We start from the raw sequence: 60,948 nt of genomic DNA, 5'->3' as shown, positions 1-60,948 counted from the left end.
TTTACCGAGGTATCGAGAAGCGCGCAAGCTTCCCCCTAGTCCTCGTTGGAGCTCCTCGCAAGGAATCCCTCGCAAGGGCCAAGCTCCTGGTCGGGTAACTCCGTGGATAGCCTCGGGCCTTCCCCACACGTAAGTGGGTCTCCGATGTGCCTCTCGACAAGCCTCTCCCGGATGCTTCCCGCCATCTTCACTATCAAGCTTTCGGCCAAAACGCCGCGGGCCTTGTTCCCTCTGGTACACGGTGGCGGCCACACCACAAACGTGGTTGGTGTGATCTCGCAAGACTTCAAGCCCCTCCGATGTACAACACTTGTGCTCGCAAGCACGGGGTGGCAAGAGGTATGCAAACCTCACTAAACACTAGGCATAAACCTAGAGTAAGTGCATAAGCGGTGGTCTAATCAACCTAAGCACTTCGCAAAGTACTTATGCTAATCATCTAATAAAACACTAAGCACTATGCATGTGGAGATCACTAAAATGGTGTATCAACACTCTTGGTATATTTCCTCAGCTCCACACATCTCAAATGGCCGGTTGGGGGTTGTATTTATAAGCCCCACTAAGAAAGTAGCCGTTGGGGTCGAACTCCCACAATTCTGCTACTGACTGGATGCTGAATCGTCCTGACCGGACGCGTCCGGTCGTCCCGACCGTTGAGCCGGCAATATATTGATCGGACACTGGCCAGCGTCCGATCGCCTGCCACCGGACGCGTCCGGTCGCAGATTTGCCGCTCTGGAACCTTACTGTAATCGATCGAACACTGTGTAACATCTCGGTTTTTCAAGTGACCAAAAATACGAACTTTTTTCTTTTCTTTTCCTGCAATTGAGTGAAGCATGTAGATCTAGGTCTAACTTGAGTCTAACTCGCTAACAAATCGTTGCATACATGTAGGTTGTTTGTAGGAGTGTGCTGGAGTTCTTAAGTTGGTTTAGGGTTTTATGTCGGAGTGCACAAATCCATAGAAAGAGTTCATCCCAATCTCTCTCTTGAGCTTCATCTCTTTTCCATCCGAATATCTTCTCAAACTTCCCTTTGAGTTCTTCTCAAAATTCTCCCTCAAATCCTCCTCCAAAATTTCCCACTCGAAATCTCCTTTGAAAGTCATCTCAAATCCCATTTGGAACTCTTCCAAGCTTCAGCTAAAATTCCCCTTCCCAAATTCCCTAAGTCACAAATGATTAAAAGGGAAAATCCTTTTCCTTTCTTCTTCAAACCAGCCCAGCCGGCTCTTCCCCCCTTCTCTCATCTCGGCCCACGCTGATAGTAGCAGCCAAGCCCAGCTCGCAGCTATGGCCCAGCCGGCCCAAGCCGCCCCGGGGAGACCTAGTGAGAGCAGGGAGCTCCCAGCGCCATCGCCGCTCGCACGCTGTGCGACGCGCACGCCAGCGCCCCCTCACCGGCGCCACACCGGCTCTGCTCCTCGATTCGCGCTGCATGTCCCTCCCTAGGCACGAACGCCAAGGATGACTGGAGCCTCTAGAAGCCCTAGCGCGTAGCGCTATAAAAGGCCCCCACAATGCCACCCCTTCTCCTCCATTTCTTAGCCGCCGCTGCCATCCCTCTCCCTCTTCCTCCGCGCGAGCAGCCACTTTCTGACGTGCCACCAGTTGCCTCGCCACCGCAAGCCCCTACTCCACCTTGCCGTGCCTCGCATCTCACCGGAGAGCACGCCAAGCCGAAGCCGCTGCCGAAGCCGTGGCGCCGCCCACGATGCTGTGCTCCCCGACCGCCTGACAAGCACCATCTCGGACCTGAGGCTGAGCCCGAGGCGCCGTCCTCCGTCTCCTCGCCCAAGACTGCATTGCGTCGACATATGTGGCCATGACACCAGCCTCACCACATCACTCGACGCTCATGGCCGCGCCGAGCCTGTCCGCCACCGCGTGTCTGCCTCTCGTCCACGAGCACCATCTCGCCCCTGCGTTCACATTGTCCTCGACTTCGTCCGTGGCCATGTCTCCGTGAGCATGTCCGCGACAACCACCACAGGCCGAGCCCGAGGACCCCGCGACGTCCACGCAACTACACCACCTCGTCAACGTCCACCTCGAGCCTCTGCTCTGTGCCACATCCTCAGCCGTGGCCACACCAAGCCCTGACCCTGTCTCGGCCACGATGAGCCTCTCCACGCTGATTCGTCGTGCTACACTGAGGCCGCACCGGTGCCCTCCACTTCGACCCGCATCGACATCACCATGGCCTAGAGCAGGAGCTACAACTAGAATAGCAAGCCTTCACCTTGATGCGCTGCCGCAGCATGTTCATCCATGCCCCAAGCACGGTGGCAGCACCTTGATGCGCCCCCGTTCCAAGACCGCAATGACTTACCCGAATAGACGGTGAGCACCCAAGGCCTAGGACCCCATATTTTCCCCTCCCTACCGTTACTCATGCTGAGCCCGACCTTCGTGTCGTTGTTCCCACTATCGCAGGGAGGAAGCGACCCTGCAACGCCACCATGCCGGAGGACGACAGCACCACCTGGCCATGTCCATCCTTGTGTCCGGCCTTCGTGCCATGAATCCTTGCCTTGCAGGGAGGCTACGCCTCATTTCTCTTGGTGTGGCTACCCTGTCCTGCAACACAGGTGCTCCGTCATCTCTCGGTCGCCTGCTGCCATGTTCCGGGCCAAGCCGCAGCAGCCCTCCACCTCCCCGCTTTCATCAAGGTTGACCCCTCGAACCTAGTTGATGCCGTACGCGACGTCGGCAAGACCCTTGCCTTTCTTTTCCATGTTCTCTTCATACTTGTTGACTTTGATCATCAATATCATTTATCTACATTGTTACTTGATCTATCAATATCCATTATCTATACATGATCATGATCTTTATTTATTCTATGCCTGTGCCGTGCCTTTGCTGCCGGTCTATCTATCTTCTTGTGATTGCTATGGAGAAGTGCTACTCCACGTCGCGTCGTGTGTGGTCGATTGTTGAGTTGTGGTTCGTTGTTGTGCCTTGTGGTCCTTCGTGGGTTGTTCGTGTGTCTTATGTGGACCATGCCTTCGAGCCGGTTGGGAAACATTGTGTTCATCCATCTCGGTCGTGGGTTTATCCCGCCGTGGCCGTGGTGCCGAGCATAACTTGTTCCCTTCTGTTTTGTTGTCTTCGTATTGCCATGATCGAGAGCTCCTACCTACGTCCCTAGGATGCAGTCACCATGGACTTGATGTCGTTATCGACGCGGTTCTCATCCGCACCATTCGAGCCCTATGAGACCTAATCTAGTGGGATATGAGATAGGGGACGACAATCGTGGTACCAGCGGGAGCAACTCGTGTAGGTATAGCTTGTGGCCACGAGTTCACCTCGCCACGACCATCGGGCTCTACCTCTCTTTCTCTCGTTCTTGTCCTAACCACCTCGTATGTTTGTACCACTTCTACCACGGCATTCCTTTAGGTCTAGCGATGACAACCACATCACTATGAGCCGCAGGAATATCCTTGTGCCGTTTAGTTGCACAGTTGTGGTGCCCTATGAGTTGGTTTGGATTGTGGATCATGCCTCCTTTCATCCAACTTTTGTCCGTTCCATGACGAGTTGGTCGAAGGAGTGTGGGTTCCATTCTTTCTTCTTCCTCTCTTGTTCTAAATCCCCGTCGATCTAGTAAGATGTGGAAGGAGCCTTTGGCTTGTTTGGTGTTTGTTGCTCTTTAGATTCCACTTCCCCGATTCCTGTCGTTGCCATGGCGAGTGGATCAGAGGAAGGTGAATCTTGTGTTCCCCTCTTTTGGTTCTATCATGCTTAAGCTCTTGTATGCTTGTACCTTCTTCGACCGTAGCATTTCTATGGTTCTTGCGGTGACAACCGCACCGCTAAGAACCCTAGGGATGTCTTAGTGCATTTAGTGCACCTAGGTCGTGGTACCCTACAAGTAACTTGGACACTCATGTTCTTTGTGTATAGCTCCCTTCCAATGCCTCATCTCTTGCCATGGCGTGTGTATTGGAAGTAGACCACCTCTCCTCTCTCTTCTCTTCTCTCCCCGTTCCACCCTCTCTTGGTTCTCATCAAGTATAATGGCGTCTAGATTGAGAGAGAACGGAACTTCTCCTGCTTATAGTCCTTTCGGTTCTCGACAGTCTCCATGGCGCATGAATCAAAGACCGCGAGCTATGGTGTTTGCTTGGAATGAGCTAGGGCCTATGCCATTTCTATTTAAGCCGTACCGGTCGACACAATCGACCCGGGAAGTACTGGCTAGGTTAAGACCTAAGTTTGTGCTTAGCGAATCACCACTTGCATTTCTTTGGCCCAGGGATCGGACATCTGCTGAGAGGGCTAAGTCGTTTCCCCTTTTTGTGTTCTTCTGGTGTAGTTCTTCTACGCCTTGTTGCCTCTCTTTCCGCAGTCTTTCTAGGTTTAGTGGTCTAATTGCTCTTTCGCTTGTCGCTGTTTCGAGGTAGTTGCGTCAAGGATAGCGATGATCAGATCAGGACCGTTAGAGGAAGGACATGCAGGTGGAGGAAGTACCATGGAGGAGTATGACTACAAGTGCACCGAGGATCTTGGAAAAGACATTTAACAAGTGTTCCACGTCCCACCCAACCTCATAGAACCTATTAGACATGCTACAATGTAGATGCTAGTGCTTTACTTTTATGCAAATGAACTGTGATAGGTTGCACGGTAGATTGCTTGTGAGCCATTACCTTGTCGCAACCTATTCCCCTGCACACCGCTGTTAGGCTAGACGCTCGCATTCTACTTATTGCTTTACTTTCACTACGCATTATACCTATGATGTGATGTTTGGTTTAGGGATAACATGAGTGGATAAGGCACGTGGTGCCGATAACTTGGTAAAGCTGGATGATGAACTTGGGGAGATCTTGGCGTGCGTCTTGGGTGTGTGGTGAGGGTTGAGTCGATCAGATAGGATCCTACGATGAGTCTTTGGGGCAAGTCATGCCGGTGGGGTGCGACCTAGGCATCCCTCGTGAGAGGTACCTGTGGCGGGTGCATGTGAGAGCAGACGGGGTGTTGGTTATCCCCGGTGGAGGTGCCGTCGAGGCACGGGGTGTTGGTTATCCCCTTGAGAAGATATCCTGTCCAGTCCCCCTAAGGACTAGTATGTCTTGAGAACCGGAATCATAGGACCCTTCGTGCACACCACTCGCTCCTGATGGGAGGGAGACAATTACCCAACTGACTAGGGCGGTGCCACTACTACTAGGTTGGAAGGTGATAGTGTAGGGAGGTACGGGCATGGGGGCCCACACCCTCCTAAGATAGCGTAGTGACCTTGGGGGCCCGGTACTACATCTCATAGTCTCAGCGTTTCGGTGGACTCCGAGGTGGCCTAGGGCTGAGTGGTAGGGTGGTACTGTACCGGTTGGGAGGTAGTCGACATCAGCCTAGGCGGGGCACCCCCGATGATGGTGATCTTGTGGATTTCCAAGTGTACACGCTCTGCAGAGTTGATCAATCTATACGTATAGCCGCGTCCACGGATATGGACATTCCTATGACCTACGCTTCACTTGATTAGTGAGAGGAGTCCTTTCTACCTTCCCCCTAGGTTTTGGTGTTGGATCTAGCATTGGCCGTTGAGGCAAGGTACGAGCGGGAGTCGACCTTGCTGCCTAGAGAGTGAGAGTGTGGTGAGATGTGTGTGATGAGATGGGTGAACATGTGGATGAGATGGGTTAAAACTTGATGAACTATTATTATAAAACCTTGTTGAACATGCATAGGAAACCTACAGCCATATATAGGCCTTTTCATCTACCCTTGTATTCCACTTACCACAAAGCATACGCAAAAGCATAGGGTGGGAGACAGTGGCTAGTACAAATCGTACTGATAGATTTTGGATAGGTTTGGACGAAATCTATGAAGACCATGAGGACTTGGATTAGGAGTAGATGGTCTCGTGCCTACGCTCAAGTGTGGTTGAGAAGATGGAGTCTACGCCTGCTGACATTCTACGCCAACTCTGATGACTGCCGTGAATAAGGAGCCTTCACCCGCTGATGTGCCACAACGACTCTGATGAAGATGTGTGTGTGTTTTCACTAGATTAATCGATGTAATAGGTGTGTTCACTAGTGTTGTAAAGCTTGTGTAAACTTGTAAATCTATGATGTATGACTATGATATCAGCTGATAATTGATAATGAGATGGATTGTTCTCGTGATCTACTACATTATAAATCATATCTATGGATCTTCCCTTTGAGGAAAATCGAGATCGTTTCAGTTGGTATCAGAGCCATACTTGACCCTAGGATGAGACCTTTAGAACCAAACACTAGTTTAGAAGCCAAAAGATCCTGTCTGGAGTAGAACTATGGGTACAAACACTTGTTTCCCTCCTCGCCTTGAATTCTGCCGCTAACTGGCCTCCCCGAACATGGAAAGTTGACCTCTATAAAATATACCCTTGCCGCCCCCGCTAGACGGTACACGTGTGAGACCTGAAGGTTTAGGAGTCACCTTCTGCCAACACTATGCATATAGGAATTGTAATGCTGCTTGTTTGCCTAGATCTTGTGTTTGTTGTGCTTCTTATGCTTCTTATTATTTGAGTGTAAGTTGTAGAAGCTATTTTGTATATGCGAGACTCCAGGTATTGGATAACCTAGCTGGCTAAAGCCCAAGGCCATCCCATGACTAGATAAGTGATCCCTGACTGACAAAGTTAAAATATGAATCTGATGCATCATGTCTTTATCAAACTGTTTTAAAAAAACCTATTTTTGGCTTCCAACTAAATGCATCTTCAAAATTGCCCTCCCTTCGTTCTTTCACAAAGTCTCCTCTTTAGCAAAAGAGTTTCTATTTCAAAGGAAAATGGTTTCAAAACTTCTTAAAAGTTTTCCTGTTTCAAAAGAAAGACAATTTTAATTCTTTCCTCAACCCAATTTGATTTCAAAAGCTCTTTGCGAAACAGTTTGAAAACCAGTCCCCTTTTCAAAAGTGTTACAATTTCACTTTCGAAAAACAAAAGTTTTGCTTTACGATCAACAAAATGTTTTCAAACCAAAGTATTTGGCTCGGTTTTGTTTTAAAAGCTTTTGATTTCAACTTAGGAGCCAAATCCCTTTCAAAAATAAACTTTGCTTTCAAAAATGGTCTGCAAATGATTTATAAAGCAAAATCCTTGCGAAAAGATTTTGTCTGCAACCTTCCCAAAAATTTTAGCAAAAACAAAAATGAGTTTCACAAATCTAGTTTCAAAAGTTTTGTTTTGAAAAGAGGTTTCTAAAAACAAAGTTGGAATGCGAAAGCTTTACCTTTCAAATGAGAAATGATTTGAAATCATTTTCAAAACTAGTTTTATTTTCAAAAAAAAGGGGGAAGCAACTCTTTGTCTTCAAAACAAAAATGAGTTTCAAAATCTTTTGATTTTAAATCTTTCAAAAGAAAATTGTTTTGATTTAGAAAACAAAAGCTTTCAACAGATTTTGTTTCCAAAACTTGCATGGATTTCAACATGTTTTTCAAAAGTTTTGCAACTCACCCTCCCGCATCATTCAAATAGAATTTCAAAAAAAAGAGTTTTCCCAACTGGTTTCCAAACTTGCTTTACAAAAATTTTGGGTGCGTAAAAATGTTTTCGACTGATCTTTAAATTTGATTCCCCAAAACCCTCGATTACAAAAGTAAAATTATTTCAAAAGGAATTTCGACTTGGTTTGCAAAAGTTTCAAGAACTTTCTTGTGAAAAAATTTTCCTCCCAAAAACTAATTTGTGAAAGCAAGACTACTTCTCCCTTCTCGGTTCAAAAGGTTTTATGAAAACTACTTTTCAAAAGCCCTTCATTCAAAAGCTCCATTGCAAAATCGTAATGCAGTATTACATGTTGAACATGTAGTGAAAGCCATCTACCTTAGATAAACCTATCTACCACCCTTCAGGAGTAACAACCCTAAATCTCGGGGATGAGATTTCTGTAAGGGGGGTGGACTGTAACATCCCGGTTTTCAAGTGACCAAAAATATGAACTTTTTTTTTCTTTTCTTTTCCTGCAATTGAGTGAAGCATGTAGATCTAGGTCTAACTCGAGTCTAACTCGCTAACAAATCATTGCATACATGTAGGTTGTTTGTAGGAGTGTGCTGGAGTTCTTAAGTTGGTTTAGGGTTTTGTGTCGGAGTGCACAAATCCATAGCAAGAGTTCCTCCCAATCTCTCTCTTGAGCTGCATCTCTTTTCCATCCGAATATCTTCTCAAACTTCCCTTTGAGTTCTTCTCAAAATTCTCCCTCAAATCCTCCTCCAAAATTTCCCACTCAAAATCTCCTTTGAAAGTCATCTCAAATCCCATTTGGAACTCTTCCAAGCTTCAGCTAAAATTCCCCTTCCCAAATTCCCTAAGTCACAAATGATTAAAAGGGAAAATCCTTTTCCTTTCTTCCTCAAACCAGCCCAGCCAGCTCTTCCCCCCTTCTCTCATCTTAGCCCACGCTGACAGCAGCAGCTAAGCCTAGCTCGTAGCTATGGCCCAGCCGGCCCAAGCCACCCCGGGGAGAGCTAGCGAGAGCAGGGAGCTCCCAGCGCCGCCGCCGCTCACACGCTGCATGACGCCCACGCCAGCGCCCCCTCACCCGCGCCTCACCTGCTTCGCTCCTCGATTCGCACCGCATGTCCCTCCCCGGGCATGGACACCGAGGATGACTGGAGCCTCCTAGAAGCCCTAGTGCGCAGCGCTATAAAAGGCCACCACAGTGCCGCCCCTTCTCCTCCATTTCTCAGCCGCCGCCGCCATCCCTCTCCCTCTTCCTCCGCGCGAGCAGCCACTTTTCGACGCGCCACTAGTTGCCTCGCCACCGCAAGCCACTACTCCACCTTGCCATGCCCCGCATCTCACCGGAGAGCACGCCAAGCTGGAGCCGCTGCCGAAGCCGCGGCGCCGCCCACGACGTCGTGCTCCCCGGCCGCCCGACAAGTGCCGTCCCGGACCTGAGGCTAAGCCCGAGGCGCCGTCCTTCGTCTCCTCACCCAAGACTACATCGCGTCGACATATGTGGCCACGACACCGGCCTCGCCACGTCGCTCGACGCTCATGGCTGCGCCGAGCCTGTCCGCCACCACACGTCTGCCTCTCATCTGCGAGCACCATCTCGCCCCTGCGTTCGCGTTGTCCTCGACGTCGTCCGTGGCCGCGTCTGCGACAACCATCGCAGGCCGAGCCTGAGGACCCCGCGACGTCCATGCAGCTGCACCACCTCATCGACGTCCACCTCGAGCCTCTGCTCCGCGCCTCGTCCTCGGCCACAGCCACGCCAAGCCTCGACCCTGTCTCGGCCACGACGAGCCTCTCCATGCCGATGTTGTCGTGCTCCACTGAGGCTGCACTGGTGCCCTCCACTTCAACCAGCACCGACGTCACCATGGCCGAGAGTAGGAGCTGCATCGCCTGCTGAAGCTACAACTAGAATAGCAAGCCTTCGCCTTGATGCGCTGCCGTAGCATGTTCGTCCATGCCCCAAGCACGGTGGTAGCACCTTGACGCGCCCCCGTTCTAAGACCGCAACGACTTACCCAAACAGACAGTGAGCACCCAAGGCCCAGGCCCCCTTCTTTTCCCCTCCCTACCATTACTCGTGCTGAACCCGGCCTTTGTGCCACTGTTCCCACTATCGTAGGGAGGAAGCGACCCCGCAATGCCACCATGCCAGAGGACGACAGCACCACCTGGCCATGTCCATCCTTGTGTCCGGCCTTTGTGCCATGAATCCTTGCCTTGCAGGGAGGCTACGCCTCATTTCTCTTGGTGTGGCTACCCTATCCTGCAACACAGGTGCCCTGTCATCTCTCGGCTGCCTGCTACCATGTTCTGGGACAAGTCGTAGTAGCCCTCCACCTCCCCGCTTTCATCAAGGTTGACCCCTCAAACCTAGTCGATGCCATACGCGACGTCGGCAAGACCCTTGCCTTTCTTTTCCATGTTCTCTTCATACTTGTTGACTTTGATCATCAATATCATTTATCTACATTGTTACTTGATCTATCAATATCCATTATCTATACATGATCATGATCTTTATTTACTCTATGCCTGTGCCGTGCCTTCGCCGCCGGTCTATCTATCTTCTTGTGATTGCTATGGAGAAGTGCTACTCCATGTCGCGTCATGTGTGGTCGGTTGTCGAGTCATGGTTCGTTGTTGTGCCTTGTGGTCCTTCGTGGGTTGTTCGTGTGTCTTATGTGGACCGTGCCTTCGAGCCGGTTGGGAAACATTGTGTTCGTCCATCTCGGTCGTGGGTTTATCCCGCCATGGCTGTGGTGCCGAGCATAACTCGTTCCCTTGTGTTTTGTTGTCTTCGTAGTGCCATGAACGAGAGCTCCTACCTACGTCCCTAGGATGCAGTCACCATGGACTTGATGTCATTATCGACACGGTTCTCATCCGCACCATTCGAGCCCTGTGAGACCTAATCTAGTGGGATATGAGATAGGGGACGACAATCGTGGTACCAGCGGGAGCAATTCGTGTAGGTACAACTTGTGGCCGCGAGTTCACCTCGCCATGACCATCGGGCTCTACCTCTCTTTCTCTCGTTCTTGTCCTAACCACCTCGTATGTTTGTACCACTTCTACCACGGCGTTCCTTTAGGTCTAGCGATGACAACCACATCACTACGAGCCGTAGGAACAGCCTTGTGCCGTTTAGTTGCACGGTTGTGGTGCCCTATGAGTTGGTTTGGATTGTGGATCGTGCCTCCTTTCGTCCAACTTTCATCCGTTCCATGATGAGTTGGTCGGAGGAGTGTGGGTTCCATTCTTTCTTCTTCCTCTCTTGTTCTAAATCCCCGTCGATCTAGTAAGATGTGGAATGAGCCTTTGGCTTGTTTGGTGTTTGTTGCTCTTTAGATTCCACTTCCCCGATTCCCGTCGTTGCCATGGCGAGTGGATCAGAGGAAGGTGAATCTTGTGTTCCCCTCTTTTGGTTCTATTGTGCTTAAGCTCTTGTATGCTTGTACCTTCTTCGACCGTAGCATTTCTGTGGTTCTTGCGGTGACAACCGCACCGCTAAGAACCCTAGGGATGTCTTAGTGCATTTAGTGCACCTAGGTCGTGGTACCCTACAAGTAACTTGGACACTCGTGTTCTTTGTGTGTTGCTCCCTTCCAATGCCTCATCTCTTGCCATGGCATGTGTATTGGAAGTAGACCGCCTCTCCTCTCTCTTCTCTTCTCTCCCTGTTCCACCCTCTCTTGGTTCTCGTCAAGTATAATGGCGTACAGATTGAGAGAGAACGGAACTTCTCCTGCTTGTAGTCCTTTTGGTTCTCGACAGTCTCCATGGCGCATGAATCAAAGACCGCGAGCTATGGTGTTTGCTTGGAATGAGCTAGGGCCTATGCCATTTCTATTTAAGCCGTACCGGTCGACATGATCGACCCGGGAAGTACTGGCTAGGCTAAGACCTAAGTTTGTGCTTAGCAAATCACCACTTGCATTTCTTTGGCCTAGGGATCAGACATCCGCCAAGAGGGCTAAGTCGTTTCCCCTTTTTGTGTTCTTCTAGTGTAGTTCTTCTGCGCCTTGTTGCCTCTCTTTCTGTAGTCTTTCTAGGTTTAGTGGTCTGATTGCTCTTTGGCTTTGTTGCTGTTTCGAGGTAGTTGCATCAAGGATAGCGATGATTGGATCAGGACTGTTAGAGGAAGGACATGCGGGTGGAGGAAGTACCATGGAGGAGTATGACTACAAGTGCATCGAGGATCTCGGAAAAGACATTTAACAGGTGTTCCACGTCCCACCCAACCTCATAGAACCTATTAGACATGCTACAATGTAGATGCTAGTGCTTTACTTTTATGCAAATGAACTGTGATAGGTTGCATGGTAGATTGCTTGTGAGCCATTACCTTGTCACAACCTATTCCCCTGCACACTGCTATTAGGCTAGACGCTCGCATTCTACTTACTGCTTTACTTTCACTACGCATTATACCTGTGATGTGATGTTTGGTGAAGGGATAACGTGAGTGGATAAGGCATGTGGTGCCGATAACTTGGTAAAGCTGGATAATGAACTTGGGGAGATCTTGGCGTGCGTCTTGGGTGTGTGGTGAGGGTTGAGTCGATCAGACAGGATCCTACGATGAGTCTTTGGGGCAAGTCATGCCGGTGGGGTGTGACCTGGGCATCCCTCATGAGAGGTACCTGTGGCGGGTGCATGTGAGAGCAGACGGGGTGTTGGTTATCCCCGATGGAGGTGCCATCGAGGCACGGGGTGTTGGTTATCCCCTTGAGAAGATATCCTGTCTGGTCCCCCTAAGGACTAGTATGTCTTGAGAACCGGAATCATAGGACCCTTCGTGCACACCACTCGCTCCTAATGGGCGGGAGATGATTACCCGACTAACTAGGGCGGTGCCACTACTACTAGGTTGGAAGGTGATAGTGTAGGGAGGTACGAGCATGGGGGCCCACACCCTCCTAAGACAGCGTAGTGACCTTGGGGGCCTGGTACTATGTCTCACAGTCTCAGCGTTTCGGTGGACTCCGGGGTGGCCTAGGGCTGAGTGATAGGCTGGTACTGTATCGGTTGGGAGGCAGTCGGCATCAGCCTAGGCGGGGCACCGCCGATGATGGTGATCTTGTGGATTTCCAGGTGTACATGCTCTGCAGAGTTGATCAATCTATACGTATAGCCGCATCCGCGGATATGGACATTCCTATGACCTACACTTCACTTGACTAGTGAGAGAAGTCCTTTCTACCTTCCCCCTAGGTTTTGGTGTTGGATCCGGCGTTGCCCGTTGAGGCAAGGTACGAGCGGGAGTCGACCTTGCCACCTAGAGAGTGAGAGTGTGGTGAGATGTGTGTGATGTGATGGGTGAACATGTGGATGAGATGGGTTAAAACTTGATGAACTATTATTATAAAACCTTGTTGAACATGCATAGGAAACCTACAGCCATATATAGGCCTTTTCATCTACCCTTGTATTCCACTTACCACAAAGCATATGCAAAAGCATAGGGTGGGAGACAATGGTCAGTACAAATCATACTGATAGATTTTGGATAGGTTTGGACGAAATCTATGAAGACCACGAGGACTTGGATTAGGAGTAGATGGTCTCGTGCCTACGCTCAAGTGTGGTTGAGAAGATGGAGTCTACGCCCGCTGACATTCTACGCCAACTCTGATGACTGCCGTGAAGGAGGAGCCTTCACCCGCTGATGCGCTACAACGACTCTGATGAAGATGTGTGTGCGTTTTCGCTAGATTAATCGATGTAATAGGTGTGTTAACCAGTGTTGTAAAGCTTGTGTAAACTTGTAAATCTATGTTGTATGACTATGATATCAGCTGATAATTGATAATGAGATGGATTGTTCTCATGATCTACTACATTATAAATCGTATCTATGGATCTTCCCTTCGAGGAAAATCAAGATCGTTTCACGCTGCTGTCCTGTGTCCGGTCGGTTGCCGTCAGCGTTCGGTCCAGTGTCCGGTCGCCTATCTGCCGAGCCACTCATCCATCGTCCGGTTGCTTGTCCAGCATCCGGTCCTGCATCTGGTCACCACAGTGAGCTCATTTCTTCGCGATTTTGCATACGGCTTGGTTCTAATCTTCATGCTTGGACTTTGCTTGATCTCTTGGGTCTTCTCTTGTGCTCCTAAGGTCTTGCTTGAGGTGTTGATCATTGGGTCATCACGTCGCCTTTGTCCAAGTTACATCTTGCACCCTATTGAACTACAAAACAAACGCTTGCAAATTCATTAGTCCAATTTGGTTGTGTTGGTCATCAAACACCAAAATCCAAAGTAAATGGGCCAAGGGTCCATTTTTCCTTACACATGACTTACGACGAGCGAGGGTACTGGCCCCTCTGGGTCGATGAACTCTGGGGTGCAACCCCCAAGGGTAGTTCTGAGAGTGTGTCCACCGTGAGCCACGGGACCTAGATTTCCAAGGTGGAGGTCTGGATTGTGGTTGATGGCAGACGTAGGTGCTGTCCCTTTAGCGCCGATGAACCCATAGTTTTTATGGTGGATGTGACCGTCATGGGCCATTCCACCAGCGAGTCCACCAGTGACACGAGGATCCATCGCTTCCTTCCATAATCAAATGAGTATGCGCGACTGTCCCCTACCTGGCGCGACAACTATCGGTGTTACGTAAATCAGACTAGTAAATTTATATGATTGTCGCGCTGCTCTAGGAAGATGATGGTAGCATCCAATAGACATGAGGATTTATACTAGTTCTGGCCAGAGCCCTATGTCCAGTCTTAGAGAAGATCAAGTGCGTGTTCCTCACTTGAATGCTCTGAAGTTCTTACAATGGGGGTGCAAGTATGGTGAAAGAGGTGGTAGAACCTATGCTAGATGAGGGGCAGCCCAAAGAGAAGCTCTAGGAGCTCTACTGCTATGGATGGAATGGTAGAGGATGAAGAATCATGTCCTCCGATGGGTGCCTTGGCCACCCTTATATAGAGTTCGGGGCCAGGGCTCGCTACAAAGAGAAGGTTCCTCCGACCGAAGGGTCGAGAGCTTGAGGGAGGTCCTAGCTAACTTGGCTTACAAGCTATGCCGTCTTTTGGTGCTACGGTGCTGGCTAGGTGGCACTATAGCCACGGTGATGGTTTGCCCGCTATCCTATGCAACGTGGCATCCGTCATGGTCTTTGTCGTCGTCTTTAGGTTCCTCGGGGCGTCGTACTCATAGTAGGTGGTCGCCCTGGGTCGTTGTTCATCTAGTTGCTTCATTGGGCTGAGGGCCATGACCTCGATCATTAGGATTAGGGGACTCTGCCAGCTAGGAAGGTCTCTAAGTCGAGATCCTTGCCATGGATCCCATCCCGTAGCGGGTGGGATCGTACGCGCGTCCTGTCGATCTGTACTCAGATAATGGGTTTCGTACCCGTTGCCACTGCTATGCAGTGTTGTCTCGTTGGTGCTACATGGCACAGGGATGACATCTAACCGGACCATGGTGGCTGTCGTCCCCTCAGTCCTTGTGAGGTCAGTGTAGTGTGCTTGCTCTTGTCAGAGCAAGCATACTGAGCCACGCTCGATCTCTCCCCGTCCTGCCCAGGGGTCATGGTGGGGGAGAGATCAAGCATCTTCCATGTGGTTAAGGTAGAAGAAAGGGTCGTGGCCGACCCTGGCCTTGGTGTTGGCTTGGCGTGCTCATCCTAGCTGAGCCTCGGTCGTTCGGGCCGTTGTGAGCTCGATGAGTAGCAGGTCATGTATCCTGCCAACTAATTGGTGCCTTGAGACACATGTGGGTCATAACCCCGACAATATGTTAGTTGTTACATATTCTATCCTAGAAAACAATTTAGTGATGTCATTGAACAATTTAAGCCTCTCTACAACATCCTCAACAAATTTTCACTCATCCTCAGATGGCAAGGAAGTATATATCCTGTCTATACGGCTCGCCCTAATGAAAGCAGCCTTGTATGGTAATGCACGACTAAGCATGGTGAAAGTTGAATTCCACTTAGTCCTACAGTCAAAAATTATCTTGGTTGTGGCTTCTACTTAAATAAACTTAGCTATCACCTTAAACTTTTCAAATTTTTTGGTGTAGCCGTCCAATAAGCTACGCTATCACGAATGTTTTCTATTGCATCTTTCAACTTCTCTAACCCATCCTTTACTATCAGAGTGAGAATATGAGTAGAACAACGCATATGCAATAGCTTACCATCATTCAAGAGCTTATGTCTTCTAACATTCCTCATAAGCAAAGGGATCACAACATCATTTGTTAGTGCAGTTGTCAAGAGTAATTGAAGATATCTTCTCATCAAGATTTCACTCAGCCAAACTGTCATACAATTCTTCACCAATGACTTCAGTAGTGTAAGGAGCAGGAACATAAATGAACCTGTCATTCAATAGTTACAAACAAAATAAGAAACATGATATGCAACCTGATCTAAACAAAATGATATGCAACTAGATCTGAAAAACAGATTATGCTCAACATGATATGCAACAATATCTAAGAAAAAAGTTAGTACCTCATGATAATATTTCTAAGATTCCAAGATTCATTAATAAAATGTGTCATGATGGCTATGTAACCTCTCTTTTGGTTGTCAGATGTCCACATATCAGTAGTGATGGCCACCCTAGACTGAATTCCAGCCATATATTCAATGAATTTTTTTTTCTTCTCCAACTCATATTGCGCCATAATATCATATCTAAAATAAAATAGAAAATATTAGGAAATTAATGTGGGCTCACAGAAATTGCAGATAGGATGTGGGCTCATAGATCTTATACCTTATTGTGTTTCTTGTCCCCATTTTGAATAGTGGTTGAAGTGCACCGACAAATCTTCGAAAGCCAACATGATCAACCATGCTTAAAGGGTATTCATGAAGAACTATCATGGCACTAAGTTCTTTCCTAGCTATGTCTTGGTCAAAGGTGTAGTTCTCCACTGAGATTGTCCCTGCATTTGTCCTATTAAACTCATTGAATTTTGTACCATTGACTGCCCATTTAGCTTGACCTTCTTTAGCACACAAGACTTCAAATGAAGACGAAGGTGGTTAGTCCCATTTCTTGACACCCTAGAAAGTTTCTTCGAGCAGTAGATACATTTTGCATATTCATTAGACCCAATCTTCACTTTTGTGAACTCCTTCCAAACACCGATCTGAGCTTTCTCTTAGAACCAGCCATGACGTTGTCTTTTTCTTCTTCTTCTTCTTCTTCTTCTTCTTCTTCTTCTTCTTCTTCTTCATCATCATCGTCATCTATCTCAATTGGCTGTGAATCATTGGTCGATTCAAGTTGAGGTGATCCAGAGATTGGAATTGAATCTAATTCCACTTGTGATGCTTGTGATCCACATTGCGGGTTGCTGCTCAAATCACTACCAGTAGCCGTAGACATCCTGTTCAATTTGTAGAAGCACATTGAGCAATTAGATACATAAAAAATTATACTAATGTCATCTCTGCATACCCAGTTATGCAAAATAACACATACCTCAACAGATCACAAACTAGCTCAAATCTGAATATTTCTCAGAACCAGTACCTCCCATCTGAATATTTATTTATAATGACCAAATCTGACCAATTAACATATACATGATCAGATCACAACTAGACCAAACAAAATAAGCTAGTAGCACTACAATAACTTTTGATTTCTAACAACAGATCACGACTATGCATATGACATATATTTCAGAACACACAATCATGCACTAAACCATTTTTATTTCTATAAGAACTAAGCACAACCAAAGAAACCAACATAAATCAACAAGGAACATGAAAGTCGTCGTCTTTGCTTACCTAAGGGAGCATTTCAGGTGCTGGTTTCACACTTTTTGAGCAGCTGCAGTGGTACTCATCTAAGGCTCTGCTTGTTTCAGCTTGAGTTGGTTTTTAAAAAACCGAGAAAACTGGTCTTTGAGAAAATGAACTAAAAGTTGAACACATTTTCTAAAAAGATTTTCTAGCTTTTTAGTGTGCTAAGAAATTCAAAATTTACTAAAAAAACTAATAGCAAAAAACAACAACCCGAAGTGAAAAGCCAGAAAGCTAGCTTAAAAATCTAAAGCTACACCTCAAACACGCTGTAATGCCGATAATTGACAATGCTCTGTGCAGGGTGTACATCCGTTCGGACGCTGCGTTCCTGGGCCTGCGCAATGGTCTGGCCCAAACAGGCAAGCGGTCTGCTCTCCTCTACGCTCTCTCCCATCTCTCTACTCTCTATTGCACCCAAAACATATAGCATCCTGCGACAGAAAATTCCCCTCGCCTCGCCTGACGCGGCTTCACCGTGCCGTCCGTTTGCCCCACTCCGCCTCACCACCGCGGCCATCCCCCACCGTGCCCCCATCCCATGCCACGCCGCGCTTCGCCTCGCCCGTCGCGACCACGACGTGCACCTCGCCGCCACCACCCTGCCGCCACTAGGAGAAGGTCGTCGCCGACCGGGGCATCTTTTTCTTGTGGTCGGTCGAAGACACCACGACAGGAAGCCGCGTCACCATCGACCTGAGCTTGCTGTCGCTACCGCAGTTGCCCACCAGGAAGGTTGTGACCGTCGAGACGCGCGACCTTAGCAAGGAGATGTTTGCGCTGAAAGCGCATGTTGCAAACATATGTTAAGTGTTTCAGATAATGTTACAAGTGTTTCATACGGATGTTGTAAAGTAGATTCGGATATTGCCTATGTTGCAATGACTATATACATATGTTGCAATCATCTATTCAAAATGTTTTATTTGTTTTAAACGTATATTGCAAGTGTTTTATCTGGATGTTGCATATGTTTCACACATATGTTGCAAGTGTATGTTCCAAATGTTTTAGCTATTTCAGACGTACGTTGCATCGACTGTTTTTATGTTGCAAGTATTTCATGTTTCAAACGTATACTCTTAGATTGTCTCCAACGGAGCAGCCAAAGCGGAACCTAAACCCATTTTGGGTAACGCACAGTGTTTTGGGTAGAAAAAACAGTCTCCAACGGAGTATGCAAACCGAACACCCATTTTGGGTACGAGCTCAGCCGGAACTCAAAGATGCGTCGTCTCTTCCCCACGATGCAAATCCTCTTGCGCCGGTAGTGGTGGGCCCAGGCGTCGGGGTGGAGCCGACGACAACGGCGACGTGCTCTCCTCCTCCTCGTCGTCGAGGTGGAGCGGCCGGTGCAGGGAGGCAGGACCGCCCCGGGTCTTCTTCCCCAGCGAGCCCCTCCTGTGCCTTCATGTGGCGGAGTTGGCCCTCAAGGCAGCGGGCCGGCGCTCCCCCACGCGCGCTTGCCTGCTTGGCGGCGGGCCGGAGGTTGGCCGCGCGGCAGCAGTGCCGGCGCTCCCTCACGTGCTCGCCCGCGCGGCGGCCGGCCGGAGGTCACCCGCGCAGCGGTGGGCCGAAGCTCCCCCGTGCGGTCGCCCGAGCTTGCCCGCGTGCTCGGGCCGGATCTGGCCCACGCCCTCTTCCCCGGCGAGCTCGATTGCGGCGGCTCCCTCTTCTCCGGCAAGCTCGTCAGCGGGGAGGGGGCGGGCGGCGCATGCAGAGAGGCGGGGAGGGAGACGAGCGGACCTCGACGGAGAGGGAGACGGGCGGACCTCGGGAGGCTCCTCCTTTGCCTTCGCGGTTGGAAAACGAAGTTTTTGGGTCGATGACCCATTTGCTGTGCACGTCCCAAATGCTGGAATGGATCGCCGTTTTCCCTTCTCGTCGTTGGAGTCAGTCTTAGATGGGACGACTTGAGTCACGCGGCGCATATCCAGAGCCGGGCCGCGTGGATTCCCACGTGCGCGCACAAAACGGAGCAAGCGTAGACGATCCCTGCGTGGACGTGGGAAAAGGAGGGGCGCGGGTGGTCCCCGCGTGCAACGGGCAGCATGAGCAGGGCTAGTCGTCTGGGCGGCGCAGGTAATCCCGCATGCGCACACAAAACGGGTCAGGCGTGGGCGGTCTTCACGTGCGCATGGAAAACGCGTACGAATTCGAGCGGGCAGGACGCACGACATGAAGTAGATGGGGGTGTTTGTTCGAATGTCCGGACGCTACCTCTCCATATACACACAACACCTTCATGAGGTATAATTCTCTGCTTCAAATTTCCTTTTATATAACACAAAAAAAAAAACTCCGACCTCTTGGTATTGATTTTCTAATTATAAGGGGACATATATAAGGAGGCAGGTAGGCCCACCGGCCACCGCTGTTCGCTGTACACAACAGGTTCGAGGGCTCGAGCGGTCGAGCCTGGTTGACCTGAACCTGTGCTCGTCAACCGAGTCCCGACCGCATCGGTCTGACGGTCTCTCTACGCGTAAGGACGAAGGTTCGCGAATCCCCTCCTCCCTTCGGCCTCGCCTTCTTATTATTCTCCGCCGAAGCCTAGTTTACATCGCGAAGGGCGGCAAGGCAGATCCAGGGCGACCATGGCTTACGTCGAGAGAGGTAATCTGATTTCCGAAGGAATACCCATCGGTTAGGAATTGCTTGATTATGGTTTCTGCTTGTGGGTTCTCCTGGCGGTCCGATCTGTCTATTTATCTGATTAATCGCATGATGCTATCGCGATTGTCATCGGGGATGAGCATCTAGTCCTATTGATTCGGGTGGCTCTATAATCTTGTATTTCTAGATGCATACCTAGCGAGCATATCATTCTTACTGCCATTATCTCTGCAAAACAAATGCAGTTTCAGCTGGAATTCCAGCTAGTATGTGTTTGGATGAAGGGGAATTCGAATTCCCCTGTCCGACCAGGTCCCTTAGGGTTTGGAACTTCTAGGCAACAAAATATTGCACCCTTGGCTTGTTCGTTTGATCCCAAACCCAAGGGGGTTGGAAGGGATTGAGAGGGATTCAATCCTCTGCAAGTCAAAATCCTCTTCTACCCCCTTCAATCCCTTTCATCCCGTGATCAAACGAACAGGGCCTTAAGTGGTAGGAATTACCGGCTGCAGCAGTGCATGCAACTCTAGAATTGACTGGATTACATAGCTTGGTTATGTAACCATATGTTTGTGTGAGGTGTTATGAATAATTGCTCTGAAGGAGACGCTGGTAAGCAAAAAAACATGATGAATGATTGGAGCACTAGACATCTGAACAGAACTGTGATTCGATGCTTGTGCAGGGTCGTTATCCATTCTTGATTTCACAGCCCCAGTTTTACAGCTGAACTCACTAGAGGCAGGACCCTTATGTATGCACCAGTATCACTGATGGTTTTAGAACAAAGAGGAAAATTTGCTAATAGGGTCATCAGAATTTTCGTACATACTTGATATTTTGAGCAGAAGTGCTGCTGTAGTTCGATGTTTTTGGCTATCAGTTATACTGAGTGTTTTCCAAGAAAATCAGCGAGTTCCAAGTACTGGAGCTGGGTGCAAAAGATGTAACTATCGCTCAGCTAATGAAATGTTGAGCTAAATAACATGTTGTCAAGATTCAAGAGTGCTGTCTTTGTTTCTTTTCACAGATTGCTATACTTGCTATAATGTTAGATAATGAATATAAGCTGAAGTGCGCTGCAAATTTGGTAAGCTTTTGCTTTGAGTTAGTCACTTGGGCCTTATCAAGGAGACTTGTAGAAAATGGAATACAACAGAAGATACCAGTTGTACATTTATTAATGCAAGTGTAAAAGGAATTCTCTTGTATATCTAAAGCAGAATGTTGCATGCATGCTGGTCGTGGTGGTAAAGTTGCCTTTGGTGGGGACGGTGAACACACTGGGCTCGATTTTCTTCCTTTGAAAAATGTAAATATGAACTATAAAAGTACTAATTGGAAGTATTGTTTGGGGGCCTTTCCTGTTTCTGAAATCTCGGTGGAGTCCAATTCCCCTGCATAATAAGGATAGAAGCATATGCTATGCACGGGACTATAAGCATAACACCTAAGGATAGTGCATTGGGGGGTTCTATGAAAGTTTCCTCTTCTTTTTCTATTTCCATGCTTATCAGTGGGTTTTGTTTTGCATTGATCTGATCACTCACCATCATAATGATCCATGGCTCCTAATATATTAACACGTTGGTGGTGAGCACCTGTATCACTTAACATCAATATGGAAAGGTGATCTTTGAATGCACTTCTGTAGCTCAAGAAAAGTTTATATCAACTCATTTGAACACCTGTATCACTTAACATCAATATGGAAAGGTGATATTTGAATGCACTTCTGTTGCTGAAGAAAAGTTTATATCAACTCATTTGAAACGTCATTTTTTTTACAGTTTTCTGCTGAGACCTAAAGTAAATAAATTTATAAAGTAGTATTAAGTTTCCTGGAGATTATTCCTGGTTTAATAGAAGTTTAAAGTTTGTGGTGTTTTTTTTTCTAAAGCTGTTAAGTTTTTGATTTGCCTCCGTCAAATTCAACATTGTGGTTTTGGGTAGTGAGGCTACAGACCGAAGTGACATATCACATGTTTACAAAAGTAATTCATTGTGTCAAAACATCAAAGGATCACAATATCTGTTTGCAGTAGTTTATGGTCATCTTTTCTTGTAAAACAAAGGTGCAACTCTGATCTTTCTGGGCTGAGTTTCTGTGTCTTTGTTGGGGTGTATGAATGTTTGTGTGGTTCCTTGTTTGTTGGGCTCTTTTACCCCCTTTTCCTTTTCTTAACATAAAGATTCGAGAAAAGAAGAACAATATTTTGGTCCTGATTTTAAGCATCAAATTACAATCAGGTAGCTTATAATTGTTTCTGAACAACATGCAGTTATTTTGATATACCACATTGGGTAGTTGCATCAAATTTGAATGCTTGTCTAATGGATAAGTATGTACTAGTGGCCAGGTTATTCTTGAAAACCTTTTGGCAAAGTTGATAGAGGTATTTCAACTCAGGTGGACGCAACAGGAGGTTATTGCATTCAGTTTTAAGAATTTGAAGGGTCTTTGAATTTTTTCTGAAAAAACATGCATATATTTGGATAAACCACGTCGGATATGCGTCGGATGTAAATGCTTTTACCAAGTCATTCTTGAAATTGTTAGGATTCCATTTTAGTCCGTCACCCTCCCTTCCCCCTCGTCCCCACAAACATACACACTGGATTGCCTTTTCGTTATTCTTACATATAGGCGGGGCTTGTATTTATAATCTATCAAATCAGAGGAAAGCTCATTTTCATCTGTATTGTCTTGCAGGCGTTGTGAAAGACAAGCGGACTATATGGCGACTGAGCATAATCTCAGACTTCTTTCGGGCTATTGTGAACTTCATCAGGATCTTCTTTGACACGCTGTTCTCAGTACGTAATCAATCTCACGGCTTACTATTCATTTTGTCGCATGTAATTTCAAGATTTGAGAAAACAGAATCTAATCCTTGTACTTGAACCTTTTAGGTGGACAAAACTGACAGCTACAAGAAAGGATATGGTGCTGGTAAGAAGTGGGATGGTGGACCTGGTGGTGGTGGACGGGGCCCATATGGCGGTGGAGGTGGAGGATTTGGCGGCGGAGGTGGAGGTGGTTCACGCAGTCCTCGCACTCTATCTGACATCCGATCCAATGACCACAGTATGTGCTGATTTCTGGACTACATTGTCCCAATTCACAATTGTGAACTTCAGTTTTCTAAACATCAGTTCTGATTTCAGGTTCTCTCCCTGCTTGTGGATCCTGCTGCGGCTAATAAGTGCACAATCGTTCTGCCTGATGACTGCTTATAACAGATGAATAAACATGCTTCAATGTCCTGAAGGACATCATAGCAATTGATATTTATTTCACTGTCAGACTATCATCACCCTGTTCGCTTGTTGGTTTCAGCCAGCCCAAACCAGCCAGCCAACAGTGTTTTTCTCTCACAATAAACCAGCACCAGCCAGCCCAAACCAGCCCAGAAACCAACCAGCGAACAGGCCGCATGTATTAAAATCAGTGAGTCGTTTATTAACAGCCTATTTACTCTGCAGCTTGACTCTGGCATGATTCACATGGTACATTCATGGTTTATCTTTCGTGTACTGCTGTCTGCTTGCATAATAACTATATCAGTTACAAAGTTTAATAAATTGTCTGGTGTGCTGTTCCGTTATATCTTGTATGGTAGTAATTGGTGAGTACAGACAGCGGGGCACCTGCGGCCTGCGGGTAGTTGTATTTGATCATCAGATACAACATGAAAATGGACGAGCTTACTAGTTCTTCCAAGCATACTTGAGCTAATGGTGGCTCAACATACTTCCGAACTTGAGAACACGCGCATTGAGATTAAGGTACCTGGGCATTTGGAATTGGGAGTTCCTCAGTCAGCAGCAAAATTTTCTCCATCCCCAGCCGTAGTATTGGCAAGGGCTCAATTGACCTTCTAGCTAGCTGTTTGGACTAGGTTTTCGAAAATGTTGGATGTGATTGATTGGTCACTTACTCTTTTCATCTTGTAATATAGTGATATAATATAGTGCATTCTAGCTATAGATGGCCAACGGGCCATAGTGCATTCTAGCTATAGATGGCCAACGGGCCTATGCCAGGCACCGCTCGAAGGGGGACGGGCCACCAGGCCGTGCCAAGGTCATGCTTCGTGCCTAGCCACCAGCCCAGGCACGGCCCCTGAGGCTGATTTTCGGGCTGGGCTGGGACGATAAGCACGGTGTCTCCAGCAGGCCGGGCCATCCTGAGGCCAGCGTCTCCAGCAGGCCGTCGCGTCGCAAGGGAGGGAGTCGAGGCGTGGGGGAGCGCCGTTGCCACATCACCGGGAGTGAGAGGGAGTTGTCGAGGCCTCGACGCCTCATCGTCGTAGGCCTCATCGTCGTGGCGAAGCGCTGTCGCTTCCATGCGCTGCCGCCCACACGAAGGAGCGTCGCCGCCATCCACGGGACAGGGAGCGAGGAGCAGAGCCGCGGAGCCCTCGGCCTCGGAGGAGCAGAGTAGAGCAAGGAGCCGCCCGTGCGAAGGAGGTTGGGGTTGGCGTGCTCAGCCACTCGCTCACGCGGCGGCGTTCGCGCTCGCGTGTGGCGAGAGGGCATCCGCCTGCCGGCGAGCAGAGAAGGCCGGGGACAGGGAGCGGAGCAGGTGAGCAGCGAAGCTTGGGGAGTCAGGGGCGGAGTTCGAGCACACGAGAGAAGGGCCATGTCCGCGAGCGCGGCCTGCTGCGCGGGGAGGGAAACCGGATTGGCTAGGGTTTTGGGGAATGGAAGAGTGGGCCTTTAGCAGGCCAAGGCAGGCACTAGGCTATCACCGGGCCTGTACTAAATTGCGGGCTGTGCCATGCTAGCCCACTGCGTGGGGTGCGGCCCAGGCACGGCCTGCTCCACTGGGACGGGACGGGCTCGGGTCGGGCCAAAAAGGCGGGCTTCGTGCCGGGCTACCGTGCCTCGGGCTGTATGGACATAATTGATTCTAGCATTCAAAAATTATCCTAAAATATAATGTATTCTAGAGGACAAAAACCAATTTTACATTAAATACTCTCCATTTATCAATCAATATCACCATTAATCATGTTAATGATATCGTCTGACTAGAAAATAAAATAAGGGTATATGCGTTTTTTATGTTCTGTCTTAATGTCTTAAAACTTCTAGAATGTACTATATTACAAGACAGAGGGAGTATACTCACCTAAGCAAACTGGACGTAAGTTTGTGATGGTTAATTGTCGGTACGGCACTCTATGATTTGCTCCATATGCAAAAGATTTTCCTTAGTGTGACAATTTCACTCGTGCAAAAAACTCTCCTTAGCCTGGTTCCTGCAAATTTTGAGCGTTTCTCTAGGGTCAGACTCGCTAGATGCGAGCAATTACGTTGATATTAACATTGTTAATGTATGACTAACATATAATATTAGTTAATATTGATATATTTTAAACAATATTAAGGAATAACAAGATAAACAAAGAGCAATAAGCGATAGTTGCATATAATAAATATGTGATTATATTCATGTACCTAATTTATTTCATGCAATATGTTCTCGTGCCAGCGACCAAACACAATCTTGACTTGCTATATTACCTAAGTGCAAGCAATCGAACATGATAGTGTTGCATGTGCTCCGCCTGTCCTTTGGGCCGATACGTATTATGTCGGGGTTATAACCCCGGGGTGTCTCAAGGCATCGATTAGTTAGTTAGAAGGCCATACGACCCGCAACATATCAGCTAGCGAAGCCCGAACGACCGAGGCCCAGCTAAACCAAACAAACCAGGCCGGACGACAAGGCCGGGGTCAGCCACGACCCCTTCCTCCCGCCTTAGCCGCACGGCGCTAGAAAGGCGCACGACCTCTCTCCCGTCATGACTCCTAGAAGGAATGGAGAGAGGTCAAACCCAGCCAAGCGTGCCTGCTCTGACAGGAACAAGCACGCCGCACTGACCCCGCAAAAACTGAGGGGACAACGGTCACCTCGATCCGGTCAGACGTCATCCTTGTGCCACACTGCACAGACAAGACAACACCGCACGACGGTGACGACCAGTATGGAGCCCACCGTCTAAATACGGACCGACAAGATGTGGGTATGATCCCACCCACTATGGAATAGGATCCACGATGAACGCCTTGACTTAGAGGCCATCCAGATTGGCGAGAACCATGATCCCGACGATTGGGATCATGGCTCCCATCTCCTCAAGCCAACAAGGCAAACGAGGACCTGGGGCGGCTACCTACTCTCGTACGATGCCCCAGAAAACCAGAAGAAGATGACGAAGACCACAACAAAAACCACGTCGCACAGGACGGCTGGCGAACCATCACCGTGCCAACAGTGCTGCCACGGCCAGCACGGTAGCATCATGCCGTACCATGCCGTGATGTGGCCACAAGACTATGACAACAACCACGTCCAGACGTGTACCTCAAGGTGGCGTAGCTTGCAAGCCAAGTTAGCTAGGACCTCCCTCAGACTCACGACCCCTCGGTCGGGAGAACCTCGTTCTTTGTATGAACCCTGGCCCCGAACTCTATATAAGGGCAGCCAGGGTACCCATCTCGGGACATGATTCACATCCTCTACCATTTCATTCATTCTCCATAGTAGTAGGGCTCCTGGAGCTTCTCCTCAGGCCGTGCATCTCCTAGCTCTAGCTCTCCATCCTCTTCCTCCATTCTTGCACTCCCCATTGTAAGAACTTCAGATCATTCAAGCGAGGAGCACACACTCTATCATCTCTGAGACTGGACGTAGGGCTCTAGCCTGAACCAGTATAAATCCTCGTGTCTTTTGGATGCTATCATCATCTTCCTAGAGTAGGGCGGCAATCGTATAAATTTACTAGTCCGGTTTATAAAACACCGACAGTTGGCGCGCTAGGTAGGGGACAGTCGCGCACTCTCGATTATTGAGAAGGAAGTGATGGCTCCTCGCACCGCCGGTGGACTCGCTCGTAGAATGGCCCAGGGCAGCCACGTCCGCCATGAAAACTATGAGTTCATCGGCTCTGAAGGGTCAGCGCCTGCACTCGCTTTTAGCCGCGGTCCTAACTTCCGCTCTGGAGAACTGGATCCCACGGTCTACGATGGACTCACTCTCGGAACTGCCCACCGTAGTAGCATCCCATAGTCCTCTTACATGAGGGGGCCAGTACCCTCACTCGTCACCATCCGTGGCTAGGTCTTCCATCCGAGAAACTAGATGTCCACGGCTCGTGATAAACTCACCTAGGGAATGGCCTCAACTGGCCACATCCTTTTGGGAAACCATGTGGTTAACCACACCAAAGGGCTAGCACCCACGTCTGCCTACAGCCGTGGCCCAAACCTCCACCATGGAGATCTGGGTCCCGTGGCCCGCGACGGACACACTCTTGGAACTGCCCACGAGGGCTGCATCCTAGAGTTCACCTACATAGGGGGACTAGCACCCTCTCTCACCACCGGCCAAAGCCAAGACTTCCACCTAAGAAGCCAGAGACCCGTGGCTCATGGTGAGCTCGCTCAAGGAATGGTCTGTGGCGGCCACATCCTCCAAGGGAATCATGAGATCGCTTGAACCAGCGGATCAATGCCCGTCGCTGGCTTCTACCTAGTCCAGACTTGTCGCGTGAGAATGCAACAAACCAGGGCACACACGGGTGACAAAACTACCCATCGCCGCGCGGCGTCGTCGCTAGTGATCGGGCAGCTAGCCGATGCCACGCCACGTAGGATCAAGCCCATAACCAAGATCCAACCTTCCAGGACGAACAAGCCACACGACAAGCCTCCACGAACTGTCAGCCATCACTTGGAGGCACGTGCATCCAAGGAGGTGGACTTTCTAAGCGCACCGCGTGTCGTGGTGAGCGGATCAAACCGCGTTGCACTCAGAACCCACTACCGTAGCGGCAGGTCATGCCAACTCATCAAGAGCAGCAACCGCACCCAGAGGCAGGGATACGACGACCATAACATCGTCATACCAGGAGGACTCAAGCACCAGAACACACGAGTCCTCTCGGCCAAAAACTACAGCAGGCCAGGCATGAAGAGATCATCCCTAGGGGCTCACGAGCCAATCAAAGGCATCGAGTGGGCAGAGGTCAACCCAAGGCAGCCCGAGAGGATGATCCGCGCCAGCTACGATCGCTCCAAGTAGTCAAGAAGTGCCCTCACCAACTCGCAGCCTAGGAGTGACAACTCCACCACAAGCGAGCGCTCGGGAGCTCGCCCCAACACGAGCAGTAGCAGCAGCAGGGCGAACGTCCATTCCCAAACAAGCATTGGTGATATCAATCCTATCCCTCTCTTCGTTATTTGATCACATTCACATGCGTGCATAGATGCAACGATGAACCCATCTGGCCAAGACCTAAGATAGAATGAACTTAGGAGCATAGAACCCATATGTCTCGTCTCGAAGGCATTTCACCTTCTGGACGTCCTGACCCGCTTCTTATGGGTGGTCCAAATATCATGACCCATGGGGACAGCTTGCGTGAGGCCCCCCGCCAGCGCACACTCTCGTCGCCTACACCATGCAACATTGTAGAGACATAGCTCAACACACAACCTCTAATCAGTGCCCGCACATTGTGAATAAGCAATCCGAAAGCAAAAAACGCAGGCTTGCATACTCCGGGTCAAGATTAACAAAGGAAACATAAAAACAACGAGGGCAACACACCATCACAAGTGAGCTGAAGTAAAAACCATCAATAAATCGTACGCATGGATAGTTCAAGTGTTACAACTTCGCCCGTCGGCAGAGCAAACGGGCCAGCGAACCAAGAGCACCTGGCATCACTTAAGAAACCTAGTTACAACTGCAATACTACCCCTCATCTTTACGATCGCCGCGACAACCTTCGTAGTGGCAGCCAAGTCATCCATCAAAACCAGCACCCCGCTGGGCTCTGGGAGTGGTGCCTAGGTGGCGGTTCTCGCCCGAGGGACCTTCCCGAGGACGAGCCCCCTCCACCTCATGGAGGGATGCCATGAGCTGCTCCTCCAGCACTGTGATCCAAAAGGTCCTGTCAAAACCTAAGAACAAGAACCCGATTGTGGGGGGTATAACTCCAGGTACCCATGGCAAGGGACATGGGCCGCACGGTCAGGGACGGTCCAACCCACAAGATTCAAGACTTGCAACGCACATCATTGCTCGACGTACACTGCAAGACATCTAGAAGATTTGATTGGATACTACATATATTGTAATCTAATACTTGCCATGTAACCGACTAGGATACTTTCTTTGTAACCCTACCCCTCCAGAGCATATAAGAAGGGGCAGGGGTCCCCTAGTTGGATACCCCATATGGATCCTAGGCTTAGCCTAAGGCATCTAATCGCACGCAATATCATACGATAGCTAATACAAATCAACAGACCACAGGAGTAGGGTATTACGTCGTGCTAGCGGCCCGAACCTGTCTAACTCTTGTGTCTTCGTTGCCTTCTTGTTCTTGATTACGCACACCTCTGACGATCAATCTACCTTCATGGGATCCCCCTCGGAGGACTGCCAACGATATTCCGTCGACAGTTGGTGCGCCAGGTAGGAGTGTGCGTGCTGTTTCCATGACGAACAAGATGGTACACTTTTTAGGCTCTTCGTCTGCTCCAAAGCTCGGCCAGATCTTTATAGTCGGATCGATCTCCTAGGTCATCAATGCTAACAGAGACGGAAAGATCATCAAGCCGGTGCAGATCGATTCTACGCCGACCAGACCAATGCCTGCAACAACAGATCTGATCTCGGAACTGCTTCCGAGGTCGTCTTCACCAACAACTCATCGCCTGCTGCCCTGCTACTTGAGGAAGCAGGTCAACAACGATGATCTGATCACATCTATCGATCAAGTCGGCTAGAAGCTCACCGACCGCCTCTCCCTCATGGAATCGGCTCTAACCACTCTGGTTCAACATCGGCCACCTTTCGGTTCTGATCAATCAGAAGTCGATCAGAAAACTCCAGGGGATACAACCACCATCCATCAGGATGCCCTAAGGGACAAATTCGCCGACCAGATAACGTCATACGCCGCTGACTAGTCGTTCTAACTAAAGATAAGTACCCTTCCTATATATGTATTTAATACAATTTTCTCCTCAATGCTTCTCCAATTATTATTTCTTTGGTCATTCTCCATGTTTAGTATCTTTAAGATACTCCATTTAATTTCCATGTATACCATCTTAAAGATGACATACAAACTACACTTAAAGCAAATCCCCGAATAGTCATGTTGATGCTTGGATGTTTCTAGAGACGGCCCTGTCTCCGACTTCTCCCTACACGTGCACGAGCGCCTACCCTCTGCGTTTGGGGTGGTCGGCAATGCCTCCTTAGCGACGCCCTGCTCTTCCTACACGCACAGGGGCTCCACACTCCGTGTTATGGTTAATAGGCTAGCTAGGGCTGGAGACTTAGCTACACACTAACTGGCCGAACGGTTTATATTTAATATAAACACATCTTTAGAATAACACTAAGTGTTCACACCAACTGATTGTCGAGCTGCATATACTATTTCATCACTACTAATTCTTCTTCGGAGTTCATATATTTATTTTTACATCATATACTACTCATTCTACAAATTTATTACAGGATCATCGTCTGGGTGGTCGCACCACCTAGCCTTCAGACTTCTTCGCCGATCAACTAGTCGGACCGCTAGGTTCATGGACTTCATCGCTGACCAGTTGGTCGGACTGTTCGGCGTTCACTTCTACTCGGCGCTCACTTCACCGCCGACCAATTGGTTGGGCTGCTCGGTGCTCGATTCTTCGCCAACCAAATGGTCGGATAGTCTGTCGCTTCATCGTCCGCTATGCTGGGGTCTCACCAGCTAAGCTAGGGACTCCATGGCGTTTGGATTATTCGTTGCCTCATTGTCAGCCATGCTGGGAGCTCACCAGCTAAGCTAGGGACTCCTCGGTATTTGGATTCTTTGTGCAAGCATCGCTAGCTAAGCTGGGGACTCCCTTGGTGGTCGAATCATGATCATCGTCTAGGTGGTCAGTCTAATTGGTTTATGGACTTCATCGCCGACCAGTTGATCGGATTGTTCACCGGTCACTTCTACTAAATGCTCACTTCACCACTGTCCAGTTGGTCAGACTGTTCATCACTCGTGCTTCATCGTTAGCTACGCTAGGGGCTTACCAGCTAAGCTGGGGGCTCCTCGGCGTTCTCGTGCAAGAGTTGCTAGCTAAGGCTGGGGACTCCCTTTGCGGTCGGGTCTTGCTACGTCTCATCAGTGTGCTATCAAGCTACTCCATGCTGTTCGGATCAGGGTGCTGATCTTGGATAGCATGTCTGGGGTCTTGATATGCGCATGTCAGATGATATCGGCAAGCTTTTAGACTTCTTTTCTTTGACCCTGCTATGAGATTCATTCTTCATCTTCCAGCAGGCTCAGGGACTAAGTGGCTACACTTCACCTGGCGGTGAATGTAGTGCTTATTTCTTGATTTACCCTCCTTATTGATGGAGTCTAAGTGGCTACACTTCTCCTAAATGGAAGAATTTTCAAATTTTATCTTGAGCCCCTTACATCCTTCTGGCAAGCCTTACTTGGCTAAGTCCGAGGTCTCCTAACTAGTTAAACTGGTCGGCTTTGATTTTCACAGCCTAGGTCACCAGTTAAAACTGGTCGGCTTCGACTTCCACTACTCGGATCACCAGTTAAACTGGTCGGCTTCACATCAAACTGGTTGGACTTGTTCAAGACGACGCTGCTCAAAGGATACAAGGCACTCGGGGACTAGCTGTGGGTGGTATAACCCTAGATACCCATGGCAAGGGACATGGGCTGCACGGTCAGGGACGGTCTAGCCCACAAGATTCAAGACTTGCGACGCACAACACTGCTCGACGTACACTGCAAGACATCTAGAAGATTTCATCGGATACTACAGATATTGTAATATAATACTTGCCATGTAACCGACTAGGATACTTTCCTTGTAACCCTTCCCCTCTAGAGTATATAAGGAGGGGCAGGGGTCCCCTAGTTGGATACCCCATACGGATCCTAGGCTTAGCCTAAGGCATCTAATCGCACGCAATATCGTACAATAACTAATACAAACCAACAGACCATAGGAGTAGGGTATTATGTCGTGCTAGCGGCCAAAACCTATCTAACTCTTGTGTCTTTGTTGTCTTCTTGTTCTTGATTATGTGCACCTCTGCCGATCAATCTACCTTCGTGGGATACCCCTCGAAGGACTACCAATAATATTCCATCGACATCGATGAATAGGACTTTGTGGTAACAAGAAACTCACCATACGCTCGCGCCCGTGCCTCGATGACCTCTTCCTCCACCACCTGGAGGGCCACGCGGAGATCGTCCATGTGGGCCTTCAGTTGGGCCACCTCGTGGACAGAACTCGAGTGCAACAGGCAAGCCATGTCCCTTTCGAGCACAAAGCTTCACATCCCTTGCCGCCCGATAATAAGGGACAAGGGACGGGGGCTCACTGTCTATGGAGCCAAAATAGGCGAGGATGAGCGGTGCTAGAAGGGCCTCTAGTCTCCGATGTCATTGCCGGAGAGATGATCCTAAACACACTTGCGATTAACACAAGCACAGTCAGATCCAAAGAACGACGTGAAATCACTTACCCTTGTTCTCGCAGATAAGACAGAAGGAGCGATGGTAGCCCGTTGACCTCAGGAGACTCCTCACGAAGGCGCTTCCCGTGATCCATCACCAAGGAAAGTAGCTACAAGCACACAAGCAGAAAGGATAAGGCAATGCATGAAACAGGAGAACAACACCTCCCACAACGCACTAGGCCCACGACCGTTACTAACCACTTTGATAATCCCACAGGGCAGAGGGAGGCAACGGGACGGAAGGCGGAATTATGGCCTCCCACGCAATAACCTAGGCTAGGTAGGCCCTACTAAAAGCTTTAGTTTGGTTTTAGTGAATTGATAAAACCCTAAGTGCTAACCTAGTTTATCAAAGTGATTATGAGATAGGTAGCATTACTCCAAGTGATGAAGCAATGGTGAAAATCATGATGATGGTGATGGCATGGTGATGATCAAATGCTTGGACTTGGAAAAGAAGAACGAGAAAAACAAAAAGCTCAAGGCAAAGGTAAAACTTGATAGGACCTTTTTCGTTTTGGTGGTTGAGACACTTAGTGAGTGTGATCATATTTAGGATCGATAGACGTACTATTAAGAGGGGTGAAACTCATATCAAAATGCGGTTATCAAAGTGCCACTAGATGCTCTAACTCATTGCATATGCATTTAGGATCTAGTGTAGTGCTAACACCCTTGAAAACATTTCTAAAAATATGCTAACACATGTGCACAAGGTAGTACACTTGATGGTTGGCACATTTGAGCAAGGGTAAAGAAGTTAGAGTTGAAAAGGAGTTGATTGTGCTGGTCATGGGGTGACCAGATGCGTCCGACATGTGTATCGGACGTGTCTGGTACTATCTCAGCGACAGTGTTCCTGACGTGACTGGACATGTCCGATATCGATACCGGACGCGTCCGGTATTCTGGCTAGGCGTGGTAGAGTTACCGGCCCCGTTCGCTGGATCGGCTGATCGGCTGGATCGGCTGAAAGTGTCTCACGGGTTACTGTAGCACTTTCAGCCGGTTTGCATTGACATAGCAACCTTGTGAGCTTAGCCAAAGCCCTCTCACTCATCTCCATCATTGATTCATCATCTTTGTGAGATTGGGAGAGAATCCAAGTGCATTGCTTGAGTGTTTGCATCTAGAGGCACTTGGTGTTCGTGTTTTGCTGTGGGATTCGCTTATTACTCTTGGTGGTTGCTGCCACCTAGATGGCTTGGAGCAGCGAGGATCATCGAGCGGAGGTTGGTGATTGTCTCCGGCTCCGATCATGGTGATTGTGAGGGATTCTTGACCTTTCCTCGGCGGAGAGCCAAAAGGTACTCTAGTAAATTGCTCATGGCTCGTGTGATCCTCATCTTGTGTTGGTTGTGCGACACCCTATTGAGGGTTTGGCGTGTGATGCCAATTAACGCGTGAACCTCCAAGTGAGTGAATCGCCACAACGAGGACTAGCTTGTCAGCAAGCAAGTGAATCTCGGTAAAAAATCATTATGTCATCATTTGATTCCGAGGTGATTGGTCTTCATTGGTATTCATTCTTGTGATTGATTGGTTCATTCCTTGACTCGACGGTATAACCATCTTGCTCTCTCTCTTTACATTACCGCAAACTAGTTGTCAAGCTCTTTAGTGTAGCTAGTCATGAGAGCTTGTTAGTTTGGTTAGTGTGGCTCTTTAGTTAGCCTTTGAGAGCACACTAATTTAGTATAGTGACATTGTCATTATGTGGATAGAGACCATAGAAACTTGAATTATGGTAGGAGGCTTGCATTTTTAGTAGGCTAGCGCAACACTCGCTTCACCTCATATTTGTCTAACTGGTTTGCTAAGTGTTGTTGTAGAAATTTTAATAGGCTATTCACCCCCTCTAGCCATTAGGACCTTTCACCTACTCGCTTTCATATTTCGTATCGGTTCAGTTTACACGCCTTCATTCAGAAGGTGCCTCGTTGCTCATGAGTTAACAACCATTATAAACCATCAATATAACATGTATAAAGGCATAAATATAATCACCAATGAAGGTTTAAGGGTTTAAACTATCAAATTTCATGAGTTTTGGTGAATCTATATTTTCTACAGGATTTATCTAGAAAACAATCAAGGTGGACCTACATGTCAGATTTAATTGCGCTTATCCACAACAAAACGGACACCAAAAGACTCTAGAAGACTCGGGAGGAATCCACACCGAAGCGAAGGGCGAGACACCGCCACCTGTAAGCCGCTTGGCCCCTAGGGCCCACATGTCAACCCTCGTTGTTATGTTTATTCTCCACCTCCTCCTAGGTTGTATCTACGTTGTCCTTTAAGTCAGTTTGATCTAAGGGCTCACGTTGGACGCTAAGGCCTATATATATCAGCCCCTGCCCTCCTGAAAAAGGCATAAGTCATTTGAGAAGATAGAAACCTTAATCATCCTCAAAGCTCCACCATAGTCTAGGGCATAGCTAGTTAGGCAAGGTCTAGAGGGAGGCAAGCAGGCTTCGCTTGGATTCCCGATCTTGTTAAGAGTGTGGTTTGGTATAATCTTTGTACCCCTCTGTCTTTTGTATCTTCATTACTTTTATATGCTAGTTACAATTGTTAGGACAATATCAATATTCATCTTATTAATGTTCTTTGTTATAATGTTCATGGTCTACTTTGATTATACACTTAGTATAGTTGGATTATCATTATGTTCATGCATAAGTTCATATAGTGCTCACTCTAAGGATCCATGGGTGGGTGGTCGACATTGTGTAAGCGTGGTGTTTATACATCATTTATCTGTGGATACACCCTATATATTGGGTCATGTGGTAGATCGTGGATGTGACACTCCCGTTGAGTCCTCTATAGTCCACTCCCCGAATATAGGTGTACGTAGGGTTCGGTTACGAAGGAAGAGAAAGCTCTATTCTTAATCTTCCATAGTAATATCCCTTGTGTAGATATTATTATGATCTTAGCAATGATTACTAGGTATAATTGCACTAATCAATGTATGTTTTGACTTGTAATTAAGAATGACTTAGGAATTATTCCTCTAATATTCTACCTAACCATGCTAATGCCATAGAATGGAGTACTCTGAGTGATTTGTTATTATCATTGATCAATACTTATTATATATATATATATATATATATATATCTTATCCTATGACTTACCTCTGTTATGAGTAGAATATTAGTTATGGTTTATTTCAACTTCAATAGTATAAGTTATCAATACATATCCATGCTAGACCTTCCCTATGGTAAAAATATAAATAATGATACCTGAAATACTCTCGGGTGAAATGCTACAATGGTATATTATATGTGCACTTGCAGATCCTTTCATTCATATATTTATTTATTCTTCCTAGTCACATAATTAATAAAGAACTACTTAGTATTATTCTAGTAGTAATGCTATGTAGAACCAACAAGTATCTCAACAAGCATTTTTGGTGTTGTTGCCGAGGAAGGTAGCTAGACAAAGGAAGTATTGATAAACTTATACTTATTGATGTGATCGAGGAAAACCATTTACCCCTGCTCAAGCAGGATTACCCTTGTGCTGTCTACTTTTATATCTTATGCAGGGTAATGTATGACTAGTTTTGACTTTCTGACAAATTACGTTGATGATCTAAAAGCATTAATTAGGAGGACTAGAGTTAAACTCAAGAAAGTCCCAGCTTTAGAATCAAAAGACAACCAAATAAGGCGAAGCTTAACACCAGAATTTGAAGCCATGGCTAACAAGACTCTCCGTGAATTCTCTGCTCTAACTATAGCCAACATCCATACCGGACCAACAGTCAATGTTGGAGACAATAGATTCGAGCTCAAGCCAACCCTCATCAACATGGTGCAAGCAAGCTAGTTTTGTGGAAGAGCACATGAAGATGTGAGTGCACATCTCCAACACTTCCTGGAGATCTGTAGCACTTTCACCATCAAAGGAGTAACCCAAGATGCCATATTACTTCGCCTCTTCCCATTCTCACTCTTGGAGAAGGCAAATCAATGGTCCTATGTCAACAAAGATAGAAATACTACATGGGATAACTGCTTGAAATGAACCGAGATTTCCAAGTTAGAAATCTCAATCCCTGCACGCGTGTCAAGACAGAAATCTCAATCAATGCACTTGTGTGATAGTCCTAGGAATGAAAGCTATCACGTGCAATCTCTATTTCAGCTGATTTCATTTCCATACAGTGTTACAAATCATTTATTACAAATTTGAAGTACACTTGGATAATAACCTACTACAAACTACGAGATCGAATCTACGAGGATTGATCCACAAACAAGGAAAACAATGTCGATCTATTAGAACGTAACAACGAAGATTGGCAAAGTCCACATCTAGAGGCATCCTTAAGAGCGGCCATGACCTTATACCATTCCCAACAATCCTACAAGTCCATCATTTCTGCACGCCGCCAGATGCGTGCAGGCCATGGTCAGCACTTATGAGCTTTAAGTGGCCTATTTCTAAGGGATTTGGCGATCCTATTATTTTGGGCTGTGGGTTGCATCCTAATATGCAACAAATAATAATAATAATAATAATAGTAGTAGTAATATCCTCCAAGTCCTGAGTCCACCATGGAGTTAGGTTCCCACTCTCATTCTCACATCCTGAGTCCACCCAAGGAGTCAGGTTCCCACTCTCGTACATCACCTCAAGTCATCTCACCCATCATCCCTCTTCTTCCATAGTCACACCATTGCCTTGCTCTCTAGGTGACAAGGACAACTCCCGCTCGTCCTTGCCTCAACGGTCTCAGGCCAGACCTTAGATCAACCAAGGAGAGAGAAGAAAACAATATCTCACACTAATTGGGATAATAGAACACATGATATTGTCCATATCCGAGGACATGGCTATATGTATAGATTATAAATTCTGTAGAGTGTGTACAACCTAGAAATCCCACACGAAGTGACCTTACCAGGTAGCGATCCGACCAGAGAACACAACACCCAAACTAGGACCCACCGTAATGGCACCATCCTGCCTCTCTCAGGCCTAGGAAAAACACTAGGTCAACACTGGGTACCTGAAGCTGTGAATCTGAACCAACCAGGCCAGTGGTGGCCTAGTTTCAGGATGGTGTGAGCCCCGCACTCACCCTCCCTAATACTATCCTCTAACTCGTACAGTAATGGTGCCATCCTAAGCAAAGTCTCAAGCCTAGGACCCCTCCCATGGAGCGTGTGGTGTGCATGTAAAAGTCCTATGAAGCATGGTCACACTAACATATCAGTCCTTATGTGGCTAGAGCAACCATCTCCTCCAATGGGTCACAAAGACCCATGCCCTCGATGGCACAATCACCACACCACCTTCATATCCACAAGTTGTACCCGCCACAGGTACCTTCAAGGAGCCTCAAGTACTGCAGCATGTCACGTCAGTCGCTCTAGCCAAAGTTCACCCTCATACCTCAACTCTAACATCTCACTCTCAAGGAAAGGAGAATCACTCATCCCAAGTATCACTATACAAGGCATCGGCTCAAAAGCCTCCAATCACACCCACCATCCAACATCCATCAAGTCTCAATAATCAAAGTAGTGAGGTATAAGCAAGCAAGCAAGGTATAGCATAAGCATGCGCGAATATAAATAGGAGCGGGTATGCTAGGGTATATGGGTTTCAATCAAGGCAGGGGCTCAATCAATGCGATCAAGTAGCAAGCAAGCAACAAAATAAAAAGCGCCAGCACAACTACTGTAATGTCTAATAGGTTACTAAGAGAATGGTGCAGCCATGACACCTGCATTGTCAGGATGGTAAGCTTTAGTTTGTCAATGTAGTCGTACTCAACACGGTCCATCTCATCCTTCAAGAGCTTCCTTGGATTCGAAGCTATGCAAAACGTACAACGCAGAAATAAACACGAGCGACTACTAGCAATAAGATCCAAAAAATAGCAATAAAACTAGCTCAACTAAACCAAAGAACAGCACTAGGAGGTAGGCTAGGATTTTAGGAAAATTATGAAACTGAACTAGGATGAGTTTTCTATGAATTTTTTTTGGAGATGGGAAGGATTTCTGAAAAATAGAAAAGGGAAAAGATTCAAGGGCGCGGGCTTGGCACCGCCGGTGGGCTGGACAGCTACCTGGGTCTGGTCTAGGCAGTAGAGGAAGGGAGAGGCTTCAGCAGGCCGTAGCCGATCTAGGCCTGGCGCTGCTAGTGCTGTGCCAGAGAAGAGGAGCCAGCCCAGGCTGGTGCCGACCTGCTAGCGATTAGAAGGCCAGGTGTCCTACTGGGCTAGGCTAAGATAGGGGTTGGCTTGGCTTTAACAGAGCGGGAAGGAGGCCTATGGCTTCAGCACATCAGGTGCTCGATGGGAAGTTTCTAGGCGACGCCGCTAGCGTGTTCACGCTGCACGCAGAGACAACGATGGTGTGATGAAGGTGCAAAGCAAGTCTACGACCGTGAGGCCATGACGAGGCGGTACGGTGCCACGGTGACGCTGGGGGTGGGGTCACCGGCGAGTGTGGCCACGCTATAGTGGCAGCAAGGCACATGCTAGGCCACTGCCGTGCTTGTGTGTGTGTGTGCATGCATGCTAAGGCGGCGAGCGGCCATGAAAGGCTTTACCTTGACATCCATGAACTAGGTGAGAATAAGGCTGTGATAGTGCTCTTGTGGTGGCCTGCTCGCGTGGGTGCGCTAGACCACAGCGGGTGCGGTGTGGCTGTGTCAGTGCCCTCTACCTCACATACTCATGGACGCAGCAAGGATGGCACGACGACCGGGCAAGCAGATATGCCAACGAGGGGTGAAAAGGTGGAGCTTGGACAAGGGAGGGATCACTGGGGCTTGGCCAAAATATGGCTGTGTGGCACTGTGTGTAGGTGCATCCTAAAAGCTCTAGTTTGGTTGTGGTGAATTGATGAAACCCTAAGTGCTAACCTAGTTTATCAAGTGATCATTAGATAGGTAGCACATTCCAAGTGATGAAGCAAATGAAGATCATGACATGAAGATGATGATGCCATGATGATGATCAAGTGCTTGGATTTGGAAAGAAGAAAGAGAAAAACAAAAAGCTCAAGGCAAAGGTATAAACCATAGGAGCTATTTTGTTTTAGTGATCAAGACACTTAGAGAGTGTGATCACATTTAGGATTGATAGCCATACTATTAAGAGGGGTGAAACTCGTATTAGAATGTGTGGGGGTATTAACCCCTATACCCTTACGACTAAGCTTGGGTCGGCCCAGATCGATGGGTTCGGTCCACCCGAAAGACGACGTGCGGCCCAGCCAACCTGATCGGAGTCCTGCACAAGGAGTCAAGGCGGATTTGGCGATCAAGCAGGATCCTGGTTGGTTAGAATAGGAATCCTTATCCAGCCACATATGACAATTGTAACTGACTAGGATTAGTTTCCAGATCTGTAACCTGCCCCCCGGACTATATAAGGTGGGCAGGGGATCCCTCTAAAAACATCTCATTGACATACAACAATACAAATCAGACGCAGGACGTAGGTATTACGCCTTCTTGGCGGCCGAACCTAGATAAAACCTCGTGTCTGTCTTGCGTCACCGTCTTGTTTGTGGCTTGCACATCTGTCTACCGACAATCTACTACCTTGGGCATACCCCTAGGTAGACTGCTGACCATATTTCGTCGACAGTGGCGCGCCAGGTAGGGGGTGTGCGTACTGCTCTCCAAGCAAACAAGATGGTCATCGTCTCCGCCTCCATGGCTACACTAAACGGCCTCACGTTCACCGTCGGCCAGATCACCTAGACCATCGGCTCCGACGACTTCATCGCCATGACCACGGAGGAGGCGTGGATTTAGTCTGCGCCGACCACTGCTTCACCTACATCGGCTACGGCTCCGACCACGACGGGTACGGCTCCGATCACGATGGATCTGGCTTCAACCATGGTACATCTGGTTCTGACCACGCCTGCATCATCTTCGGCCACGCCGACAACTCGTCGTCCGCTTCCCCGCTACAAAGGGAAGCAGATCGACAACACCGACCTGCTCAACTCCATCGATCGGGTTGGCACCAAACTCGCTGAAACCCTAGCTCTGGTAAGTATGATTCAAAGTCAACCTAACGAGCAGGTAACCGCTCCCCACAACAGATCTACCCGACTAGCTCGGACCAGTCATCCTGCACGACTTGATACAGATCTCGTGATCATATCTACTCCTGAAGGGCGCTTCGCTCGTCGCCAGCCAGCCTCCGCGACGAGTCTCCGGCTCTCCGAGTATGAAGCCTCGACGGAAAACCACCAGGTCCAGCCCTACGGCCTGCGAAATGCTGCCTCCAGCTACGCGTATAACCTACAACGCCGTTTGGATCTATGTTTTATGCACCGACCTTGGCCGAAGCCGCACAACTTCGTTAACATGATCCGGACTGAAGATCATCAAGAAGGATCCGTCCACACAGTCCAAGAGGGCGACTCCAGCTCCTCGTCTGGCATCGCATCTAATGCATCTATCCACACCGAGCTTCAGCATCACAAAGATGACGGCGCCAAGTATGATCTGGATCTGCCAGACCATGCCCCGGGGTTTCCACAATTCCCGTCTTTCCCGCCAAGACGAGGGGATTTGATCTATGTTGTCAGCAATGACGAACCGCCAGCGGTTGGCAAAATAGAACAAGAAAGGACTGCGCGCGAAGCACGCAATATTGACCGGTTTAATCGCCGACAAATCGAAGCCGAAGCAGACCAGGAGGCGCGACGCATAAGGGTCCAGCCATGTGACCTCAACGATGCTTTCGATAGGGTGGGGGACAAATAGGTCTTCAGGACTCCAAGTGCCAATGTAGCCGTCGCCATGGCGACAATGCAATGGCTACCCAACACCCTGGAAACCCAAGCGGTTCGCGATGAAATACAAGCCTATCTGACGGCTACCATGGCCCAGACCGCAGAGATTGTAAATCAAGTCCAGGCTCCATCCGTCTCAGTCGAGTCAAGCCACAGCCGCCAGCTCCCAAGTCGCTCACAGCCACTCAACCCACATGGCTCGTGCAACAACGACCCATCAGACAACCGTCAAGGTAGAAACGGTGGCCACAATGGTGGTCAGGATGACAACCGCCATCGAGAGGACAACCGTCGCGACGTCTGGGACGATAATCGCCGAGACAACCGCAACAATCGCCGTGATAACCGCGGTCGCAGGGCTAATCTAGATGGCAATCAAGATCGCTGCGATGGCAATAACGATCTCCGCCATTACCTCGGTGGACGCGATCTGCGCGCTCGCATCAACCAGAGAGCTGACGATCGAGCATCCTATGAAAGCTATCACCGTATGGAGTATGACACTACCCACGGTCCGCCGGGTTTGAAGCAGTTTACTCCACACCTTCGCCAAGTCATATGGCCCAAGAATTTCAAGCTCGAGAAACTTCAGAAGTACGACGGCAAGGAAAACCCCGAATTATGGGTCATGCTCTATGAAACCGCGTGCAGATCAGCCATGGCTGACGAGCACATCATGTCTAACTACTTCCCAGTCGTTGTTGGCCATGCAGGTCACCAATGGCTGGTCAGCTTACCGGCGAACTACTTTGATTCTTGGTAGGAGCTTAAGCAAGCCTTCATCGACAATTTCATCGCTACTTGTGAACAACCGGGCAACAAGTACGATCTGCAACGGATCCGAGATTGGAAAGATGAGCCACTGCGTGAGTACGTCCGGCGTTTCTCAGAGATGCGCATCAAGGTCCCATCAATCTCCGACAATGAGGCAATCGAGGCTTTCATCACTAGCCTCCGCTTCCATGACGCCCTAAGAGACAAGCTCCTCCAGAAGAGACCTGAATCGGTCACAGCGCTCCTATCCACCGCTAAGAAATATGCAGACACCGACAACGCTAAGAAGATAATTATTAAAGAAGCAGCAAGGGTTCCACGCTCCGACCACCCCCCACACCGCGACGACTACCGTGGCAACCGTGGTCGGAACAACAATTTTGACCACTGCAACCAGCACAATGACTCCCGCGACCACCGCGACCAACGTAATCAGCGGCGTAACCGCCGTGACGATTACAGGAGCAAGCGTGCTCGGGAAGATGACGGTGAGGTCAATACCGTTAAAAAGGGTGGCGGACGTCGTAATTACGAAGACGACTACGCCAAAGCATTGAAGGGGCCCTGCTAGCTCCATCCTAAGTCAAACCATACCATGGAGAATTGCCGTGTTCTCAAATCTATCTATACGCGTCAACAGGCTCCGGATACATCCGGCAAGCCTAACGATGCAGGGGAACAGTGCAACGAGGATAACGACGACGATGATGCAGACCCTCGTCACAAGTACGTCAAGCCAACCGATCGCGTGCACACCATCATCGGAGGCAAAGTGTCCATTGAGACCAAGCGGGAACACAAGCTGCTCGCCCGTGCTTGCTTGAATGTGGCCAACGCCGACAACCTCCTCGCTGATCTGTGGCTCCCTCCATGGTCTCACCGTGAAATCTCTTTCAGCAGAAAGGACCAATGGGCCGCAATACCTGAGCCAGGACATTTTCCCCTGGTCCTCGATCCTTGTATCAACAAGGTCTAGTTCGATAGAGTACTGATCGATGGCAGCAGCTCCATCGATATACTGTTCAAGAACAGTCTGCCTGCCCTGAAGATAGCTCAGGCGGATCTTAAGCCATACGAGGCACAGTTCTAGGGTGTTCTCCCTGGACAGAGCTCTACACCTCTCGGGCAGATCATGCTACCTGTGCAGTTTGGGACCCTGGACCACTTCCGCACCGACTATGTCAACTTTATGGTCGCTGACTTCGACGGCACCTACCATGCTATTCTTGGTCGACCGTCGCTCACCAAGTTCATGGCCATACCTCATTACAGGTATCTGGTGCTCAAGATGCCTACCGAGAAAGGAGTCCTAACCGTCCGAGGTAATGTGTACGCTGCTTACACCTACGAAGACGATAGTTTCAAAATAGCAGAGGCCCATGACCTCTCTATTCGCATGGCCAAGACCACGCTCGACGCTAAGAAGACCTCAGCCGACCACCTAGAGATCCCAGAGCTCGAGGCTCCACGCAAGAACATCATGTCAAAGGAGCACAAGGTGATCCAGCTGGTCGACGGCGATTCCAGCAAAACAGCCCTTATCGGGGCCAACCTGGATCCCAAATAGGAAGACGCGCTCGTCGGGTTCTTGAGGAACAACGTGGATGTGTTCGCATGGAAACCTGCCGACATGCCCGGTGTACCTTAGAACTTGATCGAGCACTCCTTGAATGTCAACAGCAAGGCCAAACCTATCAAGCAGAAGCTACGATGTTTCGCTCACGACAAAAAGGAGGCGATTAGGGTAGAAGTTACATGGCTTTTGGTAGCCGGATTTATCAAAGAAGTGTATCATCTGGAGTGGTTAGCCAACCTGGTTCTTGTACGCAAAAAGAATAATGAATGGAGAATGTGCGTTGATTACACTGATCTCAACAAACACTGCCCTAAGGACCCCTTCGGCTTACCTCGCATAGATGAGGTCGTAGATTCAACCGCCGGTTGCGAGCTCCTTTCCTTTCTCGATTGCTACTCTGGTTATCACCAGATCGCTCTCAAAAAGGATGATCAGATCAAGATGTCTTTCATCACGCCTTTCGGCGCCTACTGCTACACGACTATGTCGTTTGGGCTCAAGAACGCTGGGGCTACATACCAACGCGCCATTCAGGCCTGCCTCACAGACGAGATAAAAGACAACCTTGTAGGGGCCTATGTGGATTATGTAGTTGTCAAAACCAAGGAAGCACATACCCTTGTTGACAACCTAAAATGCACCTTCGCAGCCCTCAATACATTCCAATGGAAGTTAAACCCAAAGAAGTGCATCTTTGGTGTTCCTTCTGGTATATTGCTAGGCAACGTCGTCAGTTACGACGGCATACGCCCTAATCCGGAGAAAGTCAAAGCTGTCTTAGACATGAAGCCCCCCAAAAAGGTGAAGGATGTTCAGAAGCTTACCGGATGCATGGCTGCTCTCAGCCGTTTCATATCAAGATTAGGAGAAAAAGGACTACCATTTTTCAAACTGCTCAAAGCATCCGAGAAGTTTGAGTGGTCGGAGGAAGCAGACGCTGCCTTCATGCAGCTAAAACAATACCTTACATCACCTCCGGTCCTCACTGCTCCCAGAGAAGACGAAACTCTCCTACTTTACATTGCGGCAACCAATCGGGTGGTCTCCACTACCATGGTGGTCAAGCGCGATGAGCCGGGCCACGCCTATAAGGTACAGTGGCCAATTTATTTCATCAGTGAGTACTCAGCGAATCCAAGACCAGGTACCCACAGATTCAGAAACTGCTCTACGCCATACTGATAACATCCCGAAAGTTGAGACATTACTTCGACGGATATCATGTGGTGGTCATGACCGAGTACCCTTTGGGGGACATCATTCGCAATAAGGATGCGAACGGGTGCATCGTCAAATGGGCAATGGAGCTATGCCCCTTCTCCTTGGAATTTGCAAGCCGTACTACAATCAAGTCTCAGGCACTCGTCGATTTCATCGTTGAGTGGACAGACTTAAGCACGACTGCCTCTCCGGGATTCGACGAATATTGGACGATGTACTTCGATGGCTCTCTCAACATTGACGGTGCGGGGGCGGGAGTTCTTTTCGTGTCACCATCCAAGGAGCAGCTCCGGTACGTCCTCAGGATTTATTTCCCGGCATCTAATAGCGCCGCCGAATATGAAGCATGCCTGCATGGTTTACGCATTGCGGTTGAGCTTGGTGTTAAACGTCTCTATGTCTACGGAGACTCGGCTCTAGTTATCAACCAACTCAACAAGGACTGGGACACAACCAGTGAGAAGATGGACGCCTACTGCAAATTGATCAAAAAGCTAGAAGGCAGGTTCTATGGCATCGAGTACATACACGTGGTCCGGGACAAGAATCAAGCAGCAGATGCACTGTCAAAGTTAGGATCATCCTGAGCCAAAATCCCACATGGCGTATTCATCCAAGACCTGCTCACGCCTTCCATCGAAGAGGAAGTTTCCACGGTAGGCAAACCTCCAGACCAGCAATTGGTGGCTATGGTTCCGGCGTCGAGCACCATCGGGCCACCTCCGACCACTCATGAGCCCGACTGGAGAATACCTTTCATCAAGTACTTAACAGATGGCAGCGGTTATACTGATCGGACAGAAAACGAGCGCCTGATGCATCGCAGTAAGCAGTATCTGCTCGTCGATGGCAAGTTATGGCGCAAAAACGCAAAGGAGGAAATATTGATGAAGTGTATAACCCAGGAGGAAGGCGAACATCTCCTGGACCAAATCCACTCTGGCTCCTGCGGCAACCATGCGGCCTCAAGAACACTGGTCGGTAAGGCTTTTCGAGCAGGGTTCTATTGGTCGTCAGCAGTAGCCGACGCAGAGAAGCTAGTCCGCCACTGTGAGGGTTGTCAGTTCTTCACCAAGAGAATCCACATACCAGCACATGAGATCTAGACGATACTAGCCTCTTGGCCCTTCGCATGCTGGGGACTGGATATGATCGGGCCTTTCAAACCAGCTCCTAGGAAATTTACATGCGTCTTTGTACTGATTGACAAATTTTCTAAGTGGATAGAATACATGCCTTTGGTACAGGCATCCTCAGAGAAGGCTGTCACGTTCCTCGACCAGGTCATCCACCGTTTTGGCGTACCCAACAGCATCATCACCAATCTGGGTACTCAGTTCACCGGGAACGCTTTTTGGGACTTCTGCGATGAAAGGAGCATAGTAGTAAAATACATCTCGGTGGCGCACCCTAGAGCTAATGGACAAGTCGAGCGGGCAAATGGCATGATCTTGGACGCATTGAAGAAGAGGATGTACAGAGAAAACAACAAAGCTCCTAGAAGATGGCTCAAAGAGTTACCAGCCATGGTCTAGGGCCTCAGAACTTAGCCCAGTTGTAACACCGGTGTCTCACCGTACTTTATGGTTTACGGCGCTGAGGCAGTCCTTCCAGTAGATATAGCTTTCAAATCAGCATGGGTAGAGAACTTCGATGAAGGAAAGGTCAATGAAGTACGGGAACTAGAAGTGAACAGCGCAGAAGAGAAACGGCTCGATTCTTGTGTACATACGGCCAAATACCTTGCTGTTTTGCGCAGGTATTACAACAAGAACGTTAAAGAGCAGTTCTTCATGGTCGGAGACCTGGTCCTGAAGTGGAAGATGAACCAGGCTAGCGTCCATAAACTCGCAACCCCATGGGAGGGTCCTTTCATGATCAAGGAGGTCACACGACCAACGTCTTACAGGTTATCTCACCTAGACGGTACTGACGTACCAAACTCGTGGCACATCAACAAGCTTAGACGTTTCTATGCTTAACTACTAAGATATGTACTCCTCTTGTACTTTCAATTTACTTCAATAAAGCAATTATGATTTCTCCGACCACTCTAATGTGTCACTTTGAATTTTATGGTTATTCTAACTTAGCCAGTAAAAGCCGACCACCACTCCTTCTACGGTTTTCGGAGTAGGCCCTGTCTCCGGTTCCTCCCAACACGTGCATGGGATCCGCTCTCTACATTACGGGTGATCGGCAGGTCCCCCTTGGTTTGACTTGTCCGCGTCTACGTGTGCATAGGTCACCGTACCTCACACTCTGACCACTTGGCAAACTAGGTCCGCACAAACTTTTCCGGGATGATGTGTTGAGCAAAATGGTACAACTAAACAGAACGTTAACATGTTCTCACTTAGTTACACCAAGATAAAGTTTCAAGCTTAAATACGTTTTTTACAAAGCAAACAAGCTTATAATGATATACAGTTACGTTATTACAAGCTTGCCTGAAGAGGCTCAAGTTTACAATAACACAACTATGTCCTCCTTCTACAGCTCTAAGCCTATTACATTGGCTGGTCGGGGCGCGTGGCACTTACTGCTTGCCGCTTTCGATATCCTACTCGAGTCTCGGGGACTCTTGTGCTAGTCGAGCTGAAGGGGATGGCCCCGCCAGTGCCTGGCTGGTCGAGACCATAGGCTTTGTTGGTTGGCTTGCAACTGATGGCGTTTCCAGCTGACTTGTCGATGGCGTACCCTGTACAGGTGCTATCCCACCTCCACACAGGTTAATGTCACCAATTATCTTTGACGACAAGTCTAGCTGGGCCGTCCGAAGCTCCTCCGCCTTGTCTAGGTCTACCTCCTTTGGGTACCCAGCCTCCAGGTGCTTGAGATCGATCAGGGGTAGTGGGCACGCACCATGCTTAGTACATGGGCACCCGTGTACTCACCCGCCTCCTTCACGAACTCTTGGAACCATCCCCACGCTTGTCTGCATCTCTCGACCAGTCCGAGCTGGGGCGTCCTTGGCTCTTCCTCTGTGAGCGCCGGGTCGATAAGGTCGAGGACGGGCACAATGCCAGTTGCCACTTCTTGGCACCGGTTCTTCCACGTGTCCCGCTCCTCGGTGGTCTCGAGGCATTGTGCTTTCCAGCCGTCACGCTCTTTGATCACGGCCTTTAGGTGCCTCTTGGCATTGACTTTTAAAACTAAACACTGTACAAGACATCAAATGTAATGACACGACAAGACAAGGTGGGCAACAGAATGAGAAAGGTGGTCTGGAATACTTACTTTTCAGTTCCTCCTTCATTTTGGTGGTGTGGTCCTAGAGTTGAGACTAGCTATGTGCCAGTTTCTCGTTGTCCTCCTTCAAACGACCACACTCTGCGGTCACGCGGCTATTCCCCTCTTGGAGGCAGGTTACTTCAGCTTTTAAGCCTGCATTACAGTTGTCACTACCAACAACGCAACAATACGTGTTACACACCTGCTGTGATAAAGTGACAACTTACTTATTTTTTCTTGCTCTTTGTTATTAAGCTGGCCGACCAGGTTCTGGTTCTGTGCCTCTATCTCTGCCCTCTTCTGGTCGGTGGCTTCAAGTTGGCGGCGCAAGTGTTCCACCTCGGCCACCAGTTCTTTATTATTCACCGTGATTCCCTCAATCTGGTCGAAGCACCTCTTTCGGTACTTCGCGGTCTTCATCAAGTCCTGCATATAAACAAGCTAAGTCAGACAGATTGACTACACAACAGGGCCAAGTGGTCAAGCCAAACATACCTGGACTTCTGTCACCAGACGCTTTGCCGCTCGTTTGACTCTTAGGGTCTCTTCGACCTCTGGGATTTCTTCGTGCATAACCCACTCGTCGTTCCGCCAGCGCGACACATATACATGTTGTCGCTTATCTTGGGGATGGCCCAGGACCTCTTCTACTTCGTCCTCTACAGCCTCCTGTTCAAGGGGCGGCGCTGGTCTGGAATCTGCAGTCTCTGCGACCACCATGGCTTTCCCATGAGCCGTTGCATCGACAAGAGTGCTCTGTGCCATCGGCTGCTGCTCCTCGGCTTGGTCTGGTTCCCTTGGCGCCAAGGTATCCACCTCAGCAGGGTTAGTGCTCGGAACACTTGTACTTAGCTCGGCTATCTTCTCGACCAGCTGCTCGGGGACTATCGTCGGGCCACTTGCCTGCTGAGGTTCCGGCGGAGTTTCTTCTACAGGTTCCTCCATGGCTGGCTGCTGGGCAGTTTTTTCCGCCATTGCTGGCGAGATCGTGCCGCACCCGGCTAGCTGGTCAGGATTTTCGGTGGACGCCGACCTAATACATCAGAGAAAAGTTTAGAAGACAATAGTATTCAATACAAATTATAAGCTTACATCAAAGTTACAGATACTTATAGCTTGGACGCGCGGAATGATGTGGCGAAGGAGCGTCTCTTCGACCGCCCCTGCTCCGCGTGCTCAGCAGGTTCCACTGGATCTCTTTCCACCATCGGTACAGGTGTGGCAGAACCACCTGAAATAGCGTACTTACGGAGGCGCTCGTCTTCCACCAGACACTAAGCACCCCGAAAGCAACTACAACGAGCGGTATCCGTCGGGCACACCCCGAGGGAGAACCCGAAAGATCCACATTTTTCCCAAGGATCCAATAATGAAAACAAGTTACAACACAAGTCCATCTCATACATTAGAGTTTCTTAAAAGTACATTATTACAATACCAAATATAGAGTGCAGAACGATAAACAGCGGAATATTAAAAGATAACATCTAGCGATAAGATAACGAGGATTCCGTCTGAGCCCACCAGATGGATCCTCCACACAAGGAACTCCTCAAGCGTCACCTACAACAGGGGTAAATGAACCCTGAGTACACAATGTACTCGCAAGACTTATCCGATCAGTGGGAATACTTTCCCGACTCCAAGGAATATGCTAGGCTTTATGGTTGCTGGTCCTCTTTTAGCCAAAAGCAGAACTAATAGTGGGTCCTTATTGATACATTATTATCATCAGCCGTATTAAGTTTTTATCTAGTCAATCTATATAAGCACCTGTGCTACTTTCAAGCAAGATTTGAGCAATCGATACTGTTCCTTGTCTTTTTCCACTTCCAGTTCTTACTACGGTGCTAAACCGCAGACAAGCCGTACCGGATAACCCGACGATTCGCGAATCAATGTGCCCAGCTGGGTGTCCCGAAGACACACGCCCCGCTTGTACCCCAGGCACAAGCAGGACTAACCTACCACTCTCCTATCCTGGGTGTCCAGGTCCTCGTCCAAACTTGGACTCCAAGCCCCCGCCTCTAAATCCCAGACTCAGTGCGGCGCAAGGACCTCCACCACCTCCTCTTCCCATCAGTCGGTCCGGAAAGAGCCGGATCCGCAACAAGAGAGCAGCAAGTCTTCCCTGCGCCCATACCCAAGTATGTGCTCAGGACAATAGTCTGTGACTTGCCTAGAGTCATATGCAATGACCGGTCCTTAATCGACACAGATAGGGAAAAAGTGTAACCGGGCTATGCCCTGTTGGCCGTAGGACACAACCCCTCACACCCACCAGTATCAAATCCACATCCCTGTCCGGTCACCATTTTTCCTTCCCATTATTTCACCATGATATTATAGTGTAATCACCTATTTGCGAGTAACGTCAGGTTACACACGCTACCGACATCCTGAGCATAGCAGCTACTCGACCTGCACTAGTAGGACTCAGGGTGGATATATCTATGCATGTAGTTTCCATAAAATGCATGTAACGTAAATGCATATCATATAAATATATTCAGTGATCATTTAAAAATAGGGGTTATGCACTGGGGCTTGCCTTGGGTAGGTGCCGAGTCAGCAAAGTCAGTACCAACAGGCTCCTGGGCTCCCTCCTGTGTGAAAAGCTCCTCCTCGTACTCCTCGATCACCTCATCGTACTATGGATCACCGACGGGTACGAAGTCTACCTGTTCGTGATCTACATGAAATGACGATGCAATGATTACACTATGGCAACAGCAATTCTCAATGCAAAAGTACCTCTATTACATTACTAAGCGAGGTCTTCCTACTAAAGTCTAAGCTATATACCAGTACTACTAACATGTATGACCGCGTCCTACATTCATACGATGACTACGAATATTCATACTCCTAATGCCAATTTACAATAAAGCAAGGATAATAACTACGTCATTAAATGACTCGTTCTATGGTTACCATTTTTACAGCAAGTATATAAATGCCTAAGGAACCTACGGTAACGATTTCAAAGCTAAAGTTATCGTCGGTTTACCACAACAAATCTTGCAATTAAAGATCGATATACCGCTAAGCTTTCTACTTCAAGCTTATGAGCCTACCATCCTAACCGCTAATGGTGAACTAACTGTACTAACAGGTAGGCGACATTTTTGCGAACCTAACAAACTTAGTTTTGCTATTTTTGGACAACCATGCAATTTACTACAATTTATCGAAGTTGTATTCATAACAGGAAATAATTAAGCATTTCAAATTCCAGGAATTAATGAAAATCGAATCCTCTTTCGCCGGCCCACCACGCGCAGCCCAGTCCAGCGCGTTATCCCGCCCACGCGCGATAGCAGTCCAGTGCGTGGCCCACGCGGAGGCGCGGCCTAGTTGGCCAACGGCCCGCGAAGGGGAAGGCCTGCGCGCGTTGGTAAAAATGCACGAACACCCCCAACGAACTCGGTATTTGCTACGAGCTCTACGGTACTGTTTCGCTAGTCTACCGTTTTACATCTGCACCCTCCCACTTCTTCTTCTTCACCGCAAGGAGGTCCCTGGCCCCCAGGGCGTGCACCGACGCGACAGCATGGCACCAGGCGACCACGCCGACCTCACCTGAACCCCTACTGCCTACCTAAGGGGTCAATAGGTGCCTGGATAGCACGTAGAAGCTACTGGAGGCGACGCGACGAGTCGAGACACAGGCGCAAACCCCCTCCCCGGTGGTGGCTCCTGTCCTGCAAAGGCGAGCGCGTTCCTATGAGCAACAGCAAAGGCGAGGCCAGCGCATGAGCTAGCGAGCACCAGGGAGTACTCACCGACACCCTTGCATTGACGGTTAGGTTGGAGGTGGTCTGAGCAAGGCTGGCCACGTGAGCTTGTGGCGGTGCGGTGGTGACCGATGGGGGCACTACCATGGCGGTGGGGCTGGCCTGCTGCGATGCTACGACTGAGGTGCGCGGGGTACTCAGGAGGATATGGCGAGACTGTGGGTGCACTGAATCGATACGAGATGCACTGCAGGTCTGGCTCACCGTTGGAGGACGTCGGTTCGGTCTTATGGAGCCGGTGACGCGGAATTAAGAAATTCCGATCATGTGCAAGGACACCCACCGCAAGGTGGGGACGGGGCGCAGCCAGACGCCTAACGGAGCTGTGCCTAAGGCGAAATGAGACCTACGGCTATGGTTAAGGCGAATTGGGGAAAAATTGCTTCGGCAACAAGGAGATAGTGGAGATAGGGGAGATCCTGGCGTGGCATGGCTCGGACCTATGGTGGTCGCCAAAGCAATTACTGACCTGCACGGCCATGGGGAAATAGTAGGGCATGGCTCCAGGCGCTAGCCAGCAAGGTGTGGCAGCAAACCGACGAATCAACGATACGGTGACGCAGCGGGCAGCATCCGACAAGGTCCACAGTGCGAGTGCGACGCGAGGTGACGGCGGGCAGACCGTCGTCCAACACACAAACAGCCAAGGCGATGTCAACGGCGTAGAACTGCCATGGCGACAGGTGACGTGCAGCGCGGGACCGGCGCGCTCCCGGCCAAAGCAGAGTAGAGCAAGACATGCGCGTCGGTCTCGGTGGCAAGGAAAACGTGGCCTGTGCCGGCGCGCAGGACGGGCCAGACGTGGAGGCAGGCGAGCAGAGCGCGTAGGTGGGCAGCAGCGAGCAGGAGGCTAGGATGCACGGGTCGTGCGCGTGCATGGTGCAGCGAGCGCAGCCGGGCGCGGCAGTGGCTCTAGCCCGCGCGGCAGAGCGCGCTGGCAAACCAAACGGGGTGGTGACCATGCCCAGAGCTCAGCCAGGTGACGTGCATGACTTTTAAAGCAGCTAGAAAATGAGTACGCCACGCTCCAAACGCTATTCCAATTGCTCAATGCGAAAAGGAGTACACCGAGCCATCACTCTCAGTCGTGACATTGCGCTACTTCTTAAGCCAATTGTTCTACAACTAATGCCAAAGGTGGCTTCGTCGACCACTTCAAAAACTTACGCGGAGGATGTCGATTTGAAAGGTTTCACGTCGAAACCCCAAACCCGACCCCCAGGACGTACGCGCTAGCCATCCATGTCATCGACCGCAACTTTTTATCGTCATTCCCAAAACGTTTTATAACATTTAGCATTAACAATAATTCGATTAAGGTAATAAACGCGTTATGTGACACGAAACATAACCTTATGCTTTCCTGTTTCGTAAAAATGTTTCAAAGCCAAACATGGATTATAAAGCCTATCATATACAAATGCACCTAAATCAGATGCTTATGAAATGTTTCAGCAAAACGTTACAATGTAACACCAGGGTGTTACAACAGGCACTGGGGTTTGATGCTCGACATTTCCCCCGCTTGTCCTCTATGCTGTAGTGGTCGGTGATGCGATCACTGCTGGCACAGAGGAGCCACCCTGCTCCGTCGACACCATTTGCCTCCTCCTCTTTCGAGGGATGAGCCAGAAGATGTCTGCATCCTCTGCTTCATCGTCTGAAAGGGGGAAGATGGCTTGGCGCCGTTTGTGGGCAGCCGGCCACTTGCCAGTAGCTCTAGTCGATGCGTCCTCTGCAACCTCAAGTGCCGCCCAGTGGACATCTTTGATCCTGGCACTGGTCTAGGTGGCTGGGCCGGCAACTTGTGGCCAATCCACACCAGGGGGTGGAGACACGAACACTGCTGCCCGGTCACGACCATTATTCTGAGAAACATAAAAAAGATAACAGTCAATTTCCTGTTAGAACATGATTCTACAGGTACAAGGAACTATCATTTACCTTTGGGGGAGGTCGGGCCAGCTTGAAGGCATGCTCGATGTCGTTTAACCTGACATAATTGGGATCGGCCAGGTTGAATAACTCCCCAATCCTGGCCTTGATTTCTATCTTGTCGAGCGCCTCTTTCCTAGTCCTTGTTGGATCTGCGCTTCCCTGGTACTCGAAGCCAGGATGTACCCTCTTCTGGCAGGGCTGGATCCTTCGGCTGATGAAGTTCCTGACCACACTTGGGCCATCTAGCCTTCCCCACGGGATCATCCTAAGCAGTTCTGCGATCTGCTCCAAGTTCTCGGGCTTCTCCGACCAGCTGTTCTTCTTCTCCGAAATCAGCCCCACGTCGCACAAGGTGATTGTGTTCGACTCTTCACGGATGTAGAACCACTTCTTGTACCACTCGTCCAGTGAGGTGTTCCAAGGGCGGTGCAAGTATTGGGCTTTCATACCATCGCGTAGATTGAGGTAGACGCCTCCAGCTATCTTCGAGCCTCCGCTCCCTTTCTTCCGTAGACAGAACAGGTGGCGAAAGAGGTCGAAATGGGGCTGGAAGCCACCATAGGCCTCGCAGAGATGGATGAAGGTGGAGACAAGAAGAATCGAGTTGGGATGTAGATTGCAAATCCCAATCTCGTAATACAAGCAGAGACCTTGAAGGAAAGGGTGCACTGGAACCCCAAAACCCCGCTTGAAGAAATCCTCGAAAACCACAATCTCACCTGGTTGTGGATCGGGGAAGCTTTCTCCTTCCGGTGTACGCCATCTCGCGAGTGCCTTGTTGTGGAGCACTCCCATGGCGACGAGGTCTTCGATGGTCTGCTCATTGCTCCGCGACTTCCACCACTCCTTCGCCATGACTCTGCCTTTCTTCTGGGCGTATCTTTGCCATTAGTCTGTCCTTACTAAGGGGGTGGATGCAGTGGCAAGGGGATTGGTGATGATTTTCGGAGGAATAGGGTTCGGCAAGAGGAAGAAGAAGGTTGCGGCGGCGAAGGACAATGGGGATTGGTAAAAGTAACTTACCAGATCTATATTATAAATAACAAAGAGCTCCGTCATTTCGTTCGTTCGAGATTCTTGGGAGACGTGTGCACGCGCCACAGATAGTTGTTCACACAACCTCAAGATCTACGCCAATAAATGCGCCCCATCGTTACCAGTGTATGCGGCTCTTCGTTGATAGTGTAAGAGGGCCCACACTAACGCACCTCCATACAGGTGCCAAGCGACTGTTTGCTAGAAAAGAGCAAGAAGACAGAGTGATGTACTATACCCGTCTGCTTTTTTGACCAGACGTGTTAGACTGGACTTGGCAGAGGAAGGAGATAAATAAATACACCAAATAATATACGCATGGCGTTCGTATTTTCGCTGCATGTCTTGTGCTCAAGGATGGATCAGACTACTACAATGCTCGGGGACTGCCCAGACCACTGCCGTGCTCGGGGACTACCCAGACCACTAACATGCTCGGGGACTGCCTAGACCACTGCAGTGCTCGTGGACTGCCAAGACCACTACCGTGCTCGGGGATTGCTCCCACCACTACCGTGCTCGGGGATAGTTCCGACCACTGTCGTGCTTGAGGACTGCTCCGACAACTGATGTGCTCAGGGACTGTCCCGACCATTGCTCGAAGAATGGTTCTCCTCAGCTACATGTGATTTGTACTCACATACAGTTGAGAGACATTTATTTAGACCTTGCTACAAGGCTCATACTTCGTCTTCCAGCAAGCTCAGGGACTACGTCGGTACGATGCACCTACCGGTGCATCTCGTATCGCCTGTATAACGATTGGATTCTTAACTTCGGTGGAAATTCTTTTTTTAGACCCTGGCACCACGTGCCTGTGTCACCTACTACCAGGCTTGGGGACTAAGTGGGCACACTTCACCTTGCGGTGAATGTGTTTTAATCAACCCCTATGCTTTGAATGATTGTAAGGATTATCAATGTGCTCGGGGACTGTCCCGACCACTGCTCGGAGAATGGTTCTCCTCGGCTACATGTGGGTTGTACTCACATACAGTTGAGAGACATTTATTTAGACCTTGCTACAAGGTTCATACCTCGCCTTCCAGCAAGCTCGGGGACTACGTCGGTACGATGGACCTGCCGGTGCATCTTGTTTTTGTTTGTACGACAATTGGATTCTCAACTAAACTGGGAATTCTTTTTAGACCCTGGCACCACGTGCCTACGTCACCTACTACCAGGCTCAGGGACTAAGTGGGCACACTTCACCTTGCGGTGAATGTGTTGGTTTTTTCGACCCCTACGCCTCTGACGTTCAAGGACGCTATGCTTCAAGACCACTTACATTTCTTTCCAGAAATACAAGTGGGCACACTTCTAAGGACGGAAATCTTTTTCTTTTTTCTTAAGAGCACCATACATTCTTCGGACAACTTACTTCTCCGGCGATGACGGTGGTCAGAAATGTCAAGAACTCAAGCCTTACTTGTCGGAGAAGGTTAAAATGGCGTGTCGCAGCATAATACATGGTGCTCGAGGACTAGCTGTGGGGGTATTAACCCCTATACCCTTACGGCTAAGCTTGGGCCGGCCCGGATCGATGGGTTCGGTCCACCCAAAAGACGACGTGCGGCCCAGCCAACCTGATCGGAGTCCCACACAAGGAGTCAAGGCGGATTTGGCGATCAAGCAGGATCCTAGTCGGTTAGAATAGGAATCCTTATCCGGCCACATATGGCAATTGTAACTGACTAGGATTAGTTTCCAGATCTGTAACCCTGCCCCCCGGACTATATAAGGCGGGCAGGGGATCCCTCTAAAAAAACATCTCTCATTGACATACAGCAATACAAATCAGACGTAGGACGTAGGTATTACGCCTTCTTGGCGGCCGAACCTGGATAAAACCTCGTGTCTGTCTTGAGTCACCATCTTGTTTGTGGCTTGCGTATCTGTCTGCCAAAAATCTACTACCTTGGGCATACCCCTAGGTAGACTGCCGACCATATTTCGTCGACAGAATGTGGTTGTCAAAGTGCCACTAGATGCTCTAACTCATTGCATATGCATTTAGGATCTAGTGGAATGCTAACACCCTTGAAAATGTTTGTGCAAATATGCTAACATATGTGCACAAGATGATACACTTGGTGGTTGGCACATTTGAGCAAGGGTGAAGAAGTTAGAGGTGAAAAGGAGTTAGTCCTGCTGGTCACTAAGTGACCGGACGTTGGTCTCAGAAGGACCGGTGTGTCCAGTCAAGTGTGGCAGCGAAGACGCCAGCGTCGGTCATCGACCGGACGCTGGGTCTTGGTCTAACCGGACGCTGAGGTCTAGGGTCTAGTCCTGTTGTCGGGCAGCGTAGTAAAAAGTCACTGAGTGACTAGACGCTGTCAGGGTCCGGTCAAGCATGACCGAACGCATCTGGTCGAAGAAAATCGTTTCTAGAACCTTACTGGAAACGACTGGATGCTGGAGGCTGAGCGTCCGGTCAGTTTGTGCGCTGCGTCCGGTCAACAGATGACCGTTGAAATCTAACGAATAGTATTTGAAGCAGGGGACACATGGTGTGAACACATGACCGGATGCTGAGGGCCAGCGTCCGGTTGATCGGACCAGAGCGTCCAGTCACCCCGCGCCCAGTGAAGGGGTACAACGGCTCGATTTCGTGGGGCTTCTATTTAAGCCCCATGGCCAGTTGAAGCTCACACCTTTGGCCATTTTCATTGACATAGCAACCTTGTGAGCTTAGCCAAAGCCCTCCCACTCATCTCCATCATTGATTCTTCATCTTTATGAGATTGGGAGAGAATCCAAGTGCATTGCTTGAGTGATTGCATCTAGGGGCACTTGGTGTTCGTGTTTCGCTGTGGGATTCGCTTGTTACTCTTGGTGGTTGCCACCACCTAGACGGCTTAGAGCAGTGAGGATCGTCGAGTGGAGGGTGATGATTGTCTCCAGCTCCGATCGTGGTGATTGTGAGGGGTTCTTGACCTTTCCCCGACAGAGAGCCAAAAGGTACTCTAGTGGATTGCTCGTGGCTTGTGTGATTCTCATCTTGTGTTGGTTGTGCGGCACCCTATTGAGGGTTTGGTGTGTGAAGCCAGTTAGCGCGTGAACCTACAAGTGAGTGTATCGCCACAATGAGGACTAGCTTGCCGGCAAGCAAGTGAACCTCAGTAAAAAATCATTGTGTTCATCATTGATTCCGAGGTGATTGGTCTTCATTGTTATTCATCCTTGTGATTGATTGGTTCCTTCATCTACATGGCGGTATAACCTTCTTGATCACTTTCTTTACATTATCGCAAACTAGTTGTCAAGCTCTTTAGTGTAGCTAGTTGTGAGAGCTTGCTTGCTTGGTTGGTGTGGCTCTTTAGTTAGCCTTTGAGAGCACACTAACATAGGATAGTGTCATAGCTATTGTGTGAATAGATACTATCTAAACTAGAATTATGGTAGGTGACTTGTATTTTAAGTAGGTTAGCGCAACACTTGCTTCGCCTCATAATCGTCTAACCATTTTGTTAAGTGTTGTTGTATAAATTTTTATTAGGCTATTCACCCACCCCTCTAGCCATTAGGACCTTTCAAGTGGTATCAGAGCCGAGGTCACCATGATTTGAGGCTTAACAACCTACGGTGTAAAAATGGCTCAAATCAACAACATCAAGAAGCCACCCCAATTTGATGGCTCAAATTATCCTTATTGGAAGGCTAAGATGACAACATATATCAAGTCAATCAATAGGAAGATTTGGAAGGTGGTAGAAACAAAGATTGAGATAGAAGATGAAGAGGCTCCCACTGCAGCCGAAGAAATACTTCTCCAAAACAATGACATAGCTCTTAGTGCCATCCATGATGCTTTGGATGAGAGAACCTTTGAGCAAATCAAGAACATTGAGAGAGCTCATGAGGCATGGAAGAAGTTGGAAGAGTCATTTGAGGGTACTCAAGCCGTGAAGGGTGCAAAGGCATATATTTTCAAAGAAAAGTTTGCAAGCTTTAAGATGAAGGAAGATGAGAGTGTGCCGGACATGTTCCATCGGATGGAAGTAATTGTCAATGATCTCAAAGCACTTGGTGAGAAGATAGAGGACAAGGACTTCTCAAATAAGTTCTTGAGATGTTTACCCGCAAGATTTGGCATGTTGGTCACCTTGCTAGTGAGGACCGGTTTGAACACAATGACACCAAACGAAATCTTGGGAGATATTATGACCGATGATGCCTATAGAGATGATGATGAGAAGGAAGAGAAGAAGGAGAAGAAAGATGAGAAGAAGGATGACAAGAAGAAGAGCATGGCATTCAAGGCCACATCATCCAAGGGCAAAGCTAAGCAAGAAACATCAAGTGAAGATGATGATTCATGGGATGATGATGATGATGAGAAGATGGCTCTCTTTGTCAAGAGATTTGGCAAGTTCATGGTGAAGAAGGGCTACCGTGCTAGAAGAAAGAAGTCTTCATCCAAAAACAAAGAAGAGTCAAGAAGGTGCTTCAAGTGTGGAAGCAAAGATCATCTTGTTGCTCAATGTCCATACAATAGCGACAATGATGATGACAACAAGAAGATCAAGAAGAAGGACAAGAAGGAAAAGAAAGAGAAGAAGGACAAGATGGCCTTCAAGAAGAAGAAGGGTGGTTCATATGTAGTCACTTAGGATAGTGATGCTTCCTCAAGTGATGATGATGATGATAGTGATGATAACAAGACAACCAAGAAGAAGGTTCTTGCAAACATTGCTATCAAAGTGCAAAGTGCAGAATGGCCGCTAGGGTTTCAAGGGGCCGCTACGATCGATGTTTTGATCTAGCGACTTGCGTGAGGCCGAATTCCTGGCCTAGGCCCAGGTTGCGGCCTGGGCGCGGGGGAGCACACGGGAGAGCGGGGGAGTACGAACTTGAATCAATTTTTTGTTTTTTCTTTTTCCAGTAAAAGTTTTATCTCCTGGAAAATGGATAAATGGCTTAAAGAAAATAGAAAAGAGATTTGTCCTGTGGGCAAAGTTCATTAAATTGAATTATTTTTTTTGCTACGTATTTAAAGATGTAATTTTCATTATTAAATTCAAACCAACAGGAGAATTTAATTTTGAAAATGGATATATTTTAATTGATTATAATATTGTTATTATTCTGACCAACATTGATTAATGGCAATATTATGATGTTTTGTCATGCATTAATTCTATTTCTGCCCAACGGTGATGTAGAATTAATGTAGAGGATCATTGTATGTTTTAATTTTGACCAACGTTGGAACTAAAGCATGCAATTGTTATTGTTATTATTTATGTTCTCACACTATATGAGTTGTGTTTTCAGGCGGAAACAACTTGATGGGTTGTATCAAAGAGATCCCCACTCTCAAAGGTGATAACTACATAGAGTGGAAGAAAAAGATTAGCCTGACCTTCATCTTGGCTGAGGTGGACTGGGTAGTCACCACACCGTGTCCCACAGAGCCAGTGGCACTGGTGAGGGAGACAAACGAGGCTGATGCCGCTTGGGCAACAAAAGAGAGGGATTTTGCATCCCAAAGAATCTCCTATAACCTTAAGCATAGGAAGTGAGTCACTGCCAATAAGAAATGTTTGACTGTGATAAAGAACACGATTGAGTCTACAATTATGGGCTCAATCCCAGAGTGTGACATCATCACTGAGTACCTCGAAAGAATAAAGAGTCAGTTCACTGTCTCTTCAAAGACATATGCTACCTAGCTGATAAAGTAGCTGGTGATAGAGAGGTACTCAGGTAATGGTGGCATATGAGAGCACATACTAAGGATGAGCAATTTGGCATTCAAGCTAAAACCAATGGATCTAGCTCTCAAGGAAGAGTTCCTTATCTATCTGATTTTTGCTTCCTTGCCAAAAGAGTTTGATACTTTTGTTGTCAACTACAACATACAGCCTGAGAAGTGGGACATGGAGAGGCTCATGGCTATGTGTGTGCAAGAGGAGAGAATGAAAGCTGCCAATGGTGGCTCTATCAATTATCTCATAGTCAAAGGGAAAGGGTCCCATGCTGTATCAGCCTCAGTAGAACAAGTTCACAGTAGAGAAAGACTAGTGTCTCTATTGTAAGAAGATGGGATATTATAAGAAAGATTGTTTCGATTACTTAAAGATGATCATGGCAAAGAAAGGTGAGAACATTATTATG

At 48.5% G+C, this 60,948-nt stretch overlaps 1 protein-coding gene across 1 annotated transcript; it reads left to right on the top strand.

Moving 5' to 3' along the window:
- Nucleotides 1–19,649: 19,649 nt before the first annotated feature.
- LOC136540211 (uncharacterized) lies at nucleotides 19,650–23,492 on the top strand. Its single transcript, XM_066532216.1, has 4 exons — nucleotides 19,650–19,884; nucleotides 22,598–22,701; nucleotides 22,798–22,972; nucleotides 23,053–23,492. The coding sequence occupies exons 1-4, from the start codon at nucleotides 19,866–19,868 to the stop codon at nucleotides 23,085–23,087; spliced, it is 333 nt and encodes a 110-aa protein (XP_066388313.1). The 5' UTR covers nucleotides 19,650–19,865; the 3' UTR covers nucleotides 23,088–23,492.
- Nucleotides 23,493–60,948: the final 37,456 nt, after the last annotated feature.

The sequence above is a fragment of the Miscanthus floridulus genome, chromosome 2 (assembly GCF_019320115.1).
Source record: "Miscanthus floridulus cultivar M001 chromosome 2, ASM1932011v1, whole genome shotgun sequence".
Lineage (NCBI taxonomy): Eukaryota > Viridiplantae > Streptophyta > Magnoliopsida > Poales > Poaceae > Miscanthus > Miscanthus floridulus.
This window is presented reverse-complemented; position numbering and strand designations above follow the sequence as displayed.

Excerpts from the sequence above, each read along its gene's own strand:
- LOC136540211 (XM_066532216.1), top strand. Across the intron at positions 22,702-22,797 it reads TCTTTGACACGCTGTTCTCA|GTGGACAAAACTGACAGCTA; the intron begins GTACGTAATCAA and ends TGAACCTTTTAG. Across the intron at positions 22,973-23,052 it reads CATCCGATCCAATGACCACA|GTTCTCTCCCTGCTTGTGGA; the intron begins GTATGTGCTGAT and ends TTCTGATTTCAG.